The sequence below is a fragment of the Mixophyes fleayi genome, chromosome 3, assembly GCF_038048845.1.
Source record: "Mixophyes fleayi isolate aMixFle1 chromosome 3, aMixFle1.hap1, whole genome shotgun sequence".
Classification (NCBI taxonomy): Eukaryota; Metazoa; Chordata; class Amphibia; order Anura; family Limnodynastidae; genus Mixophyes; species Mixophyes fleayi.
In genome coordinates, this window is record NC_134404.1 from 4,431,666 (window position 1) to 4,503,754 (window position 72,089).

The window sequence follows — 72,089 nt, forward strand, 5'->3', positions numbered from 1 at the left end:
GACGATGAAGCAAGAAGGCGGCTGCAGCTAATGACGTCATTGAGCATGCCGACGGGATTATCACTGTTGTTAACGGGGTGAGGTAAGTATGCACCCATGTGTAATGTATTTGTCAGGTCTGTCTGATCGCGGCGATCTCTCCGACGCTATACTTCCGGGTAGCACTGCCGCGATCATGTGACCTGGGAGGCGGGGAATTTAAACTTCCCCACTATTTAGTCTACACTTTGACATTGCCCTGTGCCAGAGCAACAAGTGTTCTAGGCGTCTGGCTGCTCCTGATCCCTATGCTTTCCCTGTTCACTCCTCCTTGTGAATAGTGGCTGATCCTTTGTGTACCGACCCGGCTTGTCTGTTTAACCCTGCATCTGCTGAACCCCTGGCAACACAAACTGGCTGACCCTCTGTTTACCGACCTGGCTTGTCTGATTAACCCCGCATCTGCTGAACCGCTGGCAACTCACACTGGCTGACCTTCTGTGTACCGACCCAGCTACAGTTCTTGACTCCTCTCGTGTTTGCCTCCTTGTGCCTCTCTACTAGACAGCAAGGTACGTCTGGCTTCCTACTTCTTACAGTTAAGCTGTTTAATATCCAGCTAGACGAGGCCTTTTATTGTGTTCCCAGAACCGTTCACCCTACGGCTACCTCTCTACCACGCCGGTGGGCTAACTTAGGGGCCGGCAACTAAAACCATCCCGCTTCTTGGAGAAGACCAGGGGGTCCGATAGACTCCGCGCAGTGATCACAGTGATCCACAGGCAGTGATCACAGTGATCCACAGGCAGTGATCATCATTCAGGCAGCCCTGCTGTCATTCAACATGTGATGTCTTTAGAGAGAAGAGGTCTGGACACCATCAATTCCCTGGCCCCAGGGTTAGGCTGTATTATAATATCCTGCTTATAACATTCTTATATAAAAGTTGTCTGGACATTGACTATATAAGGTAATAACATAAATGCACTTATGTGATTTGCTCAGCATAACATGCAAGGCAGTGGCTACATCACCAATACCTTATAATATACATGGCATTACAGCACATGATCACATAAAGAGCACAATATCATTTTGTACAGATCTGACACATGCTGATCCTGCAGTCATTTAAGCTGATGTGACATCACTGGTCCTGCACAATCCAATCAATCCACACAGTTCATTTGTATAAGTATGTCTGCCAAACTGTCACTCAAACTCTGTCTTAATAGTAAGCGAAACCCCTCCCTCCCCTCCCTCCTAAAATCCTGTTACTGAGGAGAGGTAGAAAGCATAATAGACCTAATTATTTGTATATAGAAACACTCCTATTTCTGCATTTATACTAAAGACAAATAGTGACTTTAATTGCTGTTTAATGTCAGCCAAACAGTATACAGGTAATGCAACATGTAAGTAATTTGCTTATCATACATCCATTAGTGTTACTTGGGTATCATACCGTAATAAGTGTGACATTGGGTTGTATATAATTACACTGGGAATATATGTGAAGTGGTGGATATGATGGGTCTTCTCTGTCTGTAATTACATTCTATACATTTCTAAAACTGGATTTAAAGACCATTTGTTTATTGCAGAGAAACCTGGATCCTGCCCAGTTCCTAAAACAAATTGTATGCTCCCCCAACTCCCTCCGCAATGTCAAAGTGACAGTAACTGTCCAGGGAACAAGAAGTGCTGTACCCCGGTGTGTCGTCAGAAGTGCACAAACCCCATCCTAAGTAAGTGTATAATAATCAATATTCTAACACTGCACATAATCATCATCATCATCACCAGCTATTTATATAGCGCCACTATTTCCACAGCGCTGTACAGAGAACTCACTAGTATCAGTCCCTGCCCCATTGGAGCTTACAGTCTAAATTCCCTAACATACACACACACACACACACACACAGACTGAGAGAGACTAAGGTCAAATTAATATCAGCCAATTAACCTACTAGTATGTTTTTGGAGTGTGTGAGGAAACCAGAGCACCCGGAGGAAACTCATGCAAACACAGGGAGAACATACAAACTCCACACATCAGTTGGAGATAACACACAGTCAGTATTGTGCATCATATTCCAGCTCTATAAAGGAGGCAGTAGATGAGGTATAGAGCCTGAGTCATAAATGTAGCATCCTGAGCACATTGTGATGTTGTTTTAAACTGCACATTTCTCGGCTCTGCATACTACCGAAGTCAACAAGGAACTGACCTAAAGATACGTGTGGGGTTTACTCTGCTCTACTAGACCAGACACTGCAGAATATGTACAAGACATAGGTGGAATATAAAATCTCTAAAGGACACACAGGATAAAAAAAGCAATTTAGGTTACCAGTCAGTAATATAGTTATTTCTGATTATAGATGGAAATGTTTAAAACAAAATGTTTTTTTCCATTTTTTTTCACCTTAGCTGTCCTTAATGTCTACTGTACATACAATACATTTATTAGGCTGTGCAAGATGACATTGTCGTTGGGGCCACCCACCCACCCATATGATGAAAAGGACATGCATATAGGTTAACAAACCAAGCACTCCAGCGACAGGTACTCCCACTTTTGTGGCTTAAGTGCTTCATTTGTTTGGGCCCCCACAAAAGCCAACATTTTGGTTGTTGATTGTTCAACTGCAGCTTAAACAGGGATGTTAACAAAGGAATCATGAGCATTTGGATAACAGTGGTCATCTTCCTCAACGGTAACCAATAATTACCCTCATTATCATCCACATTGAAGATGTCAGTTACATTTTCCTTTGAATATAGAAGATACACCAAGTAGGTACCTGTTAAGCAGCATCTGTGACACATTAGAGGGGGTCAGCAGCAAATACATGGGAGAGTCTCGGTCAGCATTGCAGCAACTACATTGTAGAGGATCAGCAGAGATTCATCCACAGTATTATTAGGACAACAATTGAAATGTAGACAGTATTTATTAGGTTGACAACTCAAAAGTAGACAGTAGTATGTGTCACAAACAGCACTCACCTGAGTCTGCGTGATGCAGGTGTGACACAGGATTAACCAAATCACAACCACCTGGTCTGTCTAAAATGATTAAATCCTTCCCTATCTATGTCACACACTAGCTTTGCGATACTAATTATACCACCACCAAAGTTTTTTCTGACAAGAGCTGACACTCTTATTTAGGAAGCCTTCGGTTCTCCCTAACATTAATCTAACACAATTTACTTTTTATCAGAGTTCACATAAAACCTCAAAGTTCTCCTTGTTTCAATTATGTAGTGTCTTCACCAAACTGTTGAAAAACTGCGTAAATTTCGTAAGAACACAGAGACTAGAACTTATTAAGTGTAATTTAATATGGAAAATACATCCACAATGCTTAAGATAAAAAGATAATAAAAGACATACTTATAGAGCAATTGTTTCTTATAAAATAAAAAGGATAAAACACAGAATTGATACCTCACTTGGAATCAAGTTTCTGGTGCTGGGAGAAGCAGAAAAAATGGGACCTCTTCAATCAAATGACTCCCTCAGAGTGAACCAAGACTTACAGTTCCACTATAGTTTTAAAACCCAGCTACAGGACCCCCCCCCAGCCCCCTTTCCTGTGACCCTATTCAGCTTGAATCTGTCATTAATCTGTCTCTACAGTCGGCATGTCTGGGGCCTCCCAAACATGTGGTAGATTTCATTGTCTTGCAAGAGATATCCTCAAAGGCTTTCACATTTGCATCCTGCCATAAATGGTATAAGGTGCTACCCTTATCTACCAGCCCCTTCTGGGTAGCTTAACATACACAAAACCCATTGATCTAACAGCTTCTAAGAGAACCATGTCACACTATTTCCAGGAAGTAATTCACAAACATATATTTGCAGATTTATGCCTAAGAATTAGCTTGCACATGACAGTATGCCTAACTTTATATCTGTCCCTATCCCTATCTCTATCCCTGTCCCTATTTCTGTTCTTAACCATATCCCTAACCCTATAATAATACTGTCGGCATTTGAATTGTCTGCTTAATCATACTGTCCACTATATGAATGGCGACATAATAATACTGTTGACACCTGAATTGTCGACTGTTAAACAAGCTGATAGACCAAGGCCAAAATGTAAAATGGTGTAAGATGGAATTGTCCTTGGGCCCACCCACTGACCCATATGTTAAAAAAGAAATGCACATAGTTTAACAAACCAAGCACTTCAGTTACAGGGACTGGCAATTTTGTGGCTAAAGTGCTTGAGTTGTTTGGACATTACAAAAGAGAACATTGTGGTTGTTGGTCGATGAACTAGACAGAATAGAAAGCAGTTTAATTTTTTTTTTATATAAATCATCAGCACTAATACTACTACTACCCATCCTCACATTTCCAAATGGTAGAAGACTTTTTCGAAGGAGTCTGCTCTATTATTACTGTGTCTGAATCTGAAATGTCAGACTCACATATAGAACTCATTGATACCCTCCATAGACTCTCCTCAGGATTCTGTGAGTGCCCAAGTAGTTCTGCAACCTCAGTGTTTTCCACGGGCACTGATTTGTCTGTTTTGGAGGTGTCAGTAACAGACGTACACTCTGATCGACAAGGTGCAAGTGAAGTTGAGTAAGATGCACGACCGCTTTGGGCACTCAGTTTTGGACCGGCCATTCTAGTACGTATACCAGTACCAGCAGTAGCAGGACCCCTAATAAAAAAAGTGGACATAGTCTGAGCCTTGTCCTCCCACTGTGGGAGATGTATGGATGTTAGTTATTTTCCTTTTTCTGGACAAATCACCACACTCATCAGAAAATTCCCTCTTTATCCTCCTCCTTATATCAAGAGCTGATGTTTTCGTTGACAATGAATTTAACAAATAGTGTTTGGATTTTGAGGACACTTTCAACAACTTTCTTCCCTCATTACATTTTTGACTTGTAGAGGTCGTAACAGTAACAGTAGTACTACTGCCAGTACTGGTACTGTGCTGCTCCTGACCTGTACAGTGATCCAAGAGGGGCAATGGTACTGGAACAGATTGAAGCTACTTGTAGATGCCACCACACCAATGAGATAGGGAAAGGAAGGTTATGTTATCTTACAATTCTTATGATACTGCTCCACAATATTCTTCTAGCAAACAGGTTTTATATTTTATCGGAGAGTTGTGCTGCTCTGAGTCAAACAAAAGAGCACCCTGTTTACTTTTTTGAGGTTTGTATCTGCTGATGACCCTCACACACAAACAGCCTTTTTCAAATATAGATATCACTGAATGACCCTTACAAAATATAAAAGTTTTGAAAAATAGCTAAGATTAGAATGTATTGTGTCTTTAGGGGGGGGGGGGGTCCAGCTGCGTACTCACCTTCTGAAACAGCCTTCTTTAAATGTATATTTTACTAAATGTCCCTTCGAAAGTAGAAAAATATTGAAAAATAGAAAAACAGGAAACATTAGAATATATCATGTTTTTAGGGGGGGGGTGCAGCTGTGTGATAACCCTCAAAAACAGTCTTCTTTAAATATAGATTTCACTGAATGACTTTTCCAAAATAGACTGTATGGAAAAATAGAAAAGATTAGAATATACAGCACTTTTTTTTGGATGTGCTGCTGTGTGCTGACCCTCACAAACAGCCTTCTTTAAATTTTACTGAATGACCCTTCCAAAGTATAAAAGTATTGAAAAATAGAGTATTTTAGAATATATAGCCTTTTTTTTACAACTGCTGCTGAATCTCACACGCAAACACCAAGTTTTTTCTCAAAATTTTTTCATTTGTCACTGCCCCACACAAGATCACTTTCACTAGAAAAATGTTCAAGTTTAAAAGAAAGATTTTTGGATTCTGCTGCTAAAAGTCTGACAGTAAAAGCACTGTTTTTCTCAAAGAATATACTAGTTAGTTCAGAATAATATCTATCTAACTCAGTCTGTATATACTGTGTGGTACTATTAGATATATGCAATTCATTAATAACCACCAGTAGACACTAGTCTGTGTAAATACAAATAAAAGAAAAATGCCCGGTGCTCAGAAACAAATGATATTTAAAAATCACTGTCAGCATATACATAAAGGAGAATTTTGTGCACAATATAGCTATATTGGGGTTAAGCTCACCTGCCAGCGTCAAGGCATCTCCTGTAGGTGAGTCCCTCAGCTAGTGACATAAATTTATATCCAGGGTGTCTCATTTAGAACCTTCCCCTGAACCTCCATAAAGCCTGCAGTGGTCAACTCCCAGAAAACAAACTAGAAAATAGTGAAAGAGAAAAAGACGCTTCTTTAAATTAATGAAATGTGTACAAGTGAATAACACCCCAATATAGCTGTATTGTGCACAGAATTCTCCTTTATGTTTATGCTGACACAGTGATTTATATATATTGTTGGTTTCTGGGCGCCGGACACCATATTTCTTTTATTTCCACATTGGTCTTATTTGTCCTTGGCTGCCGTCTCAAAAGATTTTATTCACTTGTACACATCTCATTAATGTAAAAAAGCGCTTTCTTCTCTTTAAATATTTACGAATCTGTGTAAAGTGTATTTAAGATTGAAATAAAAAGCAATCAGCAAACTATTGTAGCTGACTAATGTCTACAGAACTGCTGTACAATAATGAGCTGATATTACTTCTATGTCCCTGTTTCACCCTTATCGATATCTTATCAGCAGAGCATCACAGCTAACCTCCTCCATACACGCTGTCTGTTCTGAAATGGCACTGAAAAAAACGAGGGAAGACTATACACTAATATATAATATATATATATATATATATATATGTTGTGTGTTTTGCAAAGAAAAAATGACGGACATGAGGTAGGTTTCACGCCTCGTTTTGTGATCTGAGTTTGGCTGGAAAAACTAAGATCTCCAACTACGGATTTAGATGGATTTCAAGGAATCAGAACTGTTCATCTCCTACACTGACCTATATGCTTTGAACACCATTAAATTGCAGTTAAAATTAGATGCACTCACGTATTGGTGTTTACATCTAGCAAGGGCTAGCTTGTGAGCCGCACCCAAATGTGCCTTAAATAGAGTTGATGGACAGCTGCTATGACAATAAGGCAATATTTTGAAACAATTTCAGATAAAAAATAAGCCCGTGCTCAGTATATCCCACATTATATATGTTACCAGCTGCATGGTAATAAGCCTGCGCTATATATTTATATATTAGAGATGTTCACTGACACCCATGAAGTGGTTTAGGCTTTGGTTTTGGTTTTGGATATGAATTAAGTAGGGATGTGCACCGGCCACTTTTGGTGTCTCGTGTTTTGTGTTTTGGGTTCGGATTTGTTTCGCAAAACACCTGACGAAAGGTTTTGGATTCGGATTTATTTTGAAAAAAACATAAAAAGTGCTAAAAACCAGTTTTGTGGGTTTTTTTTCACTCCTACGCTATTATTAACCTCAATAACATTCAATAACAATCATTTCCACTAATTTCCAGTCTATTTTGAACACCTCAAATATTGTTTTTAGGCCAAAAGGTTGCACCGAGGTAGCTTGAGCACAAAATGCCAAAAAAAGAGGTACAAGATGGAATTGTTCTGCACCCTCCCTCCCACCCCTCGTGAGATTCGACGCGAGACTTGGACGACAGAGCCTCGCTTTCATTTTTTGCCCGCCGGAAATATCGGAACAGTGCTCGGATCCCGTTCGTATCCGCACTGTTCGGGTGGGCTCGGATTAGCGGAATCCGAGCCCGCTCATCTCTAGAATTAAGTTTGTGGTTTGGTTCTGGTTTTGGTTTTGGCAAAACCGCCCTGCGTGTTTTGGTTCTGTATTTTTTCGAAAAATTGCAAAAATATGCTAAAATCACATCATTTTGATTTGTTTTTGTTCCTATATTTTTATTAACCTCAATATCACTAATTTCCAGTCAAGTTTGACCACCACACAGGTCACAATATTATTTTCAAACACTTTCGGACAAAGACTGCAGTGATCTGGCTGGATGGTAAGCAACAGAGCAACGACACAAACACGCGGCAGTTCATAGCACATCTAGGAAACTTTTCCACACAGCAGTGTGTCACGGGCACTAGGAGTCTTTACCCAGGGATAACCAGATGATGGACTTACCAGAGCAGTATAGGTGGTAATATGGTACTCTGGTAGCGGGGTGATCACGGAACAGGAGACAGCAGATGGTAGAGAATGCTCGTGGAAAGTCTATGACTAGCAACACTGGTAATATGTAGTAATAGTACACGAGGAAGTGAATGGACAAGGGAAACGTGAGGGTAGTCAGTGGTCTGCGGATAGCAAGTTGTACCACTGCTATAGTGAGGAGGAATGTCCAGAAGTAACGAGGAGGTGATGAGAGTCAGCGGTCTGCGTATAGCAAGTTGTACCACTGTCTAGGTGAGGGAATGGAATCCAGGTGGAAGTATCCGGGAAGTCAGTGGTCTGCGTTAGCAAGTTGTACCACTGCTTTGTGAAAGGATACTGGAAACAGGTGACTCAGGAAACAGGGAACAGTGGTCTGCCTCTAGCAAGTTGTACCACTGAAATATATATGTGAGGAGGAGCACGGGGAGAGAAATGCAATGCAGAGTATACACGGGCACATTGAACTTGATCCCACGATGATATGCACAATATAGTAATGACTGAACAGCACTGCACAATAATACAAAGTCACAAGAACTATCCAGGCAAAAGGTAACACAGTCAAATGATGGTAATAGTCTCAGCGGATAGTAAACTCCAGAGGAGAACAACTCAGTCCAGCAAGATATGCATTACACCAGCACAGTCAATGAGAAGTATGCATACCGTGGTTCAGGAGAGCAGGCTGTCAGACAGAAGTGCAGAGATACCTGGACGGCGGGAGGCCGGCAGGATACGAAGTCCCAGGAGGGTAGAAGCGGTAATCAAGTAGGTGCAGCGCACAGGTAGGTAGACCAGCAGGGATAGAAACAAATACTCAGGAAGCAGTAGTATATAGAACTGGACACCTGGAGAACACTGAAGAGTAGAGATGGTCTAGACGAGATGAAAGCAGCGGAGCGTTGATCCAATGCAGACAGTCGAGTTGACACAAGCGGAGACACTGTAGAAGCACGGAGAGCGGATCAGCTGGCTGCAGAAACGAGGAGTACTGGAGGGTTGCGATGAGCAGGGTACTGCAGATACACGGAGGCAGCGGATAGGAATCAGCTGGAGCAGTCACGATGAAACACGGGAGAGTTGAGGTGAGCAGGATACTGTAGAAGCACGGAGGCAGCGGATAGGAATCAGCTGGTGCAGTCACGATGAAACACGGGAGAGTTTGAAGTTGTTTGGAAACTGTAGAAGCACGGAGGCAGCGGGTAGGAATCAGCTGGTGCAGTCACGATGAAACACAGGGGAGTTGAAGTGGTCTGGAAACCACAAATGAACAACAGGAATCAGCAGGAGCTGAACACACGAGGAAACACAGGAACACCTTCAGAGGCTCATGGGGAATGAGACTCCAAGATCAGGCAACGAGGTATTGACCACAGGTGCTTTAAATAGGGAGTGTTGCCTGATCAGCCAATTAACTAAAAGGAACATGTACTGAAGGGTTGAAAGGGCTGCACATGCGCACACCCTCAGGATGGTGGACGGCCACGGTTCCTAAACACACGAGAAGTAGCACTCACAGTCCGGTGAGAGACACAGTGGCAGAGAACAAAAGTGGTGCAAGATGAAATTGTCCTTGGGCCCTTCCACCCACCCTTATGTAAGATATTGAAAAGGACATTTACAGTTTAAAAAAGCAAGCACTCCAGCGACAAGAAGTAGTGCTTTTGTAGCTGAAGTGATTGGTTTGTTTGGGCCCTCAGAAAACAAGCTACCAATAGTGTAGCTGTCTTAAGCCCAACAGTGCTGTCAATGAACTGTACATAAGTTAAACCATGTCTGCTTGTGCTGCATTTTTAATGTCCTTCTCCTCTCTCGATAACATCCGTCTCATCCCTGAAGAACTGCCAAACTTATGTAGACACAGGAATGAATATTACAACTGGAGTGGCATTAGATCTGCTTCAGATAGACTGTGACATGGAACAGGTGGGCAGCATGGAATCTGTTATGTTTGAATATGTTGCATTGAACAGAGAATTAAACCAATATATAGATGCAGTTAAGAGATCTTACTTAAGTTAAAACGTGACCCACCGGATGAGTTCCCGTATTTAAGAGAGCTTGTACACGAGAGATACACTGCGCTTCAGAAGAATAATACAGAGGAGACCCTGAGGCAGAATGTTTAAAGAACAGCTAAGAGACCTGAGAAAACAAATAGGTTTGTCACCGGCCTCTGCAGACAAAGCTTTGGATGATGAAGACGAGGAGATCGTCGTTACCCAGAGCACTCCTATAACACAGTTGAAGATGGTGAATCCAGTGAAAAAAAGTATGTGGCCAAACGTACGAGAGAGAAACAATTGAAAGGATGACTGAAAACACTATGCACTTTAACATAGGCTTTAGCAGATGACGTAGAGGGATTTCTATCATCATGACTGGTGCCAGCAGCTGCTTGGTGTTCCTGGTCTTCTGTGGACGGATGTAAATCCATTTTGATGACACAGTAGAATGTGACTGGAGACTTTTAAGAACACTGCCTGCCCTATCTTAATTGCTGTTTCAGCACTGAACACTGCCACCTCTCCTGTTTGTGGGTGAGCTATGGCACAGTAGAATGTGACTGGAGACTTTTAAGGACACTGCCAGCCCTATTATTTGACTTTCAGTACTGAACACTGCCAGCTCTCCTGTTTCTATGTGAGCTATATCTCTGTAGAATGTCACTGGAGACTTTCAAGAACACTGTCAGCCCTCCTCTTTCTGTTTTAGCTATGACGCTGCCCAACTGCACTGGAGAATGCCAACAACCCTGCTACCCCTTTTGTGTCTGCAATATTTCAACCACTGCACCAAGCGATCATATCCCCGATTAAATGAGTCATATAAAAACCTACAATAATATCAATTATTGGGTGGTGCACCCAGACCATGTGAGATGTGTATTAACAAAAGACAGAGAAACAAACATGATTCACTGGGGCACTCTATGATCCAATATAATATATATATTAAAAAAAAATCCTTTATTAGTATATTATTAAAAAGAATGGAGAAAAGGAATTTTCTAATTGTTCCTCAGTCTCACTAGTAGCGAAATATCAAAACAAGTGATTGTGGTTAATAGTGAAAAAAAAATGGTTCCGGATCTAGTGGAAGGCGGTATTTATAAAATCCAAAACTTGCGTGATCCGATGACGTGCCAATGACGTTTTGCCTTGAAAGTACCGAGCCAGCTCAACTCAGTACTCGTATCCACTATGTTCGGGTGGGCTCAGTTTTCCAAAAACCGAGCCCAAGCATTTCTAATATATGTATAAGTTAGTTGTCTATTCAGTTGTATAGTGCATTATAAGTAAGAGTTGCCTGCATTACCAGATATTATTTTGTGAATTATATACTGTCATGAATATTTATAGCTTTAACCTTTGTTTATTATAAGAGATAAACGTGTCATATGCATAGGATGTGTAAATTATTGTCTATATTAATATATATTTACTACATTTTCTGTTATTATTACAGATGGATGAATTTCGATCTATCGAAAACTAGATCTCTGTGTTTCATGTCCCAGAATTTCCTGCGGTGTCGGCAGCCCACATATACGTTGCTGGGAAAGTAGAACAAATACGCATACACGCTGGCAGATATCTGATTATTACGGGTTACACAACCTTTTCTTACTGCACCAGTTATCATAAATATCTCCCACAATGCACTGCGAGAGTTTTAAAAACCTTAGCTTTTCTTTGACTTGTTAATGCTGTTCTTTATAAATGTAATTACATGTGTTCCATCTTTTAAGTTTGGCATTTTTAAAATGTTCCTCTTTATAACCAAATAAACCTAATTAGCTGCCACTTGTTGGTTTATATGCACCTAACATCACAGAGTTTATACACATGGGTTGTATGAAACATATGTAAAGGTTTCTCAGCTCCTGTAGACACCTCCGATTTATGCAAAAAAATTGGCGACTTTGCAGTGAAAATTTAAAGCGGGAATGGCTTGTAAAGGCAAGTGTGCCCCTACAATCCATTGCCGCTTTAAATTTTCACTGCAAAGTCGCCAATTTCCGGAGACTTGCATAAATTGGAGGATAATACATTTACCCCCCGGAGAAGGTCACAGTGAGACAATTTATAATCCTTATATCAGGGGAAGGGTCAGGTGACAGAAGGAGTATTACACCTCCTGATTACTGAATATATACAGTCTTCTTGAAAGACTCATTAGCAAAAGGATTAAACTGCAGCAACAAACATCAGAGTATAGTAAGTCCTTATTCCTAATTATTTTAGCAGTAATATCCAAACAAGAACATTGTTCTGTTAGCTGGCACAGGAAATAATGGAATCTTAATGAAGCTTATTAGCAAATGGAAAATAACTGCAGCAATAATTTGAAAGAGTACAAATAGCAAAGTACTTATCTCTCCTGAGTCCAGCACTAGTGTCCAGAAAGTTATGGAGGAAGTGTCATATGTCCAATTCAAACGATAAGAATAGTCTCAGTCCATTTGCAGTACACACCCCGGGTTATATGGGATAGTATTAACTTGACAAGTGATCCTGGAATCAATCAGCAGACAGAGAAGAATGTCTATATCCTGACTTGTTTCTCTGTCATTCAAGATGGTTTCATCAGCCGAAATTTATCAGTCAAATCTCCATACAGGTTGGATGCTATTTGATTGTCAGGCTACTCATAATGTGGACCCTGCCGACCAATCATACAATGATTGTGATTGTTCTTCTGGTTTTGTTAGTGTTAGCGATTAAGGTAAGCAGACCATTGTCAAGGTACCGAGTAAGTAACCGTGTTATGATCTGTTGGTTCTATTGATGCAAACCCGATCCCGGAAGAGATTTTAAGAAACATCCAGTCTGTTATCAACATATATTACATACGTATTCACTGCCTTTGTTTTAATACCCGGTAGAAGAACATTTATATGTAATTATGGCTGTGAGTGTATTTGAGTAACTATCTACCAGCTTTGCACCATCTGAATAGGGCAAATATTGTTCATTTGTGTTTGTAGTTTTGCTACAGTTCCAGGCTGCTCTGGGACACTGATAATTTATATATATTCTACCACTCCAATATGACTTTCACTGTATGCTTTGGGTGCTTGTCCTGCAGGAATATATATATTCTCCAAGGAGAGTCCTAGGTGTCATCTTCCATTATTGTAACAAGTTTTCCTGTCTCAGAGGCAGAGATGCTTCCACATAGCATCATGCTCTGACCACCACACTTCACAGTAAGGATTCTCCTATTGGGATAATATTTACTGATATTCTTGCACCATACATAGTCCCTTGTGTTGATACTAGAGAATATATTCCATGGTCTCATCAGATCTTCCTACACTTTCACTTGGTGGATGGCCTCTCACATTCTTCCTGGCAAACTGAAGGCAACATTTCATATCACTTTCCTTAAAAAAATAATGCTTTTAGTCACCCGCCTGTGATTTGCAGATTTGATAAGTGTTCATGTTATTGTTTTCACATGGAAAATGGATCTCCCCTATGAGTGTCATTTATTTATATGTACTAAAACAAATGAGCCTGGTGGTATGTCACCCACCCAACCTGACACTACATGCAATTTAGAGCTTTGAAAACTACCAGACTTTGGTTGGGGTTATAGTTCTCACACTCCAAACTACTGAATGATAAATCCTGGGCTTAGGATCTGAAAGCCTCCCCTTCCTGATGGCTCTTCAAGGAGTTTGTTTTCTGAGAAGATTTTATGCTGCAAGTTGAAGAACTTAAAAAGACGTACAAGAAAGATTATGTGTTGAGTTTAACTAAGGTCAACTGCTTGAAGAATAGCTATGATCCCCAGTATACTACCAACATAATTCTGTAGCAGGTTTTCTTTGAAAATCTACTATGAAATTTCCATCTAAATAAAATTTCAAGATTTAAGATAATTTCTTCAAAATCGAAGCAGAGAAATCCAAAATAAAACTTTGGTACCGCTAAGTTTTGGTAAAACGAGGGACGTTATAAAGGCTGCAAACACGTGAGATAGATTGTTTTGATTTATTTTACCTTTTCACTGAAGAGCTGATTGCAGAGTAAGGAGAGCTTTGCAGTTGTCCAGGTGAGGAGACTAGCCAGATTGCTGTTCTTAGCAGAGTGCTGATTACAGGAACTGAAATAAATATTTCTAGCATTGTATACTATTTTATGACAGATGTCATCTTTAGATAAAGTTGTATTTGTATTTGTTATCTGATAGCTGCTATATGGAGCTAGTGTTGTGAATCCTCACTGTAATTGCTTTCTGACAGCTGTCACCTGGGGCTAGTCTTGTGAATCCTCACAATTGGCCATGAGCAATGTTTTCCAATGACGTTCAATTGTTATGAAGAGCTTCGCAAAATTTGCAGATAAATCATATATCAGCATTTGTGTAATGAATTTGAGAACAATTCCTGATTGAAACAGGCTAATCTGAAACGACAGCAGAGTGATGTGAGACATCTGTCAGGCAGGAAGATTGTGTTCTCTGACATATATTTAACTTGTTCAACTAAGAAATTGTCACTGACAACTGAGCTCATGTTAGGACGTTGTTGAAGAACCTTCTCCTATGATATGATTCTCAAGCCATTTCATGCATTGTTCAAAAGTATCTCCCATCCTCCCAGCCACATGGCAAGATTAGCTATTTTGCATGTGTTTGTAAAACCCCCCACACAACTCTGGTCAGTTTCAGATAACAGCTTTGAAGCCTGAGACAAAGGAGGGTGTTGGGACACTGGAAGGGTCACTTGCTTTTTACTGCTGGACACATACATAGTGGGGAGAACCGACAGTGGTGATGACATCATCATCCCTGGACCCAAGAAGCTCCATGTGTGTGTGTGGTGAATCACCACACACATGCTGTTACTTGGGAGTTTCCAAGTTTGGAATATAAAAGTCCAGACCCGGGACCCTCTCTCTCTCTCTGGATGCCTGCTGCCCCTTGACAAAGAGCTCTACACTACACTGCAGGACATACACTAGGGATACATTACACTACGGATACACTACACTAGGGATACACTACACTGCAGAAAACATCTATAGGATTACAACACACTACTATATATATATATTACACTAAGCTACAAGAAAGGATTCTAGCACTAGGGATACACTACACTGCAGAAAATATACTAGGAACATTATACAAATAGGGATACACTACACTGCAGAAAAGATCTATAGGATCTACTATACTATATATATATATATTACACTAAGCTACAAGAAAGGATTCTATACTACAGGAACGTTCCCTACACTGCAGATAAGAATCGGACCGAGGACTTGATAAGTATCAATAATATATATATACCCATAGAGCTATATGTGTATTTGTAATGTGGATTTAACTATTTATATACATATAATTGAGTAGCTATTGTCTGATATCTTTGATAGTTAAATCAATATTATAAATACTAATTCTTATTAAGGATACATATGCAAAACTAGGATAGTGTGAGGAATAACGGTGGTGAACATAGGGTTAATGTTATATTTATATACTACATTATGTTGAACAACGTTATGATATATGTGTGAATTGTGAATACAAGCTTTTCTGTGTTAACAGTAAAATACTTTGATTTAAATACATACATATGTTGTGAGTATTGGTTATTTATAACGAATATATACTGTGAAGTACTGCTGAGATACAGTGATTATTGGATAAATAGTTCTGTAAAACTTGTGTTATTTAGTGTGGTCAAAAGACTGAGTAAGGCAACACTGTGTAAGGAAAAGTGCATAAAAGTGCGAGTTTTATAGCGAGTGTATCTAAGAATATAATTAAAGGATAGCGTGCGCATGTGAGGTGCTACCATAGGTCCTTTAACAGACGTTTATTAAACTCTACAAAAACTTTCTCGTAAAGCAAAATGTCACTGGCGCAATTCGTGTACCTCTAATGTTTTCATCACATATACTGGTAACTACCATTCCTATAGAAATTCTCTGGACACTGCAAAACAAACCTACTTCCAATCTGTCATCTGCGCTCAGGTTTCTAACCCCCAAATGCCTTTTTAACATATTTAAATTTCTTTTCAATCCTCCCACCCCAAACCGTCCGGCTACCAACAGTGCCCAGGATCTTGCTTCCTACTGCAAGGACAAAATAGATAAGATCAGACTTGAAATGGTGTCATCTCCCTCAACAAGTAATCAGCTCAATTCCTTTTTGTAGCACCCTCTGACACTCTCTCTTCATTTGATCCCACAAATGAAGAGGACGTTTCTACTCTCTTCTCATCTTCCTACTTTACCTCCGGTCCTCTTGATCCCATACCCTCATAAATTGGTAGGTCCCTGTCTCCTGTGCTCATTCCACCTCTGACTAAAATCTGTAATCTCTCTCTCTCTCTCTACTGGTATTTTTCAATCACTATTCAAGCATTGGTTGCCTGTTTTTCAACGAATCCAACATAAAATTCTTCTACTAACATACAAGGCCGTCAACAACATTGCATCGACATACATTTCCTCACTTGTCTCAAAATATCTCCCATCTCGACAACTCCGTTCTGCACAAGATCTGTTTCTCTCTTCCACTCTCATCACATCCTCCCATTTCCGGTTACAAGACTGTTTTCGGGCTGCACCCACTTTGTGGCATTCCCTCCCTCGCACAGTAAGACTTTCCTGTAGTCTTCAAATCTTCAAGAGTTCTCTGAAAACCCACCTCTTCAAACAAGGTTATAGTATTATAATATTCCTCAACTAGCATCTTAATCTCCCTAGGTTATGTTATTACCACTCTCTACACTGCTGACAGAAGACAACAACCCTCTAACAAACATTGCTGTGTGACTGATCACACAGCCCACTCAGAACTTTTTACCTTTGCATTCTAGCTGGTCCAATGTGCCATATGATGTAGCACATGCCCTTATGTTTCAAACTCTCATTGTCCCATAGATTGTAAGCTTGCGAGCACAGTTTTCTTATCTCTCTGTCTGTATGTATTACCCAGTATTGTCTTATTAATGTTTGTTCCCAATTGTAAAGCGCTACAGAATTTGCTGGCGCTATATAAATAAATGTTCATGATGATGATGATATTACATATGCTGTAATAAAAGGAAACTCAAAGCGCAGACTTAAAAAGTATTTACATTAAAATTCATGCACTAGATATAATCAATACTTTATTAATGCTTTATTTAAAAATGACATTTTTGCAATCCATCATAATCTTATTTCCTGCCTGTCACTTCAGCTGAATATAGTTTGTTGTAAATGTAAATTAACTAGAATGTAGATAAATGAAATTGTTTTAAATGTAGATAAACAAGAATATAAAAGTTGCATCTATTACAGTATTTAATTATTTTAACAATAGATATGTTACTATGTTACTATGTTACTATGTTACTATGTATATATGTCAGTAAATCCCATTTATCTGTTCACTAGTAAGATAAATTCCTCCTAATACTTCAGATCTCATCACAACTGAAAAGAAACAAGTTAACCCATGCATGATACTCATGCATTTTTTTGTCAAATAATGTCAGTATACCACATTTCAGGTCATTCGGATGAGCCCTTTCTGAGAAAATAGTTTTTTCCACAGACACACACACACACACACACGCCGCTACACATGCAGGGGCGGATCTAGAAAATGTTTGTTCCCCGGGGGGATGTTAGGGCGAGGTGATTTAGGCCCCGCCCCCTTTCTGACTTCTGAGGCTGCCGGGGGCTGCACAGTATGTGCAGGTCCGCTCGGCAGTGACAGGCAGGGACAGTGTGTTTAAAACACAATCAGAGCAGCCGGGCAGCACACTGTCACTGCCAAACGGACCTGCACATACTGTGCAGCCGTCGGCAGCAAACCCCTGCTAGGGGGGGGGGGCGATTTCCCCGATCGCACCCCCCTGGATCCGCCACTGTACACATGTGTGTTCATGAGATAAAATTACCTCACGAAAATTAGTTTGACCCCCTCAACTCGTCAATAATGTCAGTATACCAAATTTCAGCCCTTTTTGAGGTTTTTTTTCCACACACACTAAGAATTTAGTAGGTCAGTTAACCCGTGCATGATACTCATGCATTCTAGTCAAATCAAGCTACTTAAGGTGTTAAAAACTCCCCACTGTCGCTCCCGGCAACCACCAACCACTCCCAACTGTCACTTCTCCTTCAAGAAATATATAGGTCAGTGTATAACTCTGCCCAGCAGGTGGCGCTGCAGCTTGGTGGTTTTTTTTTCACACACAGACAGACTAACACACGCCACTAGACATTTATATTATAGATAATATACTGTGGCACAGTGGTTAGCATTGTTGCCTCATAGCGCTGGGGTCATGAGTTTGGTTTCGACCATGGTCCTACAGTGTGGAGTCTGTGTAGGTGTCCTCTGGGTGCTGCACATTTTTCCCCCAGTCCAACAACATATTGATAGGTTAATTGGCTTCTGATAAAATGGACCCCAGTCTGTGCGTGCTAGAGAACTTAGATGTAAGCTCTAATGGGACAGGGACTGATGTGAATGATATCATATTCTCTGTACTGCGCTGCATAATATGTTGGAGCTATATAAATGAATGATAGTAATAATTTGCTCCTCTCACCTGTATCAGCACAGAACTGCTAAATGTTACATGGTACAAAGACATTTGGCTCTTGTTTCCTGTGTTAATATATTAAGTGTAACACAGACCTGTAATGCTTGTTAATGGGTGTGCCTATATGTACACCAAGAGCACGTATATGTGTCTGTCCGCATGCAGGTCTTTAATATCTCCCCGTAAAAGGAGCATCTGTGGGTCTGTATTCAGAAAATGCATGAGGTGTAACCAGTAACAAACACTTTTATGCTTTACCCTAAAATATTAGTATAGTCTCATATATATCTTACATTAATCATGAGAGTGAAGGAACATCGGGATAGTCCTTATTACATGTAGTAGTTCGGGGTGTTTGAAGCATTTTATTACATGACTTAGGATGTGAATAGAAATCCGCTCTTCCACAAAAGTGCAACTGAAAGAGGCCAAACACATCCATCCAATCATTTGAGACGTAGCAGAAGTTTTCACCGGCCAATAGGAGGAATCGGGCAGTGAGGGAGTTCCTAGCTAAGTACAGAGAAGACACATCTGTAAAAATGAGATAAATGTGTGGAGAGGACACACTTCTCACTGTACTGAAGGGCGCACAGTCATTACCACTCCGTGAAAGTGGAAGAAGCTCATTTCTAGGCACCCTTTGCACACTGTAAAAGAAAACTTCACCTTCTGGAGGTTACATTGAGCAGTATTGTAGGGGAACAAAAATTTTAGTTTGCGTCTCTTCCCGATATATGCAAATGCAGTTGCAAACTAATTTAGTACACAATCGATGATATACATATAATTGGTTGCTGAAAACACAGAGAAAACAATATATAAATCTGCAGAGACTGAAATGTAATTTGTGGAGACAACCCTGTAGAAACTGGTAGATTAGGAAGATACAGAACAAGCTGTTAATGACTTTGTGAACTTTAGACTGGACAGTGAGAAGATTAATTATGGTGCCATCAGTTGCTGGTTCTCCAGAGGTAGAAGGACTCGTCAGGTAGGTCACTTTACTTGCAATGGGATATTTAATGTGACTATTATGAGAAAATGCAGTCCATGGAATGAATTAATACAGTTATACCAGGGTATGAAAATATAGGACCTCAAATATTTGTCTTGAATCGGTTTGGTTTTTAGTCTGGACATTGGAGTGTCTATAATAATAAGAATATTTCAGTCTGATTCCTAAGTTATTACAGAAGGATCTCCAGATTTGGTGACACATTATACTCCACGGTCCAGGATGATTTCTTGCAGACACTGTTCCTTGATGGAGATGTTGGCAAGGAAAGATACAGAAGGTAATCCTTCCGTAGGATGAATTATATAAAACTAGCAATCTGCCAAGAACCAGATAACTGTTAGGAACCCCTCCAGCCGGCACAACACAACCCGGAGTCTACTCTGCCAATCAGGTGTTCACTGGAGCCCCTGATGGTGGGGACAGACTGGGCCGCAGACTGACAGAGGGTCGTGAAGTGTGTACCGGCTTGGGAGAACCCAGGCAAGCGGAGTGAGGTCCACGCAGAGGTCAAGGGCCGGCAGCAGGTAGCAAGTCCAGTTAACAGGCCGGGGTCAAGGGTCACAGGCAAACAGGAGAAACGGTAAATAGGCCAAAGGTCAGGGTCACGGGATACACAAGCGAAGTCCAAATCCAAGCCAAGGGTCATACACGAGAGGTCAGCAGAATACAATACCCAGTAACAGGAACAGGAACAAGCAGGTCAGCAGACTGTGAGACAGAAGCAGACCTCATTGCCCTAAATACACAGCTGGCCCAATCCGAACTAACATACACCCCTGCAGATTAATGAGCAGTCTAGCACCAGACCAATCAGGGCTAGTCCCTGATTGATACACACAGATGCAGGCTAATGCCTGTGACATCCAGTCCCCTTAATTAGCGCACAGGCTGTGTTCTTTTTTGCGCATGTGCCCGGCTTCTAACACCGCTGGGATGCAGCGCTATGTGACAGGCGTCCGGCCGTTGCCTTGGCGACGGCCGGGTAGGAAAGGGAAGTGACGTCCCGGTAGTCATGGTGACGGCCGGGACGCTGGTGCAGGCAGGAAGCGAGCTGCGGCAGCTGTGAGTACCGCAGCGGCTCGTGACAATTACAGAATATTATTTTAGAATTAATATAGAATTAATATAAATAGATTCATTATGAAGTCCATTGAATTATATGTCCAGGATTCACTGGGAATATGAGGAGCATTAGAGGTCCTGCAGGAGGCTGAGACATTGTTTGTGAACAGGTGGAAGAAGAAGTGACATATCCTGGAATCTCTTTCCTAAGCCCTGGTCTCTAAAAAATATAATTCATTTCCAAGTTTATCTTTATGCGAGGATGTCTTTTAAATCAAGGTCTCTATAAAGCAGTTTGGCAACAAGTTTCTCAGCAATAAAGGATTTCCTTGAATATTTTCCACAGATCAGACAATCAGACCACTAACAGCTGCTAAATCAAGGAAAGGACATAATGAATAGTGATTTTATTAAGGGCTCTGTGGTCTGTGAAGAGTCTCATTGTGCGGTGCTTCTTCTCTACCAAGAACAAGCCTGCACTGGTTGGTGAGAAGAATTTTTAGAGGAAATGTCTTGTCCATATTTTATGTATTACAGACTTTGTCCTGGTTAGGTAAATAGATAAAGGATTTACTTGTCTTCTAGGTGAGAGGTAACGGCCAAGAGGTCGATGGCACAATCATATGGACAATGGGGTGGCAGCGTCTCAGCGTTGCACTTAGAAAACACATAAATTTACTTAACTAGTAAGTGGGGAAAGCCAAGAATGTTTTCACAGGCAGTGAGACATTGTTAGCAACTTTCTCAAGGTAACTCAGCTTTGTATAATTTGCAAAACACTACATTTCAATTAGATAATAGGTAGCTAGTCTTCTAACTTTTCAGCAAAGGGTCTTGACCACAAGTGATATTGGATGAATGAACAATATAATTTTAAACTAAATTCCAGTGAATGACAAAGCACATGTGTAAGTAAACAGATCAGGTCTATTGTGATGTACAACTATAAATTATACTTATAAGATTTGTAGACACGATCTGTAATATCTACTAGAACGTTATGTGAAGGGAATGATGGAAATCCGCTGATGCTATGTATATGTTGAATTTGCCCTTTTTACTAAGAATTCATGTGTCATGTACACTATTGGTCTTATTTAGACTTAAATGTAAAAATGCAAGTTTTGCATATAGGCAAAATGTCACCGTACGCCTACAATTTCTATGGCTGTAGATTGAGAAACATTTATCTTTAGGTGCAAGTTTAAATCTGGCATATAGATGTGTCTGGTGCAAAGATGCAATTTCACATCAAATCAGACATTTGTTCCAAATATATGGAATGACCGATATGTGTAATTATTATTATTATCCTTTATTTGTTATTATCCTTTATTTGTTAGGCGCCACAAGAGTTCCGCAGCGCCGTACAATGCACAAACAGTAGACAGTACAGGGTATTACATTACTGAACAGTAAACAAAAAATACTAACACTTCAGGAGCTCCAAGCAGGCTAATGCAGTAGATATTGAGCAGAAGAGCTGGTAAGGACACAAGAGGGAGGAGGGCCCTGCTCAATGAGCTTACATCCTAAGGGAGGGTGAACAAAACACAAGTACAGAGGGAGTGAGTTGGCATATAAAGTAGCGGAGGCGGAGTTAGGTGCAAGGTGGGTAGGCTTTGAGGAACAGGTGGGTTTTTAGTGCCCGTTTGAAGGAGCTAAGAGTGGGAGAGAGACGGATGGAGCGAGGCAGGTCATTCCAGTGAAGGGGGGCAGTGCCCATCAGACCCATCTCTAAGGGACATGGCTGACATTTGCCTCAACTCTCTCACTGTACTCAACATGTACTTCAATGTTTCCTGACCTGCTGCTTCAAACACTAGAGTACACAAGTATAACGTGCACTCACCTCAGGGCATAAGTCTTACATGAGTTGTATTTTTACGTGACACTATTGGACTTACATCCATTTCTAAATTAGGACAATATGTTCCACTTGTGGAGGCTGAATTATGATTCTCTGGTTTAATAATTTTTAATTGTATAAAACATACCAGGAGATTCTAGTTTTAAGAAAGAAGAGATTAACTTTAGGTTAAATTCAGAGTCTATACTTCTTCAGTTTTCCTTGCTGTCACCTGGGTTAAATGAAGTCTGCAAAATGTGGTAACATTGTTTTTGTCGAGTCACTTGAAGATGATAAATAAGGTTCATAATTCCAACATCTTTGGCGAGACAGCCAGGAGGTGCAACAGGCGGTTCAAAAAAATAAGAATCTCTTGGGGGAAGTGGAAAAATTGCTCTTCCAAGTGTTAAAGAGCAGGATGAAGGCAATCTGCAGTGAAATGAAAGGAGAGTGATTCACGTATTAGATCACTTTGGTAAGAAGGACTATTTGAGAGCTCCCAAGAGCATCCTCCAAGGAACAAGTAAAGGGTTCCACACCCTATAACATTGAAACATAAAACTTGTAGCTGGTCCAGGCTTCAAGCAGAGAGAGGTCACCAGGTTTGGTGAATTGGGAGTAATCCAGATACAGTCACATCTGGAAGGAAGTTATAAATGCACAATGACCTGTCCTTCATCTTAATGAATATTAACTTTCATATAAGTTAGTTGTTATACTAAGGCATATGATAAAGTATGGAGTGGATAAGGAAAGTTAAATAAGTCTAAAAATGAGCTTGATTAATGGGTGAATCAGCTGTAAAGTTAATTGGTCTGATTGGTTTGCTCATTTGCATCAGAATGTTAGAATATTATAGATTCTGCTAGAACAGCATCTGTTTGTAAAATGATAAATACTTATATTTTCCCAGTTTGATCATAAGATAAGTGCCTGGGGCAATACCAGAAAAAAACCAAGGAAAATAATGAAACATTGATTTTTAAAGATCTAGAGGATAACATAATATACCGTATTTCCCCATGTTTAAGATGCACCTCAATTTTGGCCCCGAAATTCGAAAAAAAAAATATTAGCTGTCAAAAAGTGTGCTGAGTGTGCCTAAGCCCGCCACCAACTGACCTCTTATAGGCAAACCAGAGAACTAAAAATCTGCTTGACAAAATAAGCCATGCCAATATCTGACAAGTGTAATCCATCTGATTTATAAAACTATGTTAAACGAGCTTTGATTGATGGAGAGCTGATAAACTCCCCTCCTACTGTTAGTGGTCAAGGCGGTCGCGGGCACCGCCAGGACTCTCTGGGCTCCCCTGCTGGCGTCCCGGCCGTCGCTATGACGACCTGGACGTCACTTCCGGTTTCCGTGCCCCGGTTGCCTGGGCAACAACCGGGACGCTCCAGGCTCCCTGTCGCCGCGCCCGGCCAGCTGGGTAACAGGCGGGCGCGCGCGCACAGGGTTCGTTAGGTTATAGCCAATCATCGCTATTCAGGTATTCTAGGAGGCAGTCTTATGTTTGGGCTATTTATTATGCAGCTGAGCACTGCATTACTATTGGCTACCAGCAATACTATCAATTAGGCTACTCCTGTGGATGCTTGTAGGGCTCTATTCTGATTGGCTCTTTGTACTATTTAAGGCAGTGAGGACTGAGCCTCACTGCCGGTTATAGCGTCCTGTTCCAGTACTGCTGCCTGCTCCTGTTCCTGTGATTGGTGTTGAAACCTGAGATTGATTACCCGTGTATGACCTTTGCCTGTTCCTGGATTCTGAACCTGTGCTACTGACCCTGATCTATTGCCTATACATGGATTCTGAACCTGTGCCTGTGACCTTGACCCTTGACCCTTTTGCCTGTACCTGACATACTCTCTGGTGCTCTGTCCAGTCCGCTGATCTCTGGCCTGCCTCTACACCGTGTGCTACCTCCTGTACCTGTGCACTGCCGTGTTAATATAAACTCATACTACTCTGAGCATAAGACCTGGGGGCATCCGAGTACCTGTGAGCGTAACCAGTCTCTACGGGAAAGGCGGCTGCTAAAGGTGAAGACCTCTTCTATCTGTTCTATGAGTTTATGCCGCACTGGTGGCCATAACATTATAATAATGAAAATTTTCCCCACTGTCCTGTTAACCTTCCCACGGGCCTTTTCAATACGAGCTGGTCTATCGGCTCCCCTCCAATTAATTCTAGGGATGATGCTGGACCAAACGAGGTTAACTGCTGGCCAATGTAATTTAATTGCTCCAACATACAATTTAATACTATCGATGAGTTCCAAGTTATGAGCAGGGCCACTTTTACAGGCTCTAAAAACTAATGAATGTCCAACCGACCAAATATTCTTGCCATCCTGCCTTGAACCTGTAACATGGGGTGAAATGCACATAAAACAAGAGCCATGACAATATACATAGCAAATAAATAAATAAATAAATAAATAATAAATAAGAAAGAACACCACTACAGTGGCATGCAACACAGGGTGACCCATGTGGAGATAAAACTGGGTTCCACAAGCCAATTAGGCCCCTGAGGAAAATAAATAGAAGATCCCTCCGCGCCTCCTTTTAACAAGACAAGCAACACACGTCATGGGTCAGCCTAACCAATTCGCATCAAATAAGCCTAGAGCGCTATGGATGGCCGAACATACCTTTTGAAAACACTTTTACCCCCACCTATCCGAGCCATAAAAATCTGCTCCAGAACATCCTCCTCAGCTGTTACTGTATCCGCTGGGATTAAGTCCCATAATCTGCCTTATTCAGGCCGAGCCTAACAACACAATTCTTAAAGACAGCGGAAAACTGGAACTTCATAAGAGGGTAACCATCACTGTTCCTAATTACCACCAGGGCAGGGACCATATCTCTAAACAACCTTCTTAGCTCAACTGGGCAAACTGCAATATCCAGATTTCGATGCAAGCTAATCCACCACCTTCTACCAAACGTGTCAGTCTGAGATCTATGAATCTTACAAGCTATGCTATCGTTCTGAACCATAACATTCTCGTGAAGTAACCCAGACCCACTTGCAAATTTAGAAGAAGCCACCAACTCACTTATTCTGAAAGCTACAAAAAAAGGCCATTGCAAAAGCCACCCGAAACAAAGCAGTCTCAAACGCATCGTTAGCAACGCAGAGCCGATACCATATATGGCTGTGATTTACCCGCATGAAAACAATGCCACACAAAAAACAGTATGCCTGCCAATCAGTCTACCTCCAGCCTCCCTTGATGAACAAAGCCCTTCCCCAGGACTACCAAGCCCACTCATATTTCTTCAAGGTGCCCTTCGCTATCGAATGTCTTGCAAGCTCCTCTATACCAGCCTAATAATCCACCAGTCCAATTCAGGGCATGAAACACAAACAATCATTAGCATCAGGGGCTAGTGAATGAAACTTCTGCCAATCAAATATAGACAAAGCCTCTGCAAACCCATTAGCAGACCCAGGTACCTGCCTTGCCCCAAAGATAATGTTAAACATTAAGCATTTAAAAACCAAATGTCTTGATAACCTCAAAGCCAGCGGGGAGGTAGCCTTTTGATTATGGATAGCATGCACAACCACCATATTATCACACCAGAAAATTATGCTTCCATTGCTAAGGCAATCACCCCATCATCATCATCAACAGAAGCTATTTATATCCCACCAATTCCATTGCCACAATAATTGGAAACAATTCCAACAAGAAGAGATTCCCTGTGAGACCCTCCTGCCACCAAGAAAGGGGCCATGATGCCGCACACCACTCCCTGTCCAGGTAAGCACTAAACCTAGAAGAATCGGCTGCATTCGTACACAGTTGAAGCTCATTATTATTGGCGGCAGGTGAAGTCCACAAACAAACCCCATTAACATTCTCCAAGAACAGGAGCCACATAACCAAATCGTCTCTAATCTCCCCAAGTATCCTTACAAAATGACGGTCTTTCATAACACCATCTGCAGCTCTCTCCAACTTCCAAAAAAACCCTATCCATGGGGATAACACAACAAGCAAAATTAAGCAGGCCAAGCAGTGATTGAACTGCACCTTACACTCACCCTGAATTGAGTCAATCACACCCTTTATCTAGCCACTTACTCATAGGAAGCCACAACACGCTGCTCCAGTGTCAATTTCAAAATCTAGGTATAACAACTTCTCCTGCAAACAAAACCCAATATATCTCAAGGAAGATGGATGCAAAGGCAGTAGCCTGAATGCTGATTCAATAGCAAATTTCGCCAGCAACGCTCCAGCCCTGCAACATGCACTGTCAACAAACCGTCTTCAAAGGATTGATATCCCACCGAGCACTCAAATTCAACCACTGCATCATTCACAGACATACCATGCGGGTGAGACAGATGCTGGAACAGCCTAAATTTACCCACTACCTTCTTTGGTACCATCCCCACCAGGGAAATAACCAAAGCCTGAATCGGAGGGACAGAAAAAGGGGGGCCACACATTCAACTCAATAACACTTCCCCCTCCCCATGCTACACAGGCATGCCTAAACCCACAAGCCACACCTCTGTCACCATGACCTCCATTGTAGGCAAAATATTCACCTCAAAAGGGCTGACCATATCTATTCGGGGGCTGTCTCCGCCTCAACACACTCACATCACTCACTCTCAATCTAGGCTGAGTAACCTTTAGCCTCACTTCCACGTCCTTACCACCCAGATCCATCACCACAGACCATCCTTCTTTCTGTGAAATGTCTCCTCATATCACCTCTACATGTTGCCTCTAGAGCAAATATACATACCCTGAATCAAGTATTTATGTTTGATAACATGCATGTGCTCCTCCTGCCTGCTCTCCAGGAAACCAGCCTCCAACCTTCTATAGGTCTCCTCACCCACACCAGAGCGTGACCTTGCAGCTGCCAAAGCACCAATTGCCTTGCTAGTGATGGCACACATGTCCACAAATCGTCTCGTGTGCATCTTACACGCACCTTGCCTCTCATGCCCCTCAAGACGACTGTATTGGAACAGCGCACCACGTCATCATATTTTCCTGCACTTGGAGCTGTCACTTTCACTCCCTGCCCCATGGCGGGTACCACACAAATTCCTCTCCTGCAACCTTAATAACCTCGTGTCCGAACTTCTGGACCTAGCTGGAACCTCATCTCAGAGGAAGAAGAGCCTGAATCAGAGCTAACCAGCCATCCTACTGGCATGCTCACCGACTGATTCACATCCACCACCGTCCACTCGTGATGGCAGCCCTGCATCGGCTGTAGATGCGGCTTCCGCACAAGTAGTGCGCCCTCACCGATACCAGAGCGTGAGCTCGCTGCTGCCAAAGCATCTTTACCTTGCGAATGATTGCACACATACCACCAATCCTCCCATGCGGATCTGACCACAAACCTTACATCCAATGTCCTTCAGGAAGGCTGTATTAGAACCGCGCATCATATCATGACCCGGTACTCTGCCCAGGGAGTTGCCACTTGCAACCCCAGCCCGGTGGTGGGTACCGCCTAATTTACTCTTCAGCAGCCTTACAACCTTGCGCCCAAACTTCTGAGCCTCACTCTCAGAGGAAGACTGAATCAGAGCTATCACCAGATACCACTGGCATGCTCATCACCGGCCATCAGTAATGATGACCCCGGAGTAGACTTGACTGAGGCTTCCGCAAAGAAGCATGCCTGGCCCGAGTCCTGATGCCATATGCCTTGCCGAACCTGCAGAGAAGGAAACAGAGAGCTCCCTGGACCAGGAATCGCAATCCCTGCAACCAATCACAGTGCCAAATTATGTTCTAATGAACCGGGTTTAGTAATCGCAATCGGACTTTACTAAATTTGAAGCAACCGTGCAGGGAGAGACTCAAGAACCTACCAGGGAGGACGCATGACCCTGCCCCTGGCCCACCAGCCACCATCTGCACGTCGAATGATCCCAATGGCACTGAAGGGGTTAACGCAGATACCTGCATGCCCTGAAATAAACCGAAGAAACTAAAACTGTGGAAGAATAAACCTTGTGGTTAAACCTAGATTACTGGGACAAGCAGGGACAGAAAAGCAGGACCATAAGCAGAGGGGGGGGGGGGGGGGTTAGTTAGCAAGAAGGAAGCTCAGAAGGTGGGCACGAAATTGTGTAAGGAAAAGGAGGGAGGCATTGGACATGCAGAACTCAGCCGGATCTAATGCTCTGCTGGGGAAATTAGGGATGAGAGAAGGCCCTATTTCTGCTGTGTTTGACAGTATAAATTGTAATTTACCATTTATCACACTTATGACATATTTATCACATTAAATAATGCCACAACCTAGGGAACCATCCAAATTGTTGCACTTGTTTATTTCAAATATTGTGACATTTTCATATTTTTAGAGGAAATGTGACCTTCTGTGAGGTGTTATTTTATTGTAATGACTATTTTAGATATAGAGTCAAATATGGAACTAGTAAACCTTGTATCTATTCACATTAGTGACATGTATTTTGCTAGAGTTTTAAATGCTAGTACAATGTAACAGGGGTCTGTAAACAAACTGAGGGGAAGATTCAACAGAAACAGCAATAAGGAAAGACACACAGAGGAGAGAGAATAGACAAATAAATACAGTACCAACAATAGAAAAAACACTTCCACCGTATATTCTCACCAGGTCAGCAGAGCAGGAAACACTCCAGACTGCAAGAGGAAGTTATCTGTTCTTCCCATACCTTATAAGCCTTCCTGAAATATAAGCCTTCCCCTTATATCCCTTCTGACTGGCTGACTCACTTCCCACTACACACAGTTAAATTATACTTTTCTATCTTGCAATACCTTATACTTTTCATCTACATGCACCTTCAGTGTTTATATTACTTCGGGCTAATTCCAGCCCTCTGTTGGCCTTCTTGAATATATTTTCTGGATCACGTTTAGGCATAGATTTTCATTATCTAATCTAACAAACCTCTCACATTAAGGGGATCAATATATGAAGCAGTTTCAAAATCCGAATGTTCGGCCATTAACAGCAATAACGTCTCCCTAAGTTATTTTGAATATTTCACATGTTCCTCACTTCCAGCTCAGTGACCCCTTTTGACGGATATAGTCTATCTGATGACTTAGTTTGAGCCCCCTTAATACTAAGGACTGGAAGCTACCGCACAAAATACCCTTATTGTAATCTAAGACTGCTCTTTATTACAGTAATTGAGATATTAGACATTATCCTAAGGGTCTAATGATGATACATGTTAGGACAGGTCAGTGGGGTCCATGCTGTATTCATTAACACTACATCAGAGTACTGCTATATTATAACCAGTCATGTTATACAGCTCTGTGTGATCCATCATTCATTATTACTACATCCCAGTACTGCCATATTATACCCAGGCTCTGTGTGATCCATCATTCATTGTTACTACACCTGAGTACTGTCATATTATACTCAGTATCTGTGCGATCCATCATTCATTGTTACTACACCTGAGTACTGCCATATTATACCCAGGCTCTGTGTGATCCATCATTCATTGTTACTATACCTGAGTACTGCCATATTATACCCAGGCTATGTGTGATCCATCATTCATTGTTACTACACCTGAGTACTGCCATATTATACCCAGGCTCTGTGTGATCCATCATTCATTGTTACTACACCTGAGTACTGTCATATTATACCCAGGCTCTGTGTGATCCATTATTTATTGTTACTACACCTGAGTTCTACTATATTAAACCCAGTCTCTGTGTGATCCATCATTCATTGTTACTACACCTGAGTACTGTCATATTATACCCAAGCTCTGTATGATCCATCATTCATTGTTACTACACCTGAGCACTGCCATATTATACCTAGGCTCTGTGTTATCCATCATTCATTGTTACTACACCTGAGTACTGTCATATTACACCCAGGCACTGTGTGATCCATCATTCATTGTTACTACACCTGAGTACTGCCATATTATACCCAGGCTCTGTGTTATCCATCATTCATTGTTACTACACCTGAGTACTGCCATATTATACCTAGGCTCTGTGTTATCCATCATTCATTGTTACTACACCTGAGTACTGTCATATTATGCCCAGGCTCTGTGTGATCCATCATTCATTGTTACTACACCTGAGTACTGCCATATTATACCCAGGCTCTGTGTTATCCATCATTCATTGTTACTACACCTGAGTACTACTATATTATACCCAGGCTCTGTGTTATCCATCATTCATTGTTACTACACCTGAGTACTGTCATATTATGCCCTGGCTCTGTGTGATCCATCATTCATTGTTACTACACCTGAGTACTGCCATAGTATACCTAGGCTCTGTGTTATCCATCATTAATTGTTACTACACCTGAGTACTACTATATTATACCCAGGCTATGTGTTATCCATCATTCATTGTTACTACACCTGAGTACTGTCATATTATGCCCAGGCTCTGTGTGATCCATCATTCATTGTTACTACACCTGAGTACTGCCATATTATACCTAGGCTCTGTGTTATCCATCATTCATTGTTACTACACCTGAGTACTACTATATTATACCCAGGCTCTGTGTTATCCATCATTCATTGTTACTACACCTGAGTACTGTCATATTATGCCCTGGCTCTGTGTGATCCATCATTCATTGTTACTACACCTGAGTACTGCCATATTATACCTAGGCTCTGTGTTATCCATCATTAATTGTTACTACACCTGAGTACTACTATATTATACCCAGGTTCTGTGTGATCCATCATTCATTGTTACTACACCTGAGTACTGTCATATTATGCCCTGGCTCTGTGTGATCCATCATTCATTGTTACTACACCTGAGTACTGCCATATTATACCTAGACTCTGTGTTATCCATCATTAATTGTTACTACACCTGAGTACTACTATATTATACCCAGGTTCTGTGTGATCCATCATTCATTGTTACTACACCTGAGTACTGTCATATTATGCCCAGGCTCTGTGTGATCCATCATTCATTGTTACTACACCTGAGTACTGCCATATTATACCTAGACTCTGTGCGATCCATCATTCATTGTTACTACACCCCAGTACTGCCATATTATACCCAGTCAATGTGTGATCCATCATTCATTGTAAATAGGCAGTGGAGGATCTGCAGTGCTCCCAGCAGTGTCCTTCAGTAGACTAATGGGGAGTGTAGAACTGTTACTTTAGTCTCTATGTTTGTGAATGTAATTTTTTTTTCTTTCACACAAAATACTAATAGTTTTGGAAGAAATAATATAGTAGGAATGATGTAAATTGTACAAATAAAACAAAAATATAAAATATGTCCCTATGGAATAATATTTTGTAAACAAAAAAAAAAGAAGTTAAATCATCGTCATCATCAACATTTATTTATATAGCGCCAGAAAATTCCGTAGCGCTTTACAATTGGGAACAAACACTTATAAGACAATACTGGGTAATACATACAGACAGAGAGGTAAGAGAACCCTGCTCACAAGCTTACAATCTATAGGACAATGGGAGTTAGAAACACAAGGGCATGTGCTACATCATATTGCACAATGGACCAGCCAGACTGCAAAAGTAAAAGTACTGAGTGGGCTATGTGTGTTTCAATGTTGGTCAGAAGGTTGTTGTCTTGCGTTAGCAGTGTAGAGGATGGTAATAGGGTAATCTAGGGAAATTAAGATAATGGTTGAGGAATATCATAACCTTTTCTGAAGAGGTGGGTTTTCAGTGAACGCTTGAAGGTTTGAGGACTAGAGGAAAGTCTTACTGTGCGTGGGAGGGAATTCCACAAAGTATGTGCAGCCCGGAAAAAATCCTGTAACCGAGAATGGGAGGATGTGATGAGAGCGGAGGAGAGACGTAGATCTTGTGCAGAACGGAGGTGTCGAGTAGGGAGATATTTCGAGACAAGTGAGGAAATGTATGTCGGTGCAATTTTTTTGATGGCCTTGTATGTTAGTAGAATAATTTTATATTGGATTAGTTGAAATACAGGCAGCCAATGTAGAGACTGACAGAGTGGCTCAGCAGAGGAATAACGGTTTGTAAGGAAAATCAGTCTAGCCGCTGTGTGCAAAATAGATTGTAGGAGTTCAAGTCTGACTTTGGGAAGACCAGTAAGGAAGGAATTGCAATAGTCGATGCAGGAGATGATGAGTGCATGAATTAATGTTTTTGCGGTGTCTTGTGTCAGATATGTGCGTATTCTGGAAATGTTCTTTAGGTGTATGTAACATGATTTAGATATAGAGTTGATGTGGGGAATAAACGACAGTTGTGAATCAAGGATTACACCTAGGCAACGAGCTTGCGGGGTGGGATTTATGGTCATGTTATCGACAGAAATAGAAATGTCAGGCAGGAAGCTTCTGTTTTTGGGTGGGAATATTATTAATTCAGTTTTTGAATGATTGAGTTTGAATTGGCGATAAGACATCCAAGATGAAATGGCAGAAAGACCGTCAGTAACGTGAGACAACACAGATGGTGAAAGATCAGGAGAGGATAGCTAAATTTGTGTATCATCCGCATAGAGATGATACTTAAATCCATAGAAGCTTATTAGTTTTCCAAGAGAAGTGGTGTAGATAGAGAATAGCAGAGGACCTAGGACTGAGCCTTGTGGAACTCCAACTGATAAAAGAAAGCGGAGCAGAGGTGAATCCAGAGAAATTAACATTGAAAGAGCGATTAGATAGGTAGGATGAGAACCAGGATAGGCCAGTGCCTTCAAGACCTAGGGATTGTAGCGTTTGTATAAGGAGAGAGTGGTCAACAGTGTGAAATGCAGCAGAGAGATCCAGGAGAATTAGAAGAGAGTATTGGTTATTATTTTTTGCTGTGATCAAATCATTGACAACTTTGGTCAGTGCAGTCTCTGTGGAGTGTTGAGAGCGAAAGCCTGACTGAAGAGGATCCAATAGGTTGTTTGCTGTAAGAAAGTGTGTGAGGCGAGTGTAGGCAATTCTCTCAAGAAGCTTGGAGGGGCATGGGAGCTGGGAGATGGGGCGGTAATTTATGAGAGAGTTAGGGTCAGAATTCTGTTTTTTTAAAATGGGAGTAATCACTGCATGCTTGAATAGTGATGGAAAAATACCAGTAGAAAGAGATAGATTACAGATTTTAGTTAGAGGGGGAATGAGCACAGGAGACAGGGACATACCCATTTTTGAGGGAATGGGATCAGGAGGACAGGAGGTAGAGTAGGAAGATGAGAAGAGAGTAGAAACTTCCTCTTCATTTGTGGGATCAAATGAAGAGAGAGTGTCAGAGGATGCTACAAAGGAATTGAGCAGATTGCTTGTCAAGGGAGATGATACCATTTTAAGCCTGATCTTATCAATTTTGTCCTTGAAATAGGTAGCAAGATCCTGTGCACTGATGTTAGTTGGAGGATTTGGGGCAGGAGGATTCAGAAGAGAGTTAAATGTTTCCTTAGGTGAACAGAACAAAACATAACTATCACTGTTATATCCCATCTCATTAAAACCATGTCCGTTGTCTGTGATAAGCAATGTAATCAATATCTTGTGTACAGGATTCTAGAATAATAATCTATACTACTATTTGTAGAAGGGTCATATAATAAACATTGTGTATCAGGAACTATCCAGTGACCTGTCAGCCTGTGGGCTTTAGGTACAGATGAGCGAATCTGCAGTGTGATATTTCATGAAAACAGGTGACTTTCCGGTCTTCCATGCCATGTTGTGCTGCACTGTACTTTCTAAATTCACATTTCACAAAATGTATAGATGACGTTGGTTAGTTCATTCGGCTGCGTAGTGTGTGTTGGAATATGATTGGGAACAAATTAGTTTGTTTAATGTGTGAAATTTTTCAGCCGAATATAAAACAATTTGAACAGTTTTGAACACGTTGTGCATCAGCATCTCTACAGCTTTATGTCACCAGATACCCCCAAAACGTCGCCATAGACTCGGGTATCACTCATGATACTTCTATGGATAACAGACGTATCTTTTAGTAGGAAACAACACAAAGACAGTTTTCTTACTAAGAGCTGGGCCTGGCAGTGAAATCGGTTCTCTTTATCCTGAGATAGGTTTCTTGGGTGACCCAATCTCTGAGTAGGTGCCACGTGGTAAGACTCTGCTTTGTTACCAGTTGTGCATACGATGTGACATACCACAGGGCTGTACAAATACTGGTCACCATGACCTTGTACATGAACAATAGGAGAATCACACAGTCAGTTTCTAGTTAGATAGTTTTAACTCTTTCAATAATAATTTAACACTGGGTGATTAGCAGGTTACTTTTGCTAGTAGTAATAATAATAATAATGAGAAAGGAAAATAATAATAAAGTATATTCTTCATAATATATATGCAGCTAAGATAAATCCATGGCCTTACTTTGTTCATTCAATCTGCATGTATGCCCAGCCCATGCCCCCAAACTTCCATAGAGATGAACAGTGCCAAGGAAGTGAACGGTGCTACTGGTACAACTGCAGACGTCAATGTACGCCGAGGAGTAAGAGCCATCACTTGTATCCTCACATTCTGTTGTGCGAGCAGGAACTTATTAGTTATTTATGTACAGGACTATTGTGTAATAATGTCACTATACAGATTGTATAGGTATGATTACTGATAGAATGCCTGTGGCTGGATAACTTATAAATAACTTATTTGTGGCTGGATCATGTAGAAATAATTTATTGTAGAAATGTATTTCAATTAGTAGTGCAGGCACCAATGTATATATTTGCAAATTCCACTTATCATATTACATTGGGATGTGTTTTGTATGGAAATGTCTTGTTTGGGGTTGTAACTTTTCTTTGGGAATTCTCAAGTTAGCATATTCGTGGAGGTGATGTGTTTTTGAAGCTGTCTAGAGACAGGTAAAATCATGCTATTTAGACCTATTCATCACTCAGTGCCACAAACGTCTGTTTAGCCTGTATTCACAACATTGGGCAGCTGCCTTCCTGTCTGGTGTGGCTGCATCTCATGATAATACAAGCAACAAATTTTAGCATAGAAAGGAGTAGTGTAAATATTGTTAACTTTGCATTGCATGTAAATCCATGTTTGGGAAAAAATATTGCACCCTGATACTAAAAATAACCCATATGTGATGGGCCGGGGAGGATCAGGGGGTGGTTTTACCCCCTGCCAGGAGTTATGTCAGAACTGTAAAAAAGGGGGCTGTTTGAGCATGTAATGTTCATACCATCTGTACCTTTTTGGATGTAACTAGTACCTTCAACTTGTGACTGTGAACTGTCCTTGTTAGGACAACTTGAGATTGTAAAACATCATTTTGCTTCAAGAACCTGCTTTGATGACTACTTAATCTGCTGTAAATTCCTGTGACCTACAGATTAGACCCAAATCTATTTAAAAAAAAAAAGTAAGTAAGGAAAGTAAGGCAAAAAAAGGAATAAATGTTCTCCGGGACAAACCATGTTACAATACAAGGGGTGTAAATTAGTTTATTTTTTTGCATATAAGTTAAATACTGTTTGCATTTTCATCTAGCACACAAGTACTTGATAGCTTTATTTTTAGACTGAAATTTAAAGGGAATCTAGGACATGCCCTACCCCAACTATATATCTCTCCCCACATTTTAAATTTACCTCCCCTTCCAATGCAACATGGTTTTGCCTAAGTGAAAAGTTACTAATTCTTTATGCTTTGCTCTCCTTAATGACTCAGGCCCACTGGGTAGATGAGGTCACTATATCTAGTGTTGCATAAATGGGTCTACATATCCCTATAGTTATATTTACATGTATATCACTCAGTACATCTGATTACTGAATATAGAGGATTAATAATGAATATGTTATGACGCTCATGTAAATTTCAGTTATTAAAAGCTGTTTTTAAGTCAGTAACTTGTTTAATAGGAGAAAACACAGAGAGACAGCTGTATACATTAAATTGCTCTGTTTATTGTTGTATACAAGATATATAAGCAGCGGCTGCTGGGTGATGTGTAGCAGCTCTCCGGCTGTAGAGGATTAATGACGTGGCCTCCTGTGTTCTGTGCTGATAGATCATCAAGCTGTGTATATGAGAGACATTGAACGTACAGGGTTAGACAGTATGGCCGTGATTCATCTTCAAGCACAATGGTAATACAACTTGCATGTAAAGAAACCACATGTAACTTGCACGCATGTATTCTATGCAAGCGGATCTCAAGAAATGTTTCCATTTGAATCTGGTTATAAGTACACGCTACATGTTACTTGCTATATCCAGACAGACAGATCAGACTGCAGGACCTGCACTTGCATATGTGCAATATAAAGTCCAATCAGAATACAAGCAAAATAACATATCTTATAAAATGAATTAACAACTCTTAATACAATAATTAATGAACATGTTTCAAAATATTTTTTAAATGAAATACATAAGTAAAGATGTTCTAAATATGTAATGTACATCAAATGTATCTTTATCATTTCTCTTACTTGTGAACACATGTTTGTTATACATACGTGTAGTCATCACTATCAATGGGCACTTACACCTGTATCTGGTGCAAGTGATACAACATACATACACATACAAGTTATCCCGTGCATGATACTCATGCATTCTAGTCAAATCAAGCTACTTAAGGTGTTAAAAAGGTTCTTGTCATGCATTTGGGGCTAGCCCAGGCCTCCTCAGGGGAAGAGCGTTACTTCCCGACGCAAGCGCCCTTTTTTAACGTGGTTTTGTCACATGTCACCACCTCATCATTTTTCTCCATCACCTCATCCTTCATCTTCATCGCCACATCCTTCATCAAGCTACTTAAGGTGTTAAAAACTCCCCACTGTCACCCCCGGCAACCACCAACCACTCCCAACTGTCACTTCTCCTTCAAGAAATATATAGGTCAGTGTATAACTCTGCCCAGCAGGTGGCGCTGCAGCTTGTTTTTTTGTTTTTCCACACACGCCACTAGGCATTTATATAGTAGATACTGAAGAGATGCCCAAATCTTGAGTCAGATGCAATTGTGTGCACTCGAACCCCACAGACCATATAAGCTACTGCTTTAATTAAACTTCATATATATCTTAAATACGTCAAGGCAATAATGGGACATCAGATTTGTCTTTATTACATGTGTTAGTTTGTGTTTGTGAAGGGTTTTATTACATTGGGATTTGTGGGTATCCATTGTCAAATTACAGTACAATATCCAGGTACCAGCCCTGGCAAAAAGTATTTCCTGTTGTTGAAGAATAGGGTTATCCTAGGAAATTCCACATATGTGTAAGTAATTGAAATGTGCACCCTTCAATCTAATTTAAATATATTTTCAGCCAGTCTGGAATTGCCTGATCCTCTCTCCAATTACTGTCGTTGGGAGATCCAAACATTTGCACATCTGTCAGACACTGTCATAGTTGATTAGTTGTAAAAAGATATATGTCCTTCATTTCCAATTTTCCTTCTCAAAATCACCAGTTGAGGAAGGCAAAAAAAAACCATAAGACTAGTCCAATTCCTTTCTGACCCCATAGCAGAAAATTCCCCGAATAAACATGTTATACCATATTATAAATGCCAGTAGCCTTGTCAGTTCTGATCCTTTACAAAAATGTCCAATACTTTCTTTAATGTCTACCGATACAAGTGATAAATAATGATCAATGAGTCATAAATTTACAAAGCAGTGTATTAAGTGTAATATATCTTAATTTTAATTGCAAATGTATTGTGCATGTAAGTGAGAGATACTGGGTTTGGCTACTGTCAGCAGAGTAAGACTGCCCAGCCTCAATGAACACAAATTTCAGTGAATAGCTGACCACACATTTGTAAGTGAATAGATGGTTTATTGTGATGCAATACAACTTTGTATCAGATTTGTAGACACATAGGGCCTGAGTCATTAAGGAGAGCAAAGCATAAAAAAGGAGTAACATTTGCACCTGGGCAAAACCATGTTGCATTGGAGGGGGAGGTAAATTTAAAATGTGGGGACAGATTCATAGTTGGGGTAGGACATGTCCTAGATCAACTTTAAATTTCAGTGTAATAATAAAGCTATCAAGTATGTGTGTGCTAGATGAAAAAACAGCCAGTATTTAACTTATGTGCAAAATAATAAACTAATTTGCACCCCTTTCATTGTAACATGGTTTGTCCCAGAGAACATTTACTCTTTTTTTTGCCTTAATGACTCAGGCCCATATACTGTAACATCTTATGAAACCTTATGTGGAGAAGAACAATATTTATACTATTTTCAGTAAAATGCTGATTATCTGTATATGCTGAATTCACACTTTATTGAAAATTTTCGTCTCGTGAATATTGTATGCTATGCCCTAAAGTTGTTAGTTACAGATATGTTAGTATGTTAGTTACATATAAGCTTTAGACTTCATTGTAGACCTGTACGCTATTACATATCCCTTGTTGTTGCTGTCTCCAGAGAAGAATGTAAGTCTGCAAAAAGAGATGCTTCTGTGTTGTCCAGTCATTACGTCAAATGTGATTAAAAGGCTCAAGTTCCCCAGTGTCACAGTCAGTACAGTAAATAAACATTTTCATAGTTGAAGAATAAATCTCCTCTTCCTACCTCAAGGGGTGTCCTGTTGTCCTGTACTGTATGGATCATTATTATATTTATACACAGTCATTATAACCACCCATTGTCTCTTCTCTATTTTAAATAAACTTGGATAAAAATGAAGCCGCTCTTCTCTGATATTTCTTTTCAATAAACCATCTGAACTGTGTATTTAAGATGAAATTTCACCAATGCCTTATAAAGGGGTGAAGTTATAATTTTTTTGGAGCCTAGGACCATTTAAATAAAAAAAAACACTGATCCATCCATCCATCCAAGTTTTAAATAAAGGCTCAAAATATCGAGAGTTTTAGTGGAGAGAAAAAGGTTTTAAGTAGGGTGATATAATTTAAGCACTCTGGTCATGTAAAGCACATTTCCACCTTCTTCTAAGTAATTTTTGAAAAATGTGCTGATGCAGTTTTAGTGCAGATAGATATAGTCCAAAGGGATGTTTGGCTTAAAGATAAAAACAAAGTTATAGACAGAGGTAGGATTAACATAAACTGAGCAATTACAGAGTTCAAACATTCTTTATTTGATTTCTCACACAAACTTGTGGATATGAGGGAGCAGGCTGAGGCAATGATTTTTTTGGAAGGGGCTATCAATATTTTTATTTTTATTAATTGGTTTACAGTGCACGTTGGAAAGACCAGCTGATTGGTGAAAATGCAATTGTCAATGTGTTAAAAAGCTTGGCGTGGGTACAAGGGAGACCCTGATCATGGGACAGAGCTAACTCAGATACTAAATATTTAAAAGTGCCAGTTGTAGTCTGGCTGGTAAGGCCAAGCAGTGGTCTTGGTAAACTTGTAAATGTTGTCAGCACTTGTCCTAAACACTGCATATATGTGGGTATCTAGGAGATTTAAAACATGAGGTATTGGTTCATATTTTAATGCAAACCTTTAAGCCTGCATCCCAGCGTCAAGGGCACCTCATTGTATGCAGGTCCTACAATGACTCATATGCTTTTTACACCATTAAAATGCAGTTATAATCAGATGCTCTCACCTCCCAGGTACAGGGGCTTACATCTAGCCAGGGCTGGTGCAAGGGGTGTAAATTAGTTTATTATTTTGCACATAAGTTAAATACTGTCTTTTTTTTCATGTAGCACACAAATATCAACCTTAAATTTCAGTGTACAAATAAGCTATCAAGTATGTGTGCGCTACATGAAAAAAAAAAACAGTATTTAACTTATGTGCAAAATAATAAACTAATTCCCAGTCCTTGAATTATAACATGGATTTGTCCAGAAAACTTAAGCAAGAAAACTTACTCAATTTCTTGCCTAAGTTCCTTATTGAATCAGGTCCGGTGTTTTTCCACCATAAAAATACTGTGTGTATTTAATATGAGTTCATTATTTTGTAGATTAATGACAGATCTGAACATCTCATCCTCTTTATATGTGTGTTACCCCCGTACTGAACCCCACTTACCAATAGGATCTCTGCATTGCATGTGACAGGCGTAGTTACAGCACTTCTGTGCCCCATTACAATCCCAGTCAGTTTTACATGTTGGCTTAGGGCTTTCTTTACATAATTCCATTGGGGGAACCTGACACCTTCCTGGCTTTTCACCTAGACAGAAAGATTCCTGATTACATATTGGTTATATTTTGCAGGTAATACTGATATATGGAGAGAAGAAAACATATAAGCAGTGATATTTCTTGAGCTTTCCAGAACCTTAGAGATTTTATTAACGTTTAATCTCAAAGTGCATCTATGTTATAGTAATGATTAGTAGAATAAAACATATGTCAATCATTCTGTGGAAAATGAACCTTTACAAATGAAGATGATAGTTTAGTAACATTTTTGCTAAATAATAATAATAATATAGATTAATCTATAAATGTTGTGAACATAGAGAGCTTGCAGTTATTTATAAGGGATAAATCATAACTGCAGTGTAAATAGGTTATCTCAAATGAATCCATGGATCAACTGAGCTGTTAAAGTGTAAAGTGTGAAGACAGAGAGTCTGATGTAAATGTATTTGATGGCTTTGCACATCCCAGTGTGAGAAGATAACCATGTCACCTGTAGCAGCTTCAAAGATCTCTTGCTGTTAGTCTTGGACACTTGAATATACTTTGTGGGGTCGATCACAGCTGGAGATCCTTGTAGGCAGCATGTGAAAGCCTATACAGGTATATAGAAATATGAGCTGCAAAAGGAAAATTCCTTCATAGTTCATATTTTGGGGAATCCGGGTGTCACTACATGCTGAGGAGCAGGAATCACACCAGGGTTGTGAATTACAGGTACGGGGGTATTTAGGAACAGCTAAACTCACATATCCTTGGAAAAGTTATGTCACATTGTCAAATGCCATCATGTTTGGTTTTAAAAGATGGACAGAGTCATCAGGGATTCTTAATAATAAAATTGGATAGATGTGACGCTTTACCAAAAAGTTAGATCACATAGTAGAATTGGTTAGTAAATCAGGCAACATGCAAATGGTGATTGGAAAAAGTGTCGTAGGCCACAACCCCTGGGGGCAGGTACAGGTCTTTAAAATGCTGAGGTGAGACACAGAAAAGGATCAGACTTTTTGGGGAAATCAAGCCACATTGATAAGCTGTCCATCTTCCTAGCCAATTCCCCATGGCACAGATTATACAACTCAAGTAAGTGCTATTCTTAATGTAATCCCTTTTATTTTAAACTGTTTTGCTTATTATATCAATCTATTATTTGTTATTCATTAATTTTTTATCTGAATGTCCTGTACTTTTGTATATTAAATCTATAATTTAATATGTTGCGTCCTTGATATCATAACGAATCCATTAGCCTGTTAAGAAGAAAGTAGCTCGACCAAGTTAACCCTTGGAATGCTAGTGTGTGATTTGTTGATACATTTGATTAACAATCTGTGTGTGCTTGTATTTACATTTGTGTAACAGTCTGGAGGTGTGGAGAGTTAACCCTGTGTGTGCTGGTGTGGGTCTTGCTAGTCTGTGACTAGCTGGAAGCTTGTGTGCCAGTGTGGGACAGTAAATTGGGGTCCTATTGCCCGTATTCAATAAGAGGTGGCTGTACCTGAAGTGTCTGGGGGTGTGAGAGCGCTGTGTTTGGGGGCGATTCTGTAGGTCTAGAACCTGTGTGATAGGTGAGAGAGACTGAATGCTGGAATCGTGTGACCTCATACAGCAAACACCCCAAAGTCACGGCAGCTGGGAGCGTGTTCATGACAAATTGGTGGCAGCAGTGGGATGATTTAATTTCTTAGAGTATTAAGTTCATGGTTTAAGCAACTAACCCTTGCACTAATAAACTAATTGTAACCTAGAGAGGAATACAATAGTTTTACAAGGACAAAACTCAGCGCTTATTATTATTTTTAAGACATAAATGCAAATTTCCACCATGAAAATACAGTGTGAATTTAATGTGGGTTCATTATTTTGTAGAATAATGACAGATCTGAACATCTCATCCTCTTTATATGTGAGTCAACCCCATACTGAACCCCACTTACCAAAAGGATCTCTGCATTGCATGTGACAGGCGTAGTTACAGCACTTCTGTGTCCCATTACATCCCCAGTCAGTTTTACATGCTGGATTAGGGTCTTCTTTACATATTAACGGTGGGGTATCCTGACACCTTCCTGGCTTTTCACCTAGACAGAAAGATTCCTGATTACATATTGGTTATATTTTGCAGGTAATACTGATATATGGAGAGAAGAAAACATATAAGCAGTGATATTTCTTGAGCTTTCCAGAACCTTAGAGATTTCATTAACGTTTAATCTCAAAGTGCATCTATGTTATAGTAATGATTAGTAGAATAAAACATATGTCAATCATTCTGTGGAAAAATGAACCTTCACAAATGAAGATGATAGTTTAGTAACATTTTTGCTAAATAAATAATAATAACAATAATAATATAGATTAATCTATAAATGTCGTGAACATAGAGAGCTTGCCTGAAGTGTCTGGGGGTGTATATATTATGATCAAGTCTGTTAAATCATTCAAAGGATAATCATCATCATCATCATTTATTTATATAGCGCCACTAATTCCACAGCGCTGTACAGAGATCTCATTCACATCAGTCCCTGCCCCATTGGAGCTTGCAATCTAAATTCCCTAATGTAAAACACACTCACACAGATAGGGAGACAAACAGACAGGGAGAGACTAGGGTCAATTTTGATAGCAGCCAATTAACCTACCAGTATGTTTTTGGAGTGTGGGAGGAAACCGGAGCACCCGGAGAAAACCCTTGCAAACACAGGGAGAACATACAAACTCCACACAGATAAGACCATGTTTGGGAATCAAACTCATGACCCCAGTGCTGTGAGGCAGAAGTGCTAACTACTAGGCCACCATACTTCATCTATTGTAGTGTACTTACACTTATGATACCAATATATTGCATCAAGGGAGAGTGGATAGAGACAACTCTTCTGAAATCCTTTTTTGTATTTGTTCTATAATTTGTTCTTATGCAGATTAAGAAGACAGCACTTCACACCAGATGGCTTTCTAGGTCCAAGTTGTGAGATTTATCACCGGCTGACTTGTGTAATAAGGTGATTAGCCGCAGCAAGCTACTCAATCCGTGTAGTAAGAAATTGGATGGTGATATTTCACATCAAGGGAAAGTGAATAGGAAGACCTCTACTGAAATCCGTTCCTGTATGTAATATATAGATCAAAGAGACAACAGATCCATCCAGCTGACTTTCAGTGTGGTCCGATTTGTGAGATCTTTCACTCAGTGGGTATTTCTGTGTTGATCATCATTCGGATTTCACCAGCTGACGTGTGTAATAAGCTGATTAATGACAGCAAGCTCCTCGATCAGTGTGGTAAGATGTCTTAGGCCACTGAATACATCAAAGATAGTTAAGGAAATATCTGAACAGATTTAAAAGTGGAACATCTTCTAATTCCAACGTGTTTCAACCCAAATGTGGGTCTTTTCAAGGTAAGAGATAGAGACTTCCTGTCATGTTTAAATAGGGGTCTAATTAATATTATTCAACAGGGGAATGCATCCCTTAATATCACCAAAATTATATAAAACAGCAATAAAAATCATAAAAACATCTTACGTTTTACATGTTTAAAAATTACGTCTTCATTTAAATGAATTACAATGATTAACAATGATTTTGTTAAATGGATGATTTTGCCAGATTTGTAGGTATTTTCTGGTGCTGATTCCAAAAAAGAGGTCAGCATTTTTCCTAAGGGCTCCAATTTTGTTTAAAACCGACTTATTTGTTTTTTTAGATTATACATTTTGCTTAAAACAACCTGGTGTATAAGATTTTTTTTTTTTTTTTTTAATATGATTTCTTTTAGTTTCATGACTTCATACTGAGCAACTAATCATGGTAAATGCATTAGCCCTTCCCTATGAATCATTTATTTATATATATGCAGAAAATAAAGTAGATAAATCTGCTGCGCATATGATACAACTTTGAGTCAATCCTTTGATACTATATGAGTTACTCCTCCATTTTCAGTGTAAGTTTATATGTATACGGTGTAAATACTTCCACGAAATGTCTCGTAGTTGTATAAATCACTGCTGTGATTACTCAGCTTATTACACATGGCAGCCGGTGACGTCCCCTTGATGATCGCACAGTAATATACACTGCCCGAGAGATCTCACAGCTTGGACCGCGCTGAAGGTCAGCTGGAGTGAGTTGTTGTCTTCTTAATGGTCGATTTATGATTTTGCTTTGAATGATTTAACAGACTCGATCGTAATATAGACTTGACATTTAGTGATATATTTATTTCCCTATTTTAAGTGGGTGCATTTATCTATTCTATTGTTTTTGTTTATTACTTGAAATTTGAAAATTGTTGAAACATTCACCTTATTCTGCACTTGTCATGTTCTCACACTTTGCCCACAGAAGGGATTTAGGGCCTAATTCATCTTGTATCGCAATGTGAGCACAATGTGAGTGCACTTGCACACTTGTTACGCCCATTTTCAAGTACAAGCGGAGCTTAGAAATTGTTTCTACTTGAACATGAGTACACTCTGCCTTATTGTTTCTTGCCGCAGGCAGACAGAACAGACTGCAGAATACCACATGCACAATATAAAGTCCCATCAGAACGTATTTCCCCAAAAAATATTAACTACATAAATAAGTCTTAGTACTTTATTAAGTGTTAAAAATACTTTTACATTTTTCTTTTCTTTTTTTATATGAATACGGAAATCAGGATGCCTACTGTACAAAATATGCATCTTTACAGTTTCTCTTAGTTACAGACACATGTTCTGTCCGTCAGTCATCACTATCAGTTGGCTCTTACACCTGCCCTGCAGCTGGCACAAGTGATAAATACATGTCCCTCAGAGATGCCCCGAGCTTGAATCGGACTAATGTGAGTGCGCTCAGCTTTGGCATTATATTGCCTGCGTTCTTCAGACCCTTCCCTCCCCTGTTCCTCCCTTCAAATCATAGGCTGTCAGAAGTGTCATTTATGTTTGGAGTTAAATTGCGGGCATTTGTGTTCACTGGTGCAAAGCCCATCTCTGACCATGTACAGAGCAATTTCACACAAGATATGGCACTCACCAGAGCTTACGTCCGAAAATGAGTCAGACCTTTAGTGTTTTCAAATCCTAACCCATCCACACCACACCGCTGTATGTATGGGCTGGGATTATGATGATCCTTACTGGGCAGCTACAGCAGAAGAGTCCTCTCTAGAATCATCATCATCATCATCATCATCACCATCATCATCACCATTTTTTTATATAGCGCCACTGATTCCACAGCGCTGTACAGAGAACTCATTCACATTAATCCCTGATGACAGAGAGAGAGAGACTAGGATCAATTTTGATAGCAGCCAATTAACCTACTGATATGTTTTTGGAGTGTGGGAGGAAACCAGAGCCCCGAGAGGAAACCCACGCAAACACAGGGAGAACATAGAAACTCCACACAGATAAGGCCATGGTTGGGAATTGAACTCATGACCCCACTGCTGTGAGGCAGAAGTGCTAACCACATAGCCACCGTACTGCCCACAATTCTTGTTGGATTACACAAATGAGATAGAAAAGGTATTTGTGGACCGCTGCATTACTACTGACAGCGGCCTCACTGAACAGCACAAGGGAACGTCACGTAGATCAATGGGCTGCTTCTTTTATATTTCCCCTGACATAACTTGCCAACAATTAGTATTATAGCAGATAAATCAGAGCCAGAGCTTATGCAGGTGGGGGGAGGTCTTAGAGTTTTACTGTCTACTTGAGCAAGTTCTGTAGATGTGAGTAAAACTGTTTATATTGTATAAGTCCTAGACATTTACTGTCTCATTGTTCTCTCTAGAGCATGATACTTGTCCACAACTTCAAATGAACCATCTGAGTCCTCCCAGCTAGATTCTTTGCTGTTATGTTTTACTAGATCTCTATTTGGAGCTTCTGGGGGACTCTGGTTCTATTGATATCACAGTGGTTCAGTGGTTTCCACCTCTGCCTCAGAGCATTGAGGTCATGCGTTTGATTCCCAAACAATGCTTTATCTGTGTGAAGTTTTTATGTTCTCACGTTTATTTAGTGGATTTCCTCCAGGTGCTCTGGTTTCCTCCCACACTGCAAACTGGTAGGCTAACTGGATTCTAGCAAATTTAGCCCTATTCTGTGTGTGTGTTAGAGAATTTAGACTCCAATGGAGCAGTGACTGATGTGAATGGCAACTATTCTCTGTAAAGCGCTGCAGAATTGGGGGTGCTATATAAATAAATAGGAATGGAAGCTTCATTGATAGAGGCTTTATTTAACAACTTAAAATACGTACAATGCAAAAGACCTAGTTTATTTCACTTGATCAGCAGCTCACCAGACACAGGCCCAGTATCTGGGCCTGTGTCTGCTAGAATCATACCTATTCTTTTAGAAACCACCATGGCATGTTCATAAATACTCAGTCTAAACAAGGTTTAATCTCCAAAATTTCCAGTAGTGTTCATGATACCCTAACTAGCAGATCATAATCCTATAATGGATTGGATTGGGATCTCTGCTGTGACATCCTTAGTGTATGCATGCTTCCACTTGCAGCAATCCCCTCTTCTCTACAGGGGTCGTGGCTCCTACATTCCATAGTGTATGCATGCTGCCATTTGCAGCAATATCACCCCCTTCTCTCCAGGAGTCTCTGCTCTTACATCCCTTTGTGTATGCATGCTGCCACATGCAGAAACCCCCCCCTGCTCTCTAGGGATCTCTGCTTTTACATCCCTTAGTTGATGCATGCTGCCACTTGCTGCAATCCTCCCCTTCCATCCAATGGTCTCTGCTTCGACATCCCTTAGTCTATGCATGTAACCATATGCAGCAATCCCTCCTTCACTCCTGGAGTCTTTGCTCTGGGGACTCTCCCCCATTCAGGACACACATTCCTTGCCCTTGCGCAGTCACCACACTCACTCTCCCAGGCAATGCTGGGAGAGCCTTGGAGGTCCCCAACTTTTCATATCACGTCTGTTCTCTCACTCTCTCCTCTGTTTCTCTTTTAACCCCCTTTTTACAGCCCCTCCTTCTACGCAGTCACTAGCAGACTGGGCTGGGTTGTCACCATAGCGCGCTGTGGAGTGGCGGGTGGCTTTAACATACATTTGCAAATGTGTGCAACTAAGACTTTTGCATTTTATCTACAGTAGAAATGGAAGGTCTTCTGCTGGCTATAGCAGTGTGATGGGGGAATTCTTTGTGTGTTTGTTCCTTTTAGGATAACCCCACCCTTTCAAGTACCTGCTATGAGCCTAGAAATTGATTGAGCAACTTCCACTTCTGTATTTGTCTGAGAGGAATGTTGGTGTCAGTAGCTGAGAGGGGGTACTGGCGCTGAAATGCTGTTTGGAGGCTTTTGGGGTACCTCTTTGGTAAGTTAGCTCTCAATTTAAAAACACATATGTATGGCCCAAATATATGGGACTCTCACTATTTAGAGTTAGGACCACCCTATTAGCAAAAGCGCCATGGAGTGGTGGGTGGCTTTAACATACATTTGCAAATGTGTGCAACTAAGACTTTTGCATTTTATCTACAGTAGAAATGGCAGATCTGTTGCTGGCTATAGCAGTGTGCTGGGGGATCTCTGTGTGTTTGTTCCTTTTAGGTGGTGATTTTAAAAGATTTAGCATTTATGATTGGACTAATCTTATTATCTAATATTTTTCTTTTGCAGATTTATTGGTTGATGGCTCCATGTATTTTTCAACACTCTTATATGTTTTGGGCCAGATATAGAGGAACAGTTTTAATTAAAGGATCAGATGCAGAGAGTTTTGGTGAGGAAAATAGGCTTGAAGTCGGGTGATATAATTCAAGCAATCTGATCATGAAAAGCACATTTCTACCATCCCCTTTATCATTCTGACACTAGCTGGTAGGTAAAACGAACGGATGCAGGTTTATTTCCGACAGATATAGTCCAAAGAATAGTTTGGTTAAAGATAAAAACAAAGCTATAGACAGAGGTAGGATTAACATAAACTGAGCAATTGCTGAGTTCAAACATTCTTTATGTTTTGTATACAAACATGAGGAAATGAGGAAGCCGGCTGAGGCATACTTAGAAAAGATGCTTTTTGGAAGGGGGTTTGGATATCTTTATTATTATCTATAGGTTTACAGTGCACGTTTGAAAGAACAGTTCTTTGATGAAAATGACATTGTCAAGGTATTAAAAATCCCAGTGTGGGTACAAGGGAGACCCCGATCATGGGACAGAGGTAACTCAGATACTAAATATGTTAAAGTGACCGCTGTAGTCTGGCCAAGCAGTGGTCAGGTTTAATGCTTTGTATATTTAACAAAATATAGAGGGACACAATGTTTCCACCATGAAAATGTATTTAGTGTGGGTGCATTATTTTTTAGATTAATGAAAGACTTGACCAGTACATCCTTTTTATATGTGCATTCAGTGGGGGTGTATACGGAGGTGTGCCATACCGATCCTTCTCCTACTTCCTTCACATTCCTATCACTAACACTACCATTTCATTTGTCATACCGCCATTTCTAAATGTCCACAATCACCACTGCCCGGTGTCACCATGGTACTAACCCCACTTACCAATAGGATCTCTGCATCGCTTGTCACATTCATAGTTACAGCACTTCTGTATCCCAAGACAATCGTCGTCACTTCTACATGATGGATAACGGTCATTTCTACATTCTTTTGATGGTGCGACAACCAGACACTGTCCTGGCTTTTCACCTACACAGAGAGAAATTTCTAATTAAATATTGGTTATAGTTTGCTAGTAATACTGGTATATGGAATGACCAAAACTTATAAAAGAGTTTGCTGAGTATTTCAGAACCTCAGAGATTTCTGTAATATTTCATCTCATTATATATATATATATATATATATATATATATATATATATATTGTAACAAAAGGAGGCATTTAGCTGGCAATATGCAGAGAAAGCAGGGAAGTAGAGTAAAACATTTGTGCAGTAATGCACCTAGAGTGAAGACTTATGTATGAAATGCAATAGTTTAAATTTGGTTAAACTTACATGATCTGAAATCCTTCCTCTCAGCAAACAGACAGGGTGTGTCTGGTTGTGCAAACAGAGACAGTGATGGGTGATGGGTGTTTTCTTTTAAAGAGAAGGTGGGTGTGTCACCTGTCCATCAAGCTAAGGCTGGGGGAGGAGCATCATGTATAAAAGCTTGTTTGTTCCATTTGTTCAGAGAGACTAACGCTGGGATAGCTGGCTGGTCCTGAGAGAGAGCTGGTCTATGTATAGCTAGCGTTTAGGGTCTCCATGATTGCTGTGCAAGTATACAGTGTCAAAATATTTACCATCCTGACAATAAAGCACCATAAAAAGGAAGAGGTTGTTTGCGTGTGCTTCTGCAGTAGCGGGCTCTTGCCACAATATATATATATACATATATATGTTATGGTGATGATTTGTAGCATAAAACATATGTCAATCATTCTAGTCACTGGAAACAGAAGTGACACAAATGAACAAAAAGACAGTTTAGTAATGTTTTACTAAATAATAGTAATAACAATAATAGTAATAACAATATAGAGAATAATATATAAAAATTTCACCATTTTAATTCAGACTGTTAGTGAAATTAAAATTCTTGGTTTGTATAACATATGATATAACACATATTCCCATGGTAGTGTAGTGTAGCCAGCAGTTTTGTGCTACAGCAACATATAAAATGTACTGTGAATGGTGACCAGGTAGAGGCACATAGGGGTATTAATCTGGACAGAGGATGCATGAAGGTATATACTGTAAATATCAGACTAGGTTTTGCTGTTATTCAACTCTTTGATAAGACTATGTGACTGGACAGTGGGGCTATTACTCTGCACAGTAGGATTATTACGCTGAACAGTGGGGTATTATTTTGAACACTGGAGCTATTAGACTGCACAGTGGGACTATTAGGTTGGACGGTCAGTTATTTTATTGTACATTGGAGCTATTACATTGCACAGTGAGACTATTAGGCTGGACAGTGAGGTATTAAATTCACTAGGAGGTTTAGGAGGATTCATTTGCCCACACAACTTATGTCCTTTCACAATATACATACATATTTATTATAGTTTAGCCCATTATTAATACATTTGTTTGGAAATATTATAATAATACATTGATGCATATAGATGTAGCCAATAGACCCATGTTTATTAGACTACAGTATGAAGACTTAATTATAATAAACTATGCCAATGAAACCTAAATCTCTACAATTAACAACTATCTATACTGAAGGGAACCCTCTTAGATACATAATATAGTACAATCTTGTCTCTAATGGATTGCAAGGGTTTTTACATAAAGTTATGTCAATATAGAGAGGAGAAATCTATAAATTAAACTTCAACACGGTACATGACTAAAGAAGGAGAGAAAGCTAGAATTAACATATTTCATCATATAAAAGGCTTTAACGGCTGATATCCTGAATTCCTTTACCTTCGTACCCTTATTTAACTATAACCTTAAATAACTGACATGAGAATTGGGTGTGACACATTTAAATAATTTATTTAAATATGGTAATGGAGAAGAGAGCAAGTTCGTCATCTGCCAGGTAAAACCCAACTGTCCCAGCATTAACTAATGAGACCTCATCAACTGGGGGACAGCCAATTAAACCCCTGGGTTCAAGTGGGGGCCAACCCATCACACTCCGGGCATACATATCTACCTCAGTGGGACACTGCGTCCTGGGCTTAAAGAACCCGCCCATCCTCTGGGCTAGACGGGCAGCCCACAGGGGTGGCACCTGTACAGAGACTATTGCCGAATCACTGGAATAGAGGCGGGTTAAGCGTGCCCACTACCGTAATGTGTGCCCAAGCCACTGGCCGTCAACTGTACTGCATTTTCCGGAAACTCTCCATCCAGGATCACGATCAGCAATGCCAGGACACCAATAACTGAGCACCAACATGAGAAGCATCCATTCTTGTATCTGTGCTACCAAGAACCGACAACCAGGGAGGGTGGGTGGCAACGCTCCAGAACTGCAGAGACTGCTTAACTCTCTGCCCATCCAACTTATAACCCTGTCTACCCCTCCTATATGACACCAGATGGGCGTACTCTCACCATTAACTATTAAACTTCAGAGAATAATCCAGTTTGAAGATACAGTCTCAGGTTCTAAATTGCCTTCAGGCTTATTTCATCCCTCAGTTATTATTCCTTTACAGGAAAATTTTGGGCAAAAAAACACACAAAATATTCTCATAACCACAAATCACTAAACAATTGTTTGAGCACTTCTCTGGAGTTCTCTATGACATAGAAGGGCATCTTATTCTTGTTCTTCTCTATTCAGACAAAATTATTCTCAATTTATTTCATTATAATTAGCTATTTTTTTATTATTATATTTTTTAATTCTATTAATTTTAGTGCATAATTACTAATTTTGATTTGGTTTATGCAAATGTAATTATATTCAACTGTTTGCTCATCCATTTACTAGATAACATTAATGAATTAATATTGTTTCATTTATATATTGATTTTTAAAAATATTATATAGATTAAAAACTTCAATTGATTTGATTATCAATATCCTTAAACTAAATATAAATATCAGTATTTGGTGCTGATTGGAGTTGAGATTTTATATGACATAAGCAATCAATCTGAGGGTAAACTGTATGTATCCGTATCTGCTCCTGATCAGAGGTGGATTCTACAGGACATCATTTATCAGCACCTTAGAGTAAAATGAAAATTACTTGGGAGACGAGCTTCTATCTGATTTCAACAATCAGCCTCTGAGAGAGAGAGGAGATGTATTGGTATATATTACTGATCAGAGTTAAGCTTCTCTATAATAATATGTAATCAGCCACTGAGAGCGAGGAGATGTATTGGTACGCTATCTGAAGTACTCCGAGTTGCCGTGTTTAAATCTTCAAGTTATTAAGTTAACAATGAGTTGGATGTAACTGTCAACATTTTAAAAATAATTAGCAGCTCAGAAGCTTTTCCAAAAAACCCATTAGGTGACTGCCCAATGTTGTTTTGTTTTTATATTAAATGTTATCCAAATCCATTCAGTGGAAGGCACAGAACAGGCTTCCTGGGTCAGAGTACAACAACGGGAGGTCTGACTGGGACCCCAACACACTAGTCAGATCCAATGTTACCAGTCTGTGAAGTTTTCGTCCAATCCATTCAGTGTAAAGCTCAGAACAGGCTCCCTGAGTTAAAGTTCAGCCCAGTGTACAACAACGGGAGGTCTGACCGGGACCCGAAACCTCCTAAAACATGCCCAGGTGCAAACTGGACCACCTCGCATTGATATTATCCCAATCGGTACAGGGGTGTTCTAATGCGTACCAGACAGACAAACAGACTGAATCCATCCAATAGAAGGCCCAGATCAGGCTCCCCAGGTCAAAGCTCTGGCCAGCATATACCAACAGGAGGACTGACTGGGACCTCAACCCGCAGTATTTCTTCTGGGATCCAGTGTTACCAGTCTGGGAAGTTATCGTCCAAATCCATCCAGTGGAAGGACTAGAACAGGCTCCCTGGGTCAAAGTTCTACCCAGCGTGCACTATCAGAAAGTCCGACCGGACCCCGCTAAAACCTGGCCTGATCCAACTGTACCACCTTGCATACGTTTCATCCTAATCTGTGCAGAGGTATCCTGATGCATAATCGGACAGACAAACAAACAAATAAAATCCAGTGGAAGGCTCAGAACAGGCTTTTAACCCTGTCTGCAGCCAGAGCCTGCAGGCTGCCAGATAAATTATTAGTCTCTCCCTTAAAGGTCTGTGGAAAACTGCCCATTTTGCAAAACCTTTTATAGCAGAGAATGAAAAGAAATGGCATTGCCACCCTAGACCTATTTTTGGTAGCACAGCCTTTGGTCATATAGCTGCAATCACCCGCTTTCTATAGCCATGGATGACCTTCCTTCACCTCTCTACTGGCAGTTATGTCCACTATTCTGGTGTAAAGTGTTTCATTTCTCAGAGATGTGAAGGGCATCTTTTCCCAAATGCTGTTTTCAGATCTCTCCACAGGTGTTCTATGGTATTTAGATCTGGGGCTAAATGTACCAAGGTGAGAGTTTTCGGCGGGTTTGAAAAAGTGGAGATGTTGCCTATACCAACCAATCAGATTCTAGCTATCATTTTGTAGAATGTAATAAATAAATAATAGCTAGAATCTGATTGGTTTTTCAAACCCGCCGGAAAACTCTCAGCTTGATACATTTACCCCCTGGACTCATTACTGGCTACTTCAGAAGAGTTCAGTGTCTTGTCTTGAACCATTCCTGGGTACTTTTTGAAGTTTGTTGTGTGTTATTGTCCTGCTGTAAGATCTTTGACCTGTGACAGAGACACAGCTTTCTGACATTGGGTTTAATATTGCACTCCAAAATGGCCTGGTAATCTCCAGATTTCATGATGTGGAGGGGTGCTTCTACAGATGCAAGTATGCTATTTTTTTTTTACAGTTACAGGACCTGGAATGTTTTAGGTTTTACAAGCCTACTAGATTAAGAGTTTACAATACTGGTTCCATTACAGATGAAGAAACGGGATGATAATTATATATCTGTTTTTTTGTTTTGTTAATAAAATTATGTGATATGAATGCGGTGTGTGATTTATTTAAATTTTAATTTATGGTATTACATGGCTTCGTGAGCCCTGGGTGTCAGTGCATGCTGGCATTTTTGGTTCTTCAAGTGCCAGCATGTGCTAGCTGCCATGAGTATGCTGGTGCTTGTAGTTCTACAGGCACCAGAATGCACAGACTGTTATTGGCATCCTGGGCAGGCTGGGACCTGTAGTTCCTCCAACTAAAAGGGTGTTTTCATTATTACTAACAACTTTACTACCCCACACCCACCATCCAGGGATGTAGGAAGAGCCCCAGTGATTTCATCCTCGGCTGGGTACCCTGGGGGGATATCTTTTTCTGCGGAACCCAGCTCCCTAGGAAGTCCAGCCCTATGCTGAATAACCTATGGTTGGTTTATCATTATTGCAGGGAGACCTCCTGTTGCGGATTCCACTGCTATAGTACCCCCAGCCCCAGCTGGCATGCCTAGTGCTGGTTATCACAAAATCAGGGGGAACCCCACGTTTTCTTTCCCCAATATGTACCAGTGTATGTCCTGACTCAGAAGTGAGCTTCTATATGACATGATCACATGATTTACACAATACTCAAAGACAACATTATAAAGTAGCCATACATTATAAATTACTTCTAGAGATGCAAAATGCACATTTGTATTTTATTTAGCCCTTGTAGCACTGGAACAAAAAGACTTAGATCTAAGGGATTCTATTCATGTATACAGCTTGGCCATGTTGACCATAAAATGACCATATTTGCTGATTATATCTTATTAATCTTTACTACATAGAAGTCTTCTTCACCCACAATATTAAACATGATAAATGTATTTTACCATTTTTTGAACTGTAAAATGAATTTATCAAAAACTGTAATGATAATTTCCTTTATTATGTAGACATAATATTTCTCAAATTGTCAATAATATATATGTAGGTAACATTTTAAGCTTGGAGTAACCAACCCATAAACTTAAAAGTTAGAAATGTTTTTCTCATAATGTCTTTGGTGGTCGCTATATAAATAATAATAATAATAATAATAATAATAATAATAATAATATATTAAAGCATCAATTCTGTATCACCTAATTCAGCCTCAATCATTCAGCATAAGTATGATTTAAGTTTATAGGCTATAGTTGTAGTTTTATTTTTACTGGAAATAAACGTAGAATTTCAAATAATAAATGAATAACCCCTGTAAAAATAGGAAGATTAGGGTTTAATGAAATAGAAATGTTATAACTTTTCTGTTGTTGAAAAAATTATGTTCCCAGAAGAAATCTCTTTAGGTCTGTTACATAAGTATTGGATGAAATTGAAATTAATATACTATAAGTTATCCTCTTAAAAATAGTTTAAATATTACATTACCCCCTTAATCTTCATTCATATAAATCTTGATTTCATTCCTGGTTACATTTAAAAAAACTTTTTTCCGAATGGGAACTTAACAAATTCAAAATCGTTCTAGACTTAAGGCTGCTCATTCTCAGGTAGTGAACGTATGTAACTGGTTATTCAGACCTGCGACATTTTGTTACTTACGCCTGAAGAGGTGAAGGGGTCTTGTACAGTAAGGGCGAGCATGACCAATTGCATATGGATTCAGACTAGGATCTGTGAGTTCTCTCATTAACCCCTCCCACTAGAATGTAAGCTTTCATGGGCAGGCTTCTCTTTACCATATGTCCCATATCTGCCCACCTTATGTGATCCCCATGTCTTAAGCAGAATCTTCTGCTGTTTTTTCAATCACACACCTGTAATTCATACAGGTATCTGCACTAGCTGTTTTTGTAAGCCCATAAGTGTCCATGTAGGTGTTATTATCTTACTATTATTATTATTATTATTATTATTATTAAATTATATTATTTTCCCCTTTTTTTCTCTTCTGTTTTCCATCTCTCTTGTATTATAGAAATTTATTACACATATAAATGTATTTATTGTTATATAATTCAAAAAACATGTAATTCAATTGAATACTGATTCTAATAATTATGATGAACAATACAATACATTTAAAAAAGCCATCATCGACTAAACAAAAAAAAAACTCCCCCAAAAAAAATCTGTGTGTTTTAATTTATTTAATATATCCGGATGCAGTTGTATTATAAAAAAATATTATGTAATACAGAATAACATACATTCCAGTGTAGAGTAGTGGTTTTTATTTAAGGACACATATAGAACATTGCATGGCAGTAAGCCGAAAGATAAACACTTAGAAAAAATATATATATATTTTGTAAAAGCCCCCAAACAATCCAAAGTTTTTAATGCTCCATGGAGGAATAATGACTACTGTCCACATAATGTCACAGGACTGTAGCTGAAGACACCATGTGCTGCTCAGTGGAGGGGATGAAATCCAAGAAATATTTTGCAATACAATTATTGACAAATCTCATTCCTTGAGCCGAGGTAAAACAATACATGTACTTCCAGCCAAATGTCATACATAATAGATCCATCGACCTAAGAACAATATTGGTCCATACTGACCTCACCATTGATGTTTTAATTACTTTGTGCATTGGTTTACATGCAGACAGCAGCATAATTGATTTAACATTAAGCTGGGAAGAAGGATAAGTCATGTTTAGATGTATTACTAGTGTAGGTGATGGGGCAGTTTTAAATTTGCTTGTGACACCTCTCTGTTCTCTATTAGAATTAGCAAGCAATGATTTAGCAGCTATACTAAATGTGGCAATTGGGACACTTTGTCACCTTCTACTAGAAGAAAGAGTGGTGGTTTCCATGGGAAACCACAGCCTAATGGTGCAGAGAGGGTCAAATCTGCACATACACACACACACACACACACACACACACACACAAACACACAGAGCAGGAGACCAGGTGGAGCACCTGATCAAATCGATTAAGGAGTCAGCCAGAGCAAGGCCTGACAGGAAGCTTAAAAAGCTGCATTTGAACTTTGTGTGAGAGACTGCTGCCAAATAGTGGCCAGTGACTAGTTAGGGACCTAACTGTTATAGCCAGAGTTGAGGGCTATTGGATTATTTGTATTGTGTGAATGTGTCATTTTATTTGCTGAAGACACTGCCAAGACTGTTTATCCATCCTGACAAGTAAAATAAACCATAAGTGGTTAAGCTGAAACCTGTCTGAGGAGCCATCTGTTTGCACGCTGTCAGGCCGTAGGCCGTTAGAGGAATGTAACAGAGCAAAACACTAACCGGTATTAGCACTACTGAACTAGTAGGTGCGGAGTCTAACGTACCCCTGGTGTTCACCAGGGACCCCCGCAAGGAGGTTTGGACTTCGCTGCACAGGGTACGCAGGTCGCGGTCCTATTAGCCAGTTGCCAGTGTAGTGTAGAAGGGTCAGACGGTCCAGGTCACACCTATAGGGACTATGCGGTACCAAGGGAAATCCAATGGAGTAGTCGCCAAGCCGGGGTCGAAGTACAATGTGGGTCACTCAGATAGTGGGATAGTCACCAAGCCGGGGTCACAACAGGGAAGCAGGAACAGTAGAACTCACAGGAAACCAGGAGCAAAGGAACCAGTAACACAGGCTAGTAGACCTGTTACTCTGGCACCCTAATGGCGCCAGAGTTAGGTTTAAATAATGGTCAGGAGGACCTGATTGGCAGGAAGAGGAAGCGGCAATTAGCGGAGGCAGCAGCGTCCCGTTGCCTAGCAACAGGACAGAGGAAAGGGCGCATGCGCCCAACAGTAAGGAGAACCCGGAAGGACTCCGGGGCAGCCAGCGGGGAGGTCAGACGTCCGTTCCCCGACTGACAGGGGATCAGCGGGAACGGCGTCTGACACATGCTTTTCACACAATATATACATATAATACTTTATAGTACAGCACATGTTGTCCGACCCTGCATAATATAAGACCAAGTACAACTCTACAGTTCGAACTATCAATAACCATCCAAACATCACAAACGCTCCATTAAAAAAGAAAGAAACACTTTAATACAAATACCAAATTAAGGAAACCATTCAACCATATATTATAATCTTACTTAATGTAATAAAGAAGAGTATATTAAATACAATATAGGACAAAATTGATGTAATTGGACCAAATTCCCTAAGAAAAGTTAAGCAAAACTAAGTAAGGCAAAACCTTGTTGCATTGGAGGGGTGGTAAATGTGATGGCAGATATATAGTTGGGGTAGGGCATGCCCTAGATCAACTTTAAATTTCAGTGTACAAATAAGCTATCACGTATTTGTGTGCTACATGAAAAATAGCCAGTATTTTCCTTATGTGTAATAAGCTCATTTGCACCCCTTGCACTGTAACATGGTTTTGTAGAGAAAACTTGTGTAAGAAATTTTTTTCGCTTAACTTTCCTTAATGACTCAGGCCTGTAGCCTTTATAAAGACAAATACTAGAAGCTATTACGTTACTGTGATAAATGTATCAGCTGTAACAAAAAATATTAAAAACATGAACAATATATTCTAATTTGACAATTTACAGTTTCCATAACTTATGTAGAAACATTGTCTACTCTCCAAATAAATATCTGAATTTTAGACAGCTTAATTTTCTGAGCAATAGACATATTATTTCATGGTATTAACAGACACAATCCAATTATCTGGTGAATATAAAGAGTCAATATAAATTAATAAACTAGGGTAATAATAATAATATGAATAACAACAATAATAACATCTATTAAACTAGGTCACTTACTGGCAGTCACTGCTGAAAGCAGGACCAGCCCCAGGAGAAGCAAGAAAGTAGCAGGTCTCATATCTGCTGTGAGTAAATCTGAGTTCCAGATCTGACACCATCATTTATACCAGGATCTGTACGGGAAAGGGTGGGGCTGAGAGAGCAACCTGGTATTATTGGCTGATATATTTTTTATCATCACAATAAGATTGTAACTCCCAGCAGTGACATCCATGTAAGGAATACAAAATATAAACTATTTTGTTGTTCTTAGCCTGATACAGCAGATACTGAAATAGAGACCTTGGGGTACATTTATCGAGCTGCGGGTGTGAAATAGTGGAGATGTTGTCTATAGCAACCAATCAGATTCTAGTTATTATTTATTCAGTACATTCTAAAAAATAACAGCTAGAATCCACTTTTTCAAACCCGCAGCTTGATAAATTTACCCCCATAACTTGTAAAAACAGCTTTGGAGCTAATGTTTGGCACAATTTCTATCCAGAGGCATAGGTCTGCAAAACATGATGCCGGGGGAGGTTGTCAAAACTCAGGCACCAAAAACTAAATTGCAAGCTCAGAAGGTCAGGAAACTGAAAAAATTGACTGTACAGAGCTGTGTAAAAGTGGGAAGGAACGCTGAATGACAAAATGCACTGGTTCCCTAGCAACTATGTGAAAGAATGCAAAACCAATGACAAGCCACTATCCCCAAAGACACTGCAAGGTTGTGACATTACACAACTAACCAAAAATTACTATAATGTGGTAGTGCAGAATATTCTGGAAACTGAGCGAAGCTATGCAAAAGAACTTCGATATGTGGTGATATGGATACTTAAACAGATATATTTATTATAAGCAGCACCTTTAGGTAAAGGAACATGTATTTCTTACCTCTACGTATGTATGTATGTATTACCCAGTATTGTTTTATTAATGTTTGTTCTCAATTGTAAAGCGCTACGGAATCTGCTGGCGCTATAAAAATAAATGTTGATGATGATGATTTCAGTTTATGTCTTACACTACTCTTCGCTACCCAGTCTGATGGTTAGTGATACTGGGAAGAATGGGAAAACTCAGGACTTTTTTTATACGCAGTCATTTCAGTGGATAATGGGATTAGTTTTGCCAGTGTTGTAACCAAAGCATTTTGGAAGATAAAATAATACTGTAGATTATGGGCCTGATTTAGAGTTGGATATAAGTAGCGCTGCAGCTACACAAAGCCACTATGCTGCAATAAAATGAGGCCAGATATTGAGTTTTGAGCAACTTGCTCTTGTGGCCCCTTACACTTGAAGACGTGGATTGGGGAGGTCCACGTGCAAGTTCAGTACAATAGGGGAAGGTACACGTCAGTATAACATGCCCCCTGGGGATGTGGCCTATGTATTGTGGGTGCCTTAAAACTTTAGGTGGGATTGGTGGAGCATCCAGTTATTTGCATAGACATCTTGCAGGATTATGGGAAGTCCCAGGTGATACCTGATAGTGGAAAGTAAGAAGGGGAAAGTTTTGTCTCTTTGTTATCATTTACTTAGATAAAGATGGCAGATCATATGTTACAGGGAGGATGGAGGGTAGACACTGGGCACATATGTTATTAGGTACAGGTGCCGTTGTACCTGTCACAGGACAGGCTCCACACTCACCTTAAGGTGAAGTGTATTCTTCCACTCTGGCAGGATTCTATCGGTTATAGTTTGAAGCAAGATGTAGCTATTATATTCATTTGAGACTCAAAGGTCGAGAGAGAAGCAAAGGAAAAACGGCCTCATTGTGTAGTTTTGGGGTCAATCCTGATTTAGATGTGGCAATGATCTGAGTGGATATATTCTGATCTATGGGTGTCATGATGGACCTCCTGGGTTTGACCTTTGGAGTGATCAAATCTCACACTTTTTTACAGTAATTCCAGCACAAATTTGTGACATCACCTAGAGAGAATCACTTACAGGGGGGAACTAATACGTTATAAGCCCTTCTGGGATACATAGATAAAATACTTTATTATATCGGTGATGTCCTGAGATAAACAGAAACAGTTTAAGACCCTGAGAATATCTTACATAATGTTTATCAGACATTACAAACTAATTTTAATAAAAGGACATTGACAATGTATAGATATAGTCACAGGTGAAATGTGTGTGTGATTCAATATATAGTTTACAGACCCCACGTACACTGCAGAATATCCTGATATATGTAATATATATGTTGATGGAGTGGCCAAAAGGCAACTACTAATTATGTAACTGATATCCAGGGATTGTTGTTGGATGAATAGATAAATCAAGGCTGAGACATAAATACACTTTCTGATGTCATTAGAAAAATAGAAAACATATGGTGATATCTCATTGCCGTTAATCAATGTTGTGTTACCATATGATAAAGGGATATTATAATGTATTCAGATGGTGTGAAAGTTCAATATGCTGTTAATATAATAACTAGATATGTAATTACAGTTAATTATGTAATTATGGGACACACAGAGCTTTAGAAATGACTTGACATATTAACCTTTTAAACTATGTTGAAATTAAAAAAATATGTCTTATGTGTCTTGAAAATAATGGAAAATGGAAAAGTTAATTCTCCTTCAGCGAGTACTAGTTGGTTCTTGGCAGTTGATACAGATTGGTTACATTTGACCTTTGTTCATGGGAAAAAAAAGTTTCAAATATGTTTTGATGTTTATTGTTACGTCTCCTAATTGGGTAATATCAGTAATACTGTTTTAACCAAATATCAGATGCTGTGGAAATATGTAATATGCAACTAGAGAATTCCTAGAATGATGATGTAAAATAAAATTGCCCCCTATTCACAGGACAGGTTATGAGTAAATTTTTTGGAAATACAGCAGAATGTAAGTGCCTGTCACCCGAGATCTGCTGGAATGGTACAGACAATGAATTGGATACGTAATTACACAATGATACAAATGATGCAGGAAAACAGGATACTAATTGAGAGAGTCCACTTGTCATTCTACAGACTATAAATGATTCTATATCGTTAGCGCAGTGACTGGCAAACAAAACAGACAATAGTCCGAAAATTATATATATATTGATTCAAGTCATAGCTGGAAGAAAAATGGTTTCACCATGAGCATAGAAGGGACTGAATACTGTAACGGTGGTTAAGCTGAGGGATTCCTTATCACATGAGGGTGGGATGGCAAATTCACTTATCACATTTTAAAATAGATTGTATGCCTTTCCTACAAGAAGTGGTATCTGTAGGTACAATTACTACAGGACATAATGGGAGTGATTGATCCAGTGAATTTATCCAATTGACATATTTTGGGGTCAGGAAGGAACTCTCCCCCTTTGTGAGGATAAATTAGCAGCTAAGACCCATTTGGGTTTTGTTTGCCTAACTCTTGGCCAATAAAATTACAATTTATAAAAGGTTGAACTTGAGGGACCCGTCTCCTTTTTTAACCTAACTATGTAACTATGTCACCACAATTTCTTATTTATTGAATCGTTTCTCTTTAGGCTCCTGTGCTGCTTCTCTTCATGTCGGAGCAGCGATAGGAGGAGAGAGAGATAATGGTATCTAGGAATAAGTGTATTACATAATGTGTAAAATATAAATTGTTTTTCTAAAAAGCACAGGAAATACATTTATATGGATATATTCCTTATTTGTAGGTTCCGAAGCTTCAGTGTTCAGACAATAGTGTGCCAGGGACCAGGAAAGTCCCGACATCTGATATACATTCCTGCTGTTATATCAGTGCCAAGTGTTCAGAGAGGGAAATATCCAAAGTAACCAGTATGACATATAAACACATGTTTTATCTTCTGAAATGACCTATAAAATATATATTTCTCCCACATCAAACTGTAGCAAATATCCACTGAAAATAAATGTGTAAAACATAACTGTGTAGGTTGTGTAGTTGGGTTATCTCCCATGACAAAAAAAGAGCTATCAGTAAAGTTACAGAGGAATGTTACTCACCTGATCTACTTCTCTAAATAGGATAAAGAAGATGATTCACCTCAATGATCGCGACACAATATCACCACATAAATACAGCAAGCAATAATACAAGTATTGGTTTAAATACAGTGTAGGTGTAAGTCCATACATAGTCAAATGAGCCTTCTAAGTTGTTTAAACAGGAATCTCCAGTACATGTGAAAAAATATAAAATATACATAGTGTAGTGTATTGATGTAATATTTGTTATGATTCTGTTCAAAAACTAATTCTTTGTAATTACAATCATGGAGCCAGAAACGCGATATAAACATTAAACTCTTTATTGCAGCAAAAACATAATCCAGGTGAAGCAAAATAAACAGAAACCAGTTCAGGCTTAATGAATCAATGGACTTCCAGGTATAGCAAAATAGCAGGTAAATATTAATGAAAATACAGCAGGTACCTTAGCTGAAGCCAGTTCACAGCACTAGCCAGGAGTTCTCAGTAACTTAGTAGTGGGTCCAGGCATAGAAAGATATCAGGCAGGTTTCCAGAAGATCAGGTTCAGGTGAGTAGCAGGAGCTGGCTGAAACAAGGATTTCCACAGAACAGCAAGTAACATGCAGGTAGTCCAGGGACAAACAAACATTAGCAGGCTTAGGAACATCAATGGCCAGCAAAGGATACTGGGATAGGCAGGCATATATAAGACACAGTCAGGTGTGGATGATGAACTAACTGTGCTAGTTAACCCCTGATAGTGGGAAAGGCAGAACAGCAGCAACTCTGAAGTATAACAGGTACTGCAGGGTAATATGTACACACAAACACATTGCAGATCATAACAATGTTGCTTTAAATAGTCAAAAGTGTAGAAACCATACATTAAACTTAAAGCGTGTTTGGTAAAACTGGTAAAACTCCACTTGATGAGGTACAAACAGAACACAAGCAAGAAAAAACACCTAATAGTATAATGTGAAGTATTAAACAGCAGATATGTGCAGATCTTCTCTGAAGTTTCCCCCATGTGAATATGTTTACTTGATTTCCAGTAAAACAGGTATGTTTATATCCAATGGGGATCTTGTTGGAGAAATGGAGCCTTTTCACCAATTCTATATCAATCGTTAGAAATTGTAAACAAAGAAGGAAAGGTGGAGCACAGGTGTATTATCTCACTTTTATTTGTAAACGGATTCCACAAATGGAGTAAAACAAATAAAAACATGGACAGGTAACACACCTCACAATGATGACAATCTGCCTACCAGAAACATGACTTGTAAACCTTTTTTAGCAATATTCTTTTAGGACCTCAGGAATGCTGCAGGTGAAGCTGGGATGGCAAAAGTCAAGTGTCCATTAGGGAATCAAACAACACCAACGCGTTTCAACCATTATGTCTTTCTCAAGGCGATGTGTATTCCGGTGTTTCTGTCCTTTATTTATAGTCCTACAGTAGATTGACACCCTCCCATAAATTCAATAATATTAAAAAAAAATCAATAATCTCATATACATCATCATCACCATCATCATAATTTAATTATATAGCGCCAACATATTCCATAGCACTTTACAATTGGGGGCAAACATAGTAAACTAATAAACAAACTGGGTAAAACAGACAAAGAGGTTAGAAGGCCCTGCTCGCAAACTTACAATCTATGGGACAATGGGAGTTTGACACATGGGGCTAAGGCTAAGTCTACATTTTGCATTTCGGCCCAGCCAGACTGCAAAGGTGAAAGTGACTCATAAGCTAAATGATCCCATCACACAACAATGTTGGTCATGGGGTTGTTGTCTTGTGTGAAATTGTGTAACGGGTGGTAATAAGGTAATGTAGTGAGGTTAAGAGGGTGGTTGAGAAATATTATAAGCTTGTCTGAAGAGGTAGGCTTTCTGAGAACGCTTAAAAGTTTGTGCAAGGGAGAGAATTCCATAGAGTGGATGCAGCCCGAAAAAAGTCCTGTAACCGGGAATGGGAGGATATAATGAGGGTGGATGAGAGACGCAGATCTTGTGCAGAATGGAGTTGCTGAGTTGGGGGAAATTTTGAGACAAGAGAGGAGATGTATGTTGGTGCAGTTTTGTTGATGGCCTTGTAGGTTAGTAAAAGTATTTTATATTGGATTCGGTAGAAAACAGGCAACTAGTGTAGAGACATACCGAGCGATTCAACAGAGGAATAACGATTTGCAAGGAAAATCATTATTACCGCAGCGTGCAAAATAGATTGTAGGGGTTTGAGTCTGTTTTGTGGAAGACCAGTAAGGAGGGAATTGCAATAGTCAGTGCGGGAGATGATAAGTGCATGAATTAAGATTTTTGTAGTGTCTTGCGTGAGATATGTGCGTATTCTGGAAATGTTTTTTAGATGTATGTAACATGATTTAGATATAGAATCAATGTGGGGAACAAAGGATAGGTGTGAGTCAAGGATTACACCTAGGCAGCGAGCTTGTGGAGTGGGATTTATTGTCATGTTATCAACAGAGATAGAATTGTCAGGTATGCTCTTGTTGGTGAGTGGAAGACATCCAAGATGAAATGGCAGAAAGACAGTCAGTTACACGGGACAAAACAGATGTCGAGAGATCAGGAGAGCATAGATAAATTTGGATATCATCCGCATAGAGATGATACTGAAATCCAAAGAAACTTATTAGATTTCCAAGAGAAGTGGTATAGATAAACAACAGAGGATCCAACAGGTGGTTTGCGGAAAGGAAGCGTGTGAGGCAAGTGTAGGCAAGTCTCTCTAGATGCTTGGAGGAACACGGGTGCTGAGAGATGGGATGGTAATTTGTGAGAGAGTTTGGGTCGAAATCTTGTTTTTTTAGAATAGGAGTAATCACTGCATGCTTGTATAGTGATGGAAAGCTACCTGTAGAGAGTGAGAGATTACAGATTTTAGTTAGAGGTGAAATGAGCACAGGAGACAGGGATCTACCAATTTGCGAGGGAATAGGATCAAGAGGACAGAAGGTAGAGTAGGAAGATAAGTAGAGAGTAGAAAATTCTTTTTCATTTGTGGGGTCAAATGAAGAGAGGGTGTCAGAGGGTAGTGGTAAGGAATTGAGCTGATTGCTTGTTGAGGAAGAGGATACCATTTCTAGTCTGATCTTATCAATCTTGTCCTTGAAGTAGGAAGCAAGATCTTGGGCATTTACGCCAGTGATGTTCTGCTTTATGGGAAAGTTTTTGAAGATTTCACGTTGCAGTAGTGTGCCACGTTTGACATCGAAGTTGACGTGTAGTATGTAGTGTCGCTGGAGTCACTTGATCAATGGCCGTTGCTAAGTTTTGGTGAAAATGAGTTACTGCCATCTTAGGGGAGGAGAATGTAGAGATAGGGGAGAGAAAGTGTTGGAGAGAGGTGGAAAATTGTTCTAGATTAATAGAATTAAGATTTCTGCGGGTATGAGGAGGCTTGGTAGAGTTAGACAGCAGAGAGCTTAGAGCAGTCGGGGTGATTATGTAGCTGATAAGGTGATGATCCGAGAGGCGGAAGGGTGTGTTAGGAAAATTAGAAACTGAGCATAGTCTAGAGAAAACAAAATCAAGGCAGTGGCCATCCTGATGAGTAGATGATTCAATCCACTGGGAGAGGTCATGAGAGGAGGTTAGAGAGAGTAGTTTGGAATCAGCTTTGGAATGTGGGTTATCAATGGGGATGTGGAAATCACCCAGAATGAGGGTGGCAATGTCTGAAGATAAGAAGTGAGGGAGCCATGCAGAGAAATTCTCAATAAATTGTTGGTGTGCTTAGGGGGACAATAGATCACCGCAACACAGAGAGAGAATAGATTAAAAATGCGGAGAGCATGTACTTCAAAAGATGTGAACGTGAGTGATGGGACTTTTGGTAGAACTGTGAACGTGCACTGTGGGGAGAGAAGTAGACCAACCCCACCTCCTTTTCTGCCTTCAGGTCTGGAGGTGTGGGTGAGATGGAGGCCACCATGTGAAAGTGTTGCAGGTGAGGCAGTGTCTGATTGCATGAGCCATGTTTCTGTTATTGCCAAAAGGTTGAGGTTTTTTGAGAGGAAGAGATCATGAATGGAGATAAGTTTGTTACAAACAGAGTGTGCATTCCAAAGGGCACATTTACAGGACTTTGGAAGAGAGGGGAGACAGGTGATGTGTTTGAGGTAAGATGTGTGACTTTTTATTTTCTGGCGACAGGTGGAGGCTGTACTTGTTAGAGATAATAAATACGACAACAGTTCATGGGTGTTAACTAGAGGTGAGTGGAGTAATGCAGGTACAATGTGGACAAATGTTTGTGTTGGTGGGGTGGTGAAAGGTGATACAGTCCTAAAGATAATGCCATGAAAAGAGACCAAGAAAAGCAATTTGTTAAACAATTTGATAAAAGAAGTAAAAACAAAAAAGTTAGGGGATTTTAAAGAATTACCTATGTGCAGTAATCCGTATAGAAAGATAAGTATTGCAGAAATAGACTCTAGCAGATGTAGCTTATTCCTGAAAGTAATCAAATGTTGTCCAATTTTTTTAGAACTGTATTGTGTAACTGTGCATTTTCACACACTTTGTGAGAAAACCCACTTAGTGCAGAAAACACACATACGTCTCACCCCACATACGTCACCCCATAGACAAACTAGTATTATGATATAAAACATCAAAATATACATGTTAAAAACTAAAAAAAATCACTAAATATTAAATACATTAAGACAAATCACATGACATTCAATCCTGTGACACATTTAATATAAATATAAATACATATAAAAACAAAAATACAAATAAATAACTTGTAAATGGTCATCCACCGGAAAATAGAAATAAGTTTGTACCTTGCTTAAAAACAATTCAGAACAAAAGTCATGTGACCGGGACATTGACATTCATCATAAAAAAAGGAAATAACAGCCAATCAGAAATTATATAGGTCAATCTTAAAACATTATGAAAATATAAAAATTGTTTTGTAATCGATCTTTATAATTTCTGATTGGATTAACATGATCATGTGATTGCTCATATGTCATTCATCGTGTAGGCTGCCATACTCAGTGGAGCGCTCTCGTTTGTAAATATTTATTCGCTTTACTCTACTTCATAAATGTAATCTCTGGTGTTGTCCTAAATTAAATAAGGAATCATGGACTGATACCAAGCAACACATTACAAACAATAAATAAAATTAATAAAAATCTATTCATGAAAAGGAAATATGCAGAGCAGAGATGTGCGCAGACCCCCGTGCTTTGGTTTTTGTTCTAAAACCATCTTCATGCTTTGATTTTGGTTTTGCCCAAAAATCCTCATGTGTTTTGAGTTTGGTTTAATATCTGGATTTAATAAAAAAATTTGAAAAATAGGTTAAATCTTGTGATTTTGACAGAGGGAAGAACTGCACACTAATCGAATTGCGATATCTATGAAGCAGCTAAGTAAATGACAAGATGATACATAAAATAGAAAACAAAGTACCAGCACTAAACACAGATTAGTATAAAATGTTGACAGGTTCTAGATTAAAAGACTGATTTTTTGTACTAGTTTTCTCACTAAAATCATTACAAGGTGGAATGTTATTGGAGCAAGTTAATATCCCAGTAATCAATGATGAAAGTTAGATTCAATTTATATATGTAACTCAATAAAAATTATATTAGGCGTCTATCTGTATCACAAGACATGATGTGTATGCATTTATCATATTTTATCTAGCAAGTGTAGTTATTAAAGCCGACATATTTACACTGATATTAAATATTCACAGTGGTACTGCCATCTGTTGTTCAAATATACTATTGAATCGCAGTAGATTCATATTATAATATTTAAGAGAAAGTTTCTAAAGACACAAAGCAGAGAAGAGAAAATGGTTATCAATATTGTAATCCAATCATTGTATGCGCATAAATAAAAAAAATATACTTTATTGTAATTTATTGACAACATCCAAGTAATTGTCTGCAAGATACATATTATATTATATTACATTACTTTATAGATACATTATTATGTAATATAAAAATAAACATGTACTTTGCTGATAGTGGCTTTGAGTCCCAGTACATGTATTAATAGAGGTGGTGTTTGTGACAAATGGCTACATTGGGGATTATTTCTCATCTATCTATCTATCTATCTATCTATCTATCTATCTATCTATCTATCTATCTATATGTTTCCTACACATGAATAGTACTTACAAAGGCGCATTCGAACTTTAATTGATATACATATTGTATGTTTCATAGTGTGATTATTCCCAGAGAGCTCTATTTTCTTATTTTATATTTTGCCCCATTTTTTTCTTTAATACATTTATTGGCACACAACAGGAGTTGCATTTTATAATACTTTAGTTTTGGGTTCACAGTGGACATTGCTTGACCCCTGTTGCCATTTGATTTGGTATCACAGATGCAGCGGGTGCGATCATGTCAGTGTCTACTTTGCCAGCGATTTTCGCTCTACTCCTGGACCCGACAGGTTAGTTCCAGTTAGATTTCTATTCTTGTTCTGCTTGACCTTTTTCCTATTGTGTGGTGGTTGAATTGTGGGCACCTAGGTTCCATGGAGGTCGGGTCATTTATGGGTGTACTATCCTGGGCATTGTGCTAGCCATTACTAAGCAGGCTGCATCTTTCCCCCTAATAGCTATCTTGCTGCGTGGATTGGTTCGGTGTGCCTGTAATTTACATGTTAGCATTCAGGCCAGGAGTGGCCCTCTTTGCTAGGCTGGTGGATGTGGCTAGAAATATTCTAATTACACGGCCTTGCTGCTGGATGCATGTGCACCCGGTACTTATTGACCAGAGGGTGACAATTACCCCAGTATGATGAGGGATCATCTAGGGGTGTTTGCAGGGGTGATACATGATGCATTGACTGTGCAAAATTTAGCGCCGCTTTGGTAATGTTGCTTTGGCACCTTCCGGGTGAGTAAGTTGATGGCCGTTTCTAAGTTGGCTCTATCCTCTTTTATGTTTGCTATGCATTTAATTGTTGCCGCTTTTCCAGTAGCATGCCCACTCCTGATCGGCTAGACCATTGCCGGTGGGTCACTTGGTTCTGTAGAAGGAATGGCTCAGTTTGGTTATTTTAAGGTTGTCTCTTGTTAGGAACTTACCTTGTTCCCGTTCCGCTGCGCTGTCAGCGGGAGCTGACAGCGGTGTCCATTTCTTCAGCGCTTCTTCTGTTAGCGCTGCCGCACTTCCGGGTTCTCTCTGCTGCTGATCATGTGACTCCTGGGCGGGGAATTCAAACTCCTATATCTTCCCTGCTCTGACACGCTGCCTGTGTCAGAGCAATGTGTTTCCTGTTCCTGGCTACAGTTCCTGTGTCCTGACTCCTGTGAACCTGCTCCCTGTTAACCCCCCTATTCCTCCTACTCCTGTGTACCTACCTGGCTGTGACCTGACTATTCTTTGGCTTATCCCTGGCACTACGCAACTGGACTATCTTCTGTGTACCGACTCGGCTGTGTTACCAACTATTCTCTGGATCTCCCTCTGGCACCGCATACCTGATACCTTCTGTGTACCGACTCGGCTGTGTTACCAACTATTCTCTGGATCTCCCTCTGGCACCGTATACCTGATACCTTCTGTGTATCGACCCGGCTGTGTTACCAACTATTCTCTGGATCCTGCCACGCACCCATTGCCTCCGTGCATCTACCGGTTACTGTTCCAGACCCACTACGCCTGGAATTAACGGTTAGTGCCTGTACTTGCACCGCATTGTCTATTTTCTTGTCTGCCTGCCATCACTTAGAACTTTCTCCCTTACGTCAGTAGGCTAATCTGGGGGCCGCGACCTGCGGTTCTTCGGCAGCTAAGCCCACACTACCTTGCGGTGGTTCTTGGTGAAGACCGGAAGGCCGTTAGACTCCGCGCCCTAGGTAAGCCTGTGCTAATACTGACTAAGGCATCAAAATCGTAACATCTCTGAGTTTGACCTTATGGGTCTTCATAATGTGGTAGCATGGTTGGTGCATTGTGTTCGGTCCCTACCCCCTCACAGCATACATGTTTATGTTCGCTTTTAAGTGAACAGTAGGCTTAAAAGGTATGGTTGATTCTCTCTTTTTACAAGCATTACTATTGGATCAATGAGGGCCCATCTGTAGCTGTAGATGGGACAGCAATTCAATGCATGCAGTAGTTTGACAGCTGGAAGTCAATTGTTTTTTTGTATGTGCAGCTTCTCTGCTATCCTGAATTTTAGTTCTTCCTTTTCTGCTGTTTCTGCCATTGGGTGACACAGTGATTTGGTCGCTTGTTGCTTTTGAAAGCTATCGCGTAAATGGATTTGCCTAGTTTTTCCTCTATTAGTGGGCTTGATTGGCTGCCACAGCGTTTTTTAAGGTTTTACCTTCGCTTGTATCTCCTGTTCAATTTCTCTTGTTTCTTCTCTTTTGACCTTGCTGTTCCTTTTGAGCCATATCTCCTGTCACTCTCTGCTCTGTGCCACTCTTGTCTGGCTCAGTGTTGGGCTCCTTCATTCTGACATACCTTAATGCCTCTCTATTTGGATCTGACCTGGCGTGGATACATTCCTTATGGCCTAACTTGGTCTTCTGCTGGTCTGATGTAGTTCTCCAGGAGCTATGGAGGTATTTTTTCTTTAGGTGTGGTTAGAAATGCACTTTTGCAAGCTAATTCAGGTGTCCAGATTTGGGTGCCCCCTTTTGGTGGTTAATGGATTAGGTATCTTTTACATAAATCATATTTATGGGTCAGCTGGGGTTCATTTAGCCAATGAAGATCTGGATTTGTTTTATGGGGAGCTATATAGTAGTTTAGTTAATGCACAGTCGGTATGGTGGCAGGTCTAGGTTCTTGAGTGAACCAGGAATGGCTGGAAAACACTGTGTAGTCAGCGGCCAAGGTTGGTGGGACAATCAATACTTTTATTTAGGCATTCTGAACCCATTTTTCTTTGAAGAGTCGGCTTAGGTTTCAGTGAAAGTACCACCCTTGAGGGCTTTTTTGTTGGTTGCGTCCGTCAGCCCAGAGGGGAAGTGGGTTCTGGAATGCCTGGGAAGAGTTATCCCAATTTAAGGATAAGGATAAAATGTCTCCCAGGTA

The 72,089-nt window shown here is 39.8% G+C and overlaps 1 long non-coding RNA gene across 1 annotated transcript; it reads right to left on the reverse strand.

Moving 5' to 3' along the window:
* Nucleotides 1-36,530: 36,530 nt before the first annotated feature.
* LOC142142579 (uncharacterized) lies at nucleotides 36,531-40,750 on the reverse strand. The gene is made up of 2 exons (XR_012689223.1): nucleotides 40,630-40,750; nucleotides 36,531-36,661 (listed from the first exon to the last, which is right to left on the reverse strand). It is a non-coding gene; the product is annotated as an uncharacterized LOC142142579 (long non-coding RNA).
* Between the last annotated feature and the right edge of the window lie 31,339 nt (nucleotides 40,751-72,089).